The sequence below is a fragment of the Dermacentor albipictus genome, chromosome 6, assembly GCF_038994185.2.
Source record: "Dermacentor albipictus isolate Rhodes 1998 colony chromosome 6, USDA_Dalb.pri_finalv2, whole genome shotgun sequence".
Lineage (NCBI taxonomy): Eukaryota > Metazoa > Arthropoda > Arachnida > Ixodida > Ixodidae > Dermacentor > Dermacentor albipictus.
This window is the reverse complement of record NC_091826.1, coordinates 93,610,534-93,682,463: the sequence shown is the minus strand read 5'-3', so window position 1 is coordinate 93,682,463 and position 71,930 is coordinate 93,610,534. Positions and strand designations below refer to the sequence as shown.

Sequence of the window (71,930 nt, the reverse complement as noted above, 5' to 3'; positions counted from 1 at the left end):
GCTTGCATGGTTGCTTGCGTGCGTGCGTGCGTGCTTGCTTGCTTGCGTGCTTTCATGGTTGCTTGCGTGCGTGCGTGTGTGTGTGCTTGCTTGCTTGCGTGCTTGCTTGCGTGCTTGCATGGTTGCTTGCTTGCATGCGTGCGTGCGTGCTTGCTTGCATGGTTGCTTGCTTGCGTGCGTGCGTGCGTGCGTGCGTGCTTGCTTGCTTGCTTGCGTGCTTGCATGGTTGCTTGCTTGCGTGCGTGCTTGCGTGCGTGCGTGCTTGCTTGCGTGCGTGCGTGCTTGCTTGCTTGCGTGCTTGCATGGTTGCTTGCTTGCGTGCGTGCGTGCGTGCTTGCTTGCTTGCGTGCTTGCATGGTTGCTTGCTTGCGTGCGTGCGTGCGTGCTTGCTTGCTTGCGTGCTTGCATGGTTGCTTGCGTGCGTGCGTGCGTGCGTGCGTGCGTGCTTGCGTGCTTGCTTGCTTTCGTGCTTGCATGGTTGCTTGCTTGCGTGCGTGCGTGCGTGCTTGCATAGTTGCTTGCGTGCGTGCGTGCGTGCTTGAGTGCTTGCTTGCTTGCGTGCTTGCATGGTTGCTTGCGTGCGTGCGTGCGTGCGTGCTTGCGTGCTTGCTTGCTTGCGTGCTTGCATGGTTGCTGGCTTTCGTGCGTGCGTGCGTGCGTGCTTGCGTGCGTGCGCGCTTGTTTGCTTGCTTGCGTGCTTGCATGGTTGCTTGCTTGCGTGCGTGCGTGCGTGCGTGCTTGCTTGCTTGCGTGCTTGCATGGTTGCTTGCTTGCGTGCGTGCGTGCGTGCTTGCTTGCTTGCGTGCTTGCATTGTTGCTTGCTTGCGTGCGTGCGTGCGTGCTTGCTTGCGTGCTTGCATGGTTGCTTGCGTGCGTGCGTGCGTGCGTGCTTCCTTGCTTGCGTGCTTGCATGGTTGCTTGCTTGCGTGCGTTCGTGCTTGCGTGCGTGCGTGCTTGCTTGCTTGCGTGCTTGCATGGTTGCTTGCTTGCTTGCGTGCGTGCGTGCATGCTTGCTTGCTTGCGTGCTTGCATGGTTGCTTGCTTGCGTGCGTGCTTGCGTGCGTGCGTGCTTGCTTGCTTGCGTGCTTGCATGGTTGCTTGCTTGCGTGCGTGCGTGCGTGCTTGCTTGCTTGCGTGCTTGCATGGTTGCTTGCTTGCGTGCGTGCGTGCGTGCTTGCTTGCTTGCGTGCTTGCATGGTTGCTTGCGTGCGTGCGTGCGTGCTTGCGTGCTTGCTTGCTTTCGTGCTTGCATGGTTGCTTGCTTGCGTGCGTGCGTGCTTGCGTGCGTGCGTGCTTGCATGGTTGCTTGCGTGCGTGCGTGCGTGCGTGCGTGCTTGCGTGCTTGCTTGCTTGCGTGCTTGCATGGTTGTTTGCGTGCGTGCGTGCGTGCTTGCGTGCTTGCTTGCTTGCGTGCTTGCATGGTTGCTTGCTTTCGTGCGTGCGTGCGTGCTTGCGTGCTTGCATGGTTGCTTCCTTGCGTGCGTGCGTGCTTGCGTGCGTGCGTGCTTGCTTGCTTGCGTGCTTGCATGGTTGCTTGCTTGCGTGCGTGCGTGCGTGCTTGCTTGCTTGCGTGCTTGCATGGTTGCTTGCGTGCGTGCGTGCGTGCGTGCTTGCTTGCTTGCGTGCTTTCATGGTTGCTTGCGTGCGTGCGTGTGTGCTTGCTTGCTTGCGTGCTTGCTTGCGTGCTTGCATGGTTGCTTGCTTGCATGCGTGCGTGCGTGCCTGCTTGCATGGTTGCTTGCTTGCGTGCGTGCGTGCGTGCGTGCTTGCGTGCGTGCGTGCTTGCTTGCTTGCGTGCTTGCATGGTTGCTTGCTTGCGTGCGTGCGTGCTTGCGTGCGTGCGTGCGTGCTTGCTTGCTTGCGTGCTTGCATGGTTGCTTGCGTGCGTGCGTGCGTGCTTGCTTGCTTGCGTGCTTGCATGGTTGCTTGCTTGCGTGCATGCGTGCGTGCTTGCGTGCGTGCTTGCTTGCTTGCGCGCTTGCATGGTTGCTTGCTTGCTTGCGTGCGTGCGTGCGTGCTTGCGTGCGTGCGAGCGTGCTTGCTTGCTTGCGTGCGTGCTTGCTTGCGTGCTTGCATGGTTGCTTGCTTGCGTGCGTGCTTGCTTGCTTGCGTGCTTGCATGGTTGCTTGCTTGCGTGCGTGCGTGCGTGCTTGCTTGCTTGCGTGCTTGCATGGTTGCTTGCTTGCGTGCATGCATGCGTGCGTGCGTGCGTGCTTGCGTGCGTGCTTGCTTGCTTGCGTGCTTGCATGGTTGCTTGCTTGCGTGCGTGCGTGCTTCCTTGCTTGCGTGCTTGCATGGTTGCTTGCTTGCGTGCGTGCGTGCGTGCGTGCTTGCTTGCGTGCGTGCGTGCGTGCTTGCTTGCGTGCTTGCATGGTTGCTTGCTTGCGTGTGTGCGTGCTTGCTTGCTTGCGTGCTTGCATGGTTGCTTGCTTGCGTGCATGCGTGCGTGTGTGCGTGCTTGCGTGCGTGCTTGCTTGCTTGCGCGCTTGCTTGCGTGCGTGCGTGCGTGCGTGCGTGCGTGCGTGCGAGCGTGCTTGGTTGCTTGCTTGCGTGCTTGCTTGCTTGCTTGCTTGCGTGCTTGCATGGTTGCTTGCTTGCGTGCGTGCTTGCATGGTTGCTTGCTTGCATGCGTGCGTGCGTGCCTGCTTGCATGGTTGCTTGCTTGCGTGCGTGCGTGCGTGCGTGCGTGCTTGCTTGCTTGCTTGCGTGCTTGCATGGTTGCTTGCTTGCGTGCGTGCTTGCGTGCGTGCGTGCTTGCTTGCGTGCGTGCGTGCTTGCTTGCTTGCGTGCTTGCATGGTTGCTTGCTTGCGTGCGTGCGTGCGTGCGTGCTTGCTTGCTTGCGTGCTTGCATGGTTGCTTGCTTGCGTGCGTGCGTGCGTGCTTGCTTGCTTGCGTGCTTGCATGGTTGCTTGCGTGCGTGCGTGCGTGCTTGCGTGCTTGCTTGCTTTCGTGCTTGCATGGTTGCTTGCTTGCGTGCGTGCGTGCGTGCTTGCATGGTTGCTTGCGTGCGTGCGTGCGTGCTTGAGTGCTTGCTTGCTTGCGTGCTTGCATGGTTGCTTGCGTGCGTGCGTGCGTGCTTGCGTGCTTGCTTGCTTGCGTGCTTGCATGGTTGCTTGCTTTCGTGCGTGCGTGCGTGCGTGCTTGCGTGCGTGCGCGCTTGTTTGCTTGCTTGCGTGCTTGCATGGTTGCTTGCTTACGTGCGTGCGTGCGTGCGTGCTTGCTTGCTTGCGTGCTTGCATGGTTGCTTGCTTGCGTGCGTGCGTGCGTGCGCGCTTGCTTGCTTGCGTGCTTGCATTGTTGCTTGCTTGCGTGCGTGCGTGCGTGCTTGCGTGCTTGCATGGTTGCTTGCGTGCGTGCGTGCGTGCGTGCGTGCTTCCTTGCTTGCGTACTTGCATGGTTGCTTGCTTGCGTGCGTGCGTGCTTGCGTGCGTGCGTGCTTCCTTGCTTGCGTGCTTGCATGGTTGCTTGCTTGCGTGCGTGCGTGCGTGCTTGCTTGCTTGCGTGCTTGCATGGTTGCTTGCTTGCGTGCGTGCTTGCGTGCGTGCGTGCTTGCTTGCTTGCGTGCTTGCATGGTTGCTTGCTTGCGTGCGTGCGTGCGTGCTTGCTTGCTTGCGTGCTTGCATGGTTGCTTGCTTGCGTGCGTGCGTGCGTGCTTGCTTGCTTGCGTGCTTGCATGGTTGCTTGCGTGCGTGCGTGCGTGCTTGCGTGCTTGCTTGCTTTCGTGCTTGCATGGTTGCTTGCTTGCGTGCGTGCGTGCTTGCGTGCGTGCGTGCTTGCATGGTTGCTTGCGTGCGTGCGTGCGTGCGTGCTTGCGTGCTTGCTTGCTTGCGTGCTTGCATGGTTGTTTGCGTGCGTGCGTGCGTGCGTGCTTGCGTGCTTGCTTGCTTGCGTGCTTGCATGGTTGCTTGCTTTCGTGCGTGCGTGCGTGCTTGCGTGCGTGCGTGCTTGTTTGCTTGCTTGCGTGCTTGCATGGTTGCTTCCTTGCGTGCGTGCGTGCTTGCGTGCGTGCGTGCTTGCTTGCTTGCGTGCTTGCATGGTTGCTTGCTTGCGTGCGTGCGTGCGTGCTTGCTTGCTTGCGTGCTTGCATGGTTGCTTGCGTGCGTGCGTGCGTGCGTGCGTGCTTGCGTGCGTGCGTGCGTGCTTGCTTGCTTGCGTGCTTGCATGGTTGCTTGCGTGCGTGCGTGCGTGCTTGCTTGCTTGCGTGCTTTCATGGTTGCTTGCGTGCGTGCGTGTGTGCTTGCTTGCTTGCGTGCTTGCTTGCGTGCTTGCATGGTTGCTTGCTTGCATGCGTGCGTGCGTGCCTGCTTGCATGGTTGCTTGCTTGCGTGCGTGCGTGCGTGCGTGCTTGCGTGCGTGCGTGCTTGCTTGCTTGCGTGCTTGCATGGTTGCTTGCTTGCGTGCGTGCGTGCTTGCGTGCGTGCGTGCGTGCTTGCTTGCTTGCGTGCTTGCATGGTTGCTTGCGTGCGTGCGTGCGTGCTTGCTTGCTTGCGTGCTTGCATGGTTGCTTGCTTGCGTGCATGCGTGCGTGCGTGCGTGCTTGCGTGCGTGCTTGCTTGCTTGCGCGCTTGCATGGTTGCTTGCTTGCTTGCGTGCGTGCTTGCGTGCGTGCGAGCGTGCTTGCTTGCTTGCGTGCGTGCTTGCTTGTGTGCTTGCATGGTTGCTTGCTTGCGTGCGTGCTTGCTTGCTTGCGTGCTTGCATGGTTGCTTGCTTGCGTGCGTGCGTGCTTGCTTGCGTGCGTGCGTGCGTGCTTGCTTGCGTGCTTGCATGGTTGCTTGCTTGCGTGCGTGCGTGCGTGCTTGCTTGCTTGCGTGCTTGCATGGTTGCTTGCTTGCGTGCATGCGTGCGTGCGTGCGTGCTTGCGTGCGTGCTTGCTTGCTTGCGCGCTTGCTTGCGTGCGTGCGTGCGTGCGTGCGTGCTTGCGTGCGTGCGAGCGTGCTTGGTTGCTTGCTTGCGTGCTTGCTTGCTTGCTTGCGTGCGTGCGTGCGTGCTTGCTTGCTTGCTTGCCTGCTTGCATGGTTGCTTGCTTGCGTGCGTGCTTGCATGGTTGCTTGCTTGCATGCGTGCGTGCGTGCCTGCTTGCATGGTTGCTTGCTTGCGTGCGTGCGTGCGTGCGTGCGTGCTTGCTTGCTTGCTTGCGTGCTTGCATGGTTGCTTGCTTGCGTGCGTGCGTGCGTGCGTGCTTGCTTGCTTGCGTGCTTGCATGGTTGCTTGCTTGCGTGCGTGCGTGCGTGCTTGCTTGCTTGCGTGCTTGCATGGTTGCTTGCGTGCGTGCGTGCGTGCGTGCTTGCGTGCTTGCTTGCTTTCGTGCTTGCATGGTTGCTTGCTTGCGTGCGTGCGTGCGTGCTTGCATGGTTGCTTGCGTGCGTGCGTGCGTGCTTGAGTGCTTGCTTGCTTGCGTGCTTGCATGGTTGCTTGCGTGCGTGCGTGCGTGCGTGCTTGCGTGCTTGCTTGCTTGCGTGCTTGCATGGTTGCTTGCTTTCGTGCGTGCGTGCGTGCTTGCGTGCGTGCGCGCTTGTTTGCTTGCTTGCGTGCTTGCATGGTTGCTTGCTTACGTGCGTGCGTGCGTGCATGCTTGCTTGCTTGCGTGCTTGCATGGTTGCTTGCTTGCGTGCGTGCGTGCGTGCTTGCTTGCTTGCGTGCTTGCATTGTTGCTTGCTTGCGTGCGTGCGTGCGTGCTTGCTTGCGTGCTTGCATGGTTGCTTGCGTGCGTGCGTGCGTGCGTGCTTCCTTGCTTGCGTGCTTGCATGGTTGCTTGCTTGCGTGCGTGCGTGCTTGCGTGCGTGCGTGCTTGCTTGCTTGCGTGCTTGCATGGTTGCTTGCTTGCTTGCGTGCGTGCGTGCGTGCTTGCTTGCTTGCGTGCTTGCATGGTTGCTTGCTTGCTTGCTTGCTTGCGTGCTTGCTTGCTTGCTTGCGTGCGTGCGTGCGTGCTTGCTTGCTTGCTTGCGTGCTTGCATGGTTGCTTGCTTGCGTGCGTGCTTGCGTGCGTGCGTGCTTGCTTGCGTGCGTGCGTGCTTGCTTGCTTGCGTGCTTGCATGGTTGCTTGCGTGCGTGCGTGCGTGCTTGCTTGCTTGCGTGCTTGCATGGTTGCTTGCTTGCGTGCGTGCGTGCGTGCGTGCTTGCTTGCTTGCTTGCGTGCTTGCATGGTTGCTTGCGTGCGTGCGTGCGTGCGTGCTTGCGTGCTTGCTTGCTTTCGTGCTTGCATGGTTGCTTGCTTGCGTGCGTGCGTGCGTGCGTGCTTGCATGGTTGCTTGCGTGCGTGCGTGCGTGCTTGAGTGCTTGCTTGCTTGCGTGCTTGCATGGTTGCTTGCGTGCGTGCGTGCGTGCGTGCGTGCTTGCGTGCTTGCTTGCTTGCATGCTTGCATGGTTGCTTGCTTTCGTGCGTGCGTGCGTGCGTGCGTGCTCGCGTGCGTGCGTGCTTGTTTGCTTGCTTGCGTGCTTGCATGGTTGCTTGCTTGCGTGCGTGCGGCGTGCGTGCTTGCTTGCTTGCGTGCTTGCATGGTTGCTTGCTTGCGTGCGTGCGTGCGTGCGTGCTTGCTTGCGTGCTTGCATGGTTGCTTGCGTGCGTGCGTGCGTGCGTGCTTGCTTGCGTGCTTGCATGGTTGGTTGCTTGCGTGCGTGCGTGCGTGCGTGCGTGCTTGCGTGCGTGCGTGCTTGCATGGTTGCTTGCTTGCGTGCGTGCGTGCGTGCTTGCGTGCGTGGTGCTTGCTTGCGTGCATGCATGGTTGCTTGCTTGCGTGCGTGCGTGCGTGCTTGCGTGCGTGCGTGCTTGCTTGCGTGCTTGCATGGTTGCTTGCGTGCGTGCGTGCGTGCTTGCTTGCGTGCTTGCATGGTTGCTTGCTTGCGTGCGTGCTTGCGTGCGTGCGTGCGTGCTTGCTTGCGTGCATGCTTGCTTGCTTGCGTGCTTGCATGGTTGCTTGCTTGCGTGCGTGCGTGCGTGCGAGCTTGCGTGCGTGCGTGCTTGCTTGCTTGCGTGCTTGCATGGTTGCTTGCGTGCGTGCGTGCGTGCGTGCTTGCTTGCTTGCTTGCGTGTTTGCATGGTTGCTTGCTTGCGTGCGTGCTTGCGTGCGTGCGTGCGTGCGTGCTTGCTTGCGTGCCTGCGTGCTTGCTTGCTTGCGTGCTTGCATGGTTGCTTGCTTGCGTGCGTGCGTGCGTGCTTGCTTGCTTGCGTGCATGCTTGCTTGCTTGCGTGCTTGCATGGTTGCTTGCTTGCGTGCGTGCTTGCGTGCGTGCGTGCGTGCTTGCTTGCTTGCGTGCTTGCATGGTTGCTTGCTTGCGTGCGTGCTTGCGTGCGTGCGTGCTTGCTTGCTTGCGTGCATGCTTGCTTGCTTGCGTGCTTGCATGGTTGCTTGCTTGCGTGCGTGCATGCGTGCGTGCTTCCTTGCTTGCCTGCTTGCATGGTTGCTTGCTTGCGAGCGTGCTTGCGTGCGTGCGTGCTTGCTTGCTTGCGTGCTTGCATGGTTGCTTGCTTGCTTGCGTGCGTGCGTGCTTGCTTGCTTGCGTGCTTGCATGGTTGCTTGCTTGCGTGCGTGCGTGCGTGCTTGCGTGCGTGCGTGCTTGCTTGCTTGCTTGCTTGCATGGTTGCTTGCTTGCGTGCGTGCTTGCGTGCGTGCGTGCTTGCTTGCTTGCGTGTTTGCATGGTTGCTTGCTTGCGTGCGTGCGTGCGTGCGTGCTTGCTTGCGTGCTTGCATGGTTGCTTGCATGCGTGCGTGCGTGCGTGCTTGCGTGCTTGCTTGCTTTCGTGCTTGCATGGTTGCTTGCTTGCGTGCGTGCGTGCGTGCTTGCATGGTTGCTTGCGTGCGTGCGTGCGTGCTTGCGTGCTTGCTTGCTTGCGTGCTTGCATGGTTGCTTGCGTGCGTGCGTGCTTGCGTGCTTGCGTGCTTGCGTGCTTGCGTGCTTGCTTGCTTGCGTGCTTGCATGGTTGCTTGCTTTCGTGCGTGCGTGCGTGCGTGCTTGCGTGCGTGCGTGCTTGTTTGCTTGCTTGCGTGCTTGCATGGTTGCTTGCTTGCGTGCGTGCGTGCGTGCGTGCTTGCTTGCTTGCGTGCTTGCATGGTTGCTTGCTTGCGTGCGTGCGTGCGTGCGTGCTTGCTTGCTTGCGTGCTTGCATTGTTGCTTGCTTGCGTGCGTGCGTGCGTGCGTGCTTGCTTGCGTGCTTGCATGGTTGCTTGCGTGCGTGCGTGCATGATTACGTGCTTGCGTGCGTGCGTGCTTGCATGGTTGCTTGCGTGCGTGCGTGCGTGCGTGCTTGCTTGCGTGCTTGCATGGTTGCTTGCTTGCGTGCGTGCTTGCTTGCGTGCTTGCATGGTTGCTTGCTTGCGTGCGTGCGTGCGTGCGTGCTTGCGTGCTTGCATGGTTGCTTGCTTGCGTGCGTGCGTGCGTGCGTGCGTGCTTGCGTGCGTGCTTGCTTGCTTGCGTGCTTGCATGGTTGCTTGCTTGCGTGCGTGCGTGCGTGCTTGCGTGCGTGCGTGCTTGCATGGTTGCTTGCGTGCGTGCGTGCGTGCGTGCGTGCTTGCTTGCTTGCGTGCGTGCGTGCGTGCTTGCTTGCTTGCGTGGTTGCTTGCTTGCGTGCATGCGTGCGTGCGTGCGTGCTTGCGTGCGTGCTTGCTTGCTTGCTTGCGTGCATACGTGCGTGCGTGCGTGCTTGCGTGCGTGCTTGCTTGCTTGCGTGCTTGCATGGTTGCTTGCTTGCTTGCTTGCTTGCTTGCGTGCTTGCTTAATTGCTTGCTTGCGTGCGTGCTTGTGTGCGTGCGTACGTGCGTGCGTGCTTGCGTGCGTGCGTGCTTGCGTTGTGCTTGTTTGCTTGCTTGCATGCTGGTTTGTGGGCTTTCGTGCTTGCTTGTTTGCGTGCTCGCTTGCTTACGTGCGTGCATGCTTACGTGCGTGCGTTCTTGCTTGCGTGCGAGCTTGCGTGTTTGCGTGCGTGCGTGTTTGCTTGCTTGCTTGCTTGCGTGCTTGCGTGCGTACTTGCTTGCGTGCTTGCTTAATTGCTTGCTTGCGTGCGTGCTTGTGTGCGTGCGTACGTGCTTGCAGCAGCATTGCGCGCCGCGTCGTGGAGGGCTCGAGAGGTCACGGCATGGTTTGAAGAGACGAGGTACGCAACGTCAGCAACGTTTCGGTACAGCGGGGCCACAATGCTCCCGGACGAGCCCTGCGGGACGCCACAATGGGCTCTAGCGCCATAATTAGCTAAAAGCGTTCGTTGCACGAGCTGTCGCGCATCCCTGCATGCTCACGCGTACGAGCAATCACAGTCTAGGGAATAGGTAGGGAGCATTTCGGAGAGGCAAAAGAGAGAGAGGAGGGAGGATGCCATACCAACGTGGTAAAAGAAACGTGTGATTAACCTGACCCCTCCGCACTCGTGGCAGCACACCTAACCTGTAACGGGAAAAAGAAAATGCGCCGTCGGAAAGCATTGCTGATTTGGGCTCCCCTCAGTAAATGAATCAGTTAATAAATGACACGTCTCTCTGTATGCGGTGTGCTGTGCAAGGTAATATTTAACATCGCATCACGACTGTCGTATGCCATCAACATCACTGCCAAATACCTTTAATAAACGTAAACAGCACAGAAAGCTTCGCTTACACTAATTCCCACAGTGCTTGGGTTTTGAATAATCACTGAGTGAGTGATGCCTCACTCACTCAGTAATAGTTCCAAAGTTCTGTATTGCGTTGCCGCACTGAGGACATTTGGTACGGGGCACCACAATTTTATATTTAATGTACTAAAGTACTTCATGCGGACTTGTACGCGTGTTCTTGTCGCGGGACTATTAATCGTGTAAGCAGATATAATACTTATAAATGACAAATGGTCAGTTGTTTGCACGGTATCCACGAGCCTGCCTAAGCAAGCGCTTTTTAAAACTCATCTGCGTCTGACGGGAGATAGGGCGCAAGCGAACAGGCTGATTTCTTTTTCTGCAAGCAGATGGCAGAACCGGCTAATTTTTGTGTTCTTTCTCAGCCGTAACATGTCGTCTACGTCAGGTTCGCAACCAAATAGTTCATGCTTTTCACAAAAGAAAAAAAACTGAACTGACGTCTTGTCACCGACATTAGAGAGAGTTGATAGTTTATCTGCAACCATATCCAGGAAAGCTTACAGTCTCGACGACATATTTAACCGTCTATCGCTATTAAGTGAGATCAAGCGTACGCTCCAGTGCTTTATATGAAGAAATGTTTTGAGGATTTTTTGTCGATAGCCGTAACGTGGCACGCTACTTTTCATTTTTGATTTACTAGTGAAATGCGTATCCAAATGCAGCAATTTCTCTAACGAGTAGTAAAGAAATAATCTTGCTTTTGGGTTCAGTAAGTAGGCGCTCCCGTATTGAAAAGATATCGTTCTACAAGAAAAGGAAAATAACTCAACTCCAGTACTGTGCCGGATGTAAAGCCGTCGCCAGAGCTGCGACTTCAAAGCGGCCGATGTGTTTCTCTGGGAGAGCAGCTATAGAACGCCGACGCAGCATGATCAATACCATGCATAGCAGCCATACGCAAATGACTTCTGCCGCATTTCAATGTGAACCCTGTTTGCTGGCCGTTTCTTGCTTTCCGAACGGTTGAAATTGTGCGCGGAAAGGCTAAAAAAAGAATTACCGGAACCCTACCATTGCAAGACGACGCGAATCGATGCGACTTTCCGCCTTTCGTCCAACAATTTCGTCGGGGTTTCCCGATAAAAAAGCTGCATGGCAAGTGTAATGAATATTCTTCACCCAGACGTATTTTCAGCCATGCTGGCCAACTGTAAAGAGGCCCGTAAATTCCTGCCGATCGAAAAGAAGCAAAGAGAAACGGTATGTTTGGAGCAGCGCCGCGAAAACTATATGGCGCGAGCGCGATACCGTTTTCTCTGAGGGACGTCCCTTCTCCCAAACCCAGTCGAGCATCACTTTTAAAAAAATATCGCGGGAAATTTTACGGAGCACTGGACAAATGCAGGCACGTGGCGCTCTGGTGCCACGCACAGATGGCCGTCCTTGCGTGCCCACAAAACTGGCTGAAAAGGCTAGGCAATGTTCAGTACCAGTAGCCTAGAAACATATATGAAAGGTGCAACCGAGCTGCATCGGTTATTTATTTTTTATAATTTGAAGACTGTTCCTCGAGGTTTCTTGCACAAAAAATGTGTCTGAAATCATATATAAGGTGATTGTCGAGAGAGGGGAAGAGAAACGAGCGAAAAGGCAAAAACAGGGAAGTTAACTAGAATGGAAAATGTGGTTTGCCACTGTACACAGAGGAAAGATGTGAGGGCAAGGTGAAAGATACAAAAGCAAAGAGAGAGAGAGAGAAACCTCACACAAGCGACCACCACTGGTCACGATCACCGCGCACTGTCGCAGCACTGGATCACATGGATCACATTCAGGCCACACCCGTTCAGCCGGTTGGTTCTTAAAAAGTGTAGTAGTGCCTTCGCAGCCTTCTGCTGCAATGGTTTATAAAGTTGCCATTGTAAAATGGCTTTCTCTGATCATGGTTCATTATCAAAGCGGACGAGCTAACTTCCGAGTGATTGTATTCGTCTACTGTAGTGAGTACATTCACGTAGAACGTATTGAAGGGTCTCTTCGCGATCGTATTCTTCACACAAAGCGTCATCAGTCATTCGAGTGTAAAGAGCAATAGACTTCGTAAAGTCCACTCCTAATTAGAGCCTGCGCAGAGTACAGTCACAACAAATGACTGAGGACCTTAACAGAAAAGAGTGTAAGAGTGGGGTTGAAGATGAATATGCAATAGATCGGCAAGGTAACAAGAGTTCGGGATCGCCGGTCAGCCTCTAGAGTCTGTGAAGGACTACGTTTACCTAGGTCAGTTACTCGCAATTAATCCTGATCATGAGAAGGAAACTTAAAGAAGAACATAAATGGGTTGGAGCGCATTCGGCAGACATTGTTTGAGCCTGACTGGAAGCTTACCATTATCATTGAAAAGGAAGATGTACAATCAATGCATTGTGCCGGTGCTGATATATGAGGCAGTAACTTAGAGAATGACAAAGAAGTTCGAAAACAAGTTGAGGACTGCGCAAAGGGCGATGAAACGAAGAATGTTAGGGATAACGTTAAGAGACAGGAAGAGAGCAGTGTGGATCAGAAAGCAAACGGGGATAACCGATATTGTAGTTCACATTAGGAGAAAGAAGTAGAGCTGGGCAGGTCATGTTATGCGCAGGTTAGATAACTGGTGGACAATTAAGGTTACAGAATGGGTGCCAAGTGAAGTGAAGTGCAGTCGAGGACGGCAGAAGGTTAGGTGGAGTGATGAAATTAAGACACTCGCAGGCGCTAGTTGGAATCGCTTGGCGCAGGACAGGCTTAATTGGAGATGGCTTCATCCTACTACGGACATGAAATAGGCTGGTGATGATGATGACGTGTGCTGAAGCCACGATATAGTGTTCCACAGCCTGGTGGTTCAAGGCTTGATAAATAGAAATGTTAATGTGGTCGTAAAGAAAGCTACATGATTCCGCGACTTGTCGGAACTAATATGTTTCGTCTGTCACGTTCTTCTCTCTCTAGAGTATTTCTATGGGCACTTGGCATTCACGGTAGTGAACACCTGTTATTGAACGTTTATACATAAATGGGACTTTTCACACAAGGACAATCACCTTGCGCTTATACTCCAGTGCCGTGCGGCGTAGATACACCTTTACAAATTTGTAAAACGTCCTAGAGCCGATTTTGTATTAAGCGTAGCGATCATGCTCCACTTGTTCAACGACTGAAGTCGGCTCCTCTCAACGCTATTGAATGTATTAGCGGGATGTAACAAATACAACATAACTGTTTTCCTACACACACCATCCCATAAAAATCAAGTTGAAGATACAAAACAAACTAATAATGCATCTTTTTTTTTTATTCAAAGGAGAGGAAACGTGAAATGTGCACGACCTTATATGTCCGCTCGTACGTGTGGTCTCAGCTATTCCATGGAATTGTGATAGACAGAAATATCTCTTGGTCACCTCAGGTAAAAAGAAAACTATGTGGGAGGATTGCTGCGGCATCGCATCTTTACAAATTCATGGCAGTAACACGATGAGGCTGCAACTGCCGCTCAGTGGTACTACTAGAGAAGAATATATTGAAATCACATTGCGCTATTGACTACCAATTCAACAGAGGTTATCACCGGTAAACAAGAGGACTGTGGAAGCCGCGCGGGCGGCCTGCCTGCGGAAGCAGGATGTCTACCGCTATATGTCATCGCTTCTCAAGAAACAATGAGTACCCATCTTCGCCTTCTGATCCAAGGGAAGAAGCACTTCATGTTTCACGTCCGCGTAACCCATAGTAAGTGTGGCTTTAGCCAAGCTTTACGAATCTTGCACCTTCCTCCGATTATTCACCCACAGAAATTACTGCCTCCGACTTTTCCTCCCTGCATACTTTCGTCTCTAGATATAAACGAGTTTTTACCCGGTGTAAATGGGACAAAGAGTCCCATGCCACAGGCCGCGCTTTTGCAGACCACTCTTCTCTACTTGGCCGAGAAATGTACTCAGCACACTCACATCTACACTGATGCCTCAACCACTCTGGAGACTTCCTCCTGTGGTCTTTATGTTCCCTCAACAAGACAAATGCTTTCTTATCGGCTGCAGCGGAGGATATCCTCAACGACAGCAGAGCTTCAGGGCATTAGAGAAGATGTCCTCCATATACTGCGCCGAGCGCCTGAACAATGGGCTATTTTCATTGATTCGAAAGGAGCACTACAAACATTGTGCAGTCTGTTAAGAAAACAGTCATCAGCCTGTTTCTTTCGGCATTGCGTAATTACATCAATTGGCCAGTGCATCAGGCCACTGTATCAAATTTCAGTGGATACCGCCTCATTGTGGTGGTCTGGTCATCCAAAAGGCAGATGAAGCGACACCAAAAGATCTTCAACAAAATCTATAAACGAATTTATTTCACTATAGATCTGGAGCTTCCGAACTAGCTAAAAGATTTGCTTCTGAAGAAAAGGATCGGCTGTGGAGCTTGCCTACCCAATATTACCCTTTCCTTTACTCAATCGGCCCAAATCTCAGATCCGGACTCCCATCCACCATTCCTCGCAATTTGGAAACTCTATATCATCATCTTCACCTGAACAACGGCTTATGGTACAGCTTCGGTCAAGTGACAAGTCCGGACTGCAAGAAATGGGGCTCGATTGAAACCGTGGATCATGGGCCCTATAACGTAAAGCTATTCCAAACTTTTCTATTCCGATTCTGCAATCAACCATCCGCGATTGGCAAAAAACTTTTTGGACCACCCCCACTTCGCCTGTCTGTCACGCGACGTCAGGTAAACCGCGATAGCTCCCCGTCTGATATGACGCGTACACACTGATTTGCATGATTGGACGGAACATAAGAAAAATATTTATTTCTGATTTGACGCCCTTTTCTGATTTCTATTTGACGGCCTTTTCGCCGTTAGCCGTCGGTTATTGGTCAAAAGTTTTTGGGGCTGCACCCACTTCCCCTGCCTGTCAGCGCGACGTCACAAAATCGCGAAAGCTAACCTCGTCAAAGTGACGTGTGTGCGTTAAGTGTGCATTAATATGCAGGACACAATTGAGTTTTTGTTTGAATAGCCGCAGGCTGCCCCATTCCCGAAAGGAATAGAAGATGGTTGCCGCCGATCGCTCAGGCACTGGATACTCGAACCTGCGGGAAAGCATGGGTTTATTCGCATACAATAAAACTTTTTGCGGGGCCGTGTGATGTTTTTGACCACTTTTGGCACGTTTACGACCTCGCTCAGCCAGCTTATTTCGCTGAGGATCTATTTTAGTGGCATTTTTAACCTTTCGTTGCATGCCACTGCAATTTTCAATCAGCCACCTCAAGCATAATAAGGGAAAGCAGACCAATCGCAGACGCCGGCACCACCCTCCTCATTCGGTTATCTATTTTCATTGCGCTGGCTCAGCCCCATCGAACCTCTTTCCACTTGAGTGTACTCCTCGCCTCTTATCAGCCAATTAGATAAGACAAGCCGCTCAGTGTAGGCAAAAACAAAAGTGACCTCCTATATATGAGGAGAGAGTTTAATTGGTCTGTTCAGACAACCCTGGGGCTGACCACCCGATGCTTACATCGGCGGTTTACGCAAATTTGGCGTCAGGAGATTGGAATAAAAACGTATGGGAACAGTTTTACGTTATAGGTCCGCATATCCTGTTTCAGTGTCGAGCGTATGCCGACGAGCGTGTGTTCTATGAACATTGCATGCATAGCTTACACAGAGACCTTTGTCATTTGACTGTGTCTTAGGCACGTTAGCCTGCCTCACACAACAGAGGCGTGCGATGAACTGTTTATTCACGTGCTAAGAAAACATTGGTCAGCTCGAGCTTTAGTTGTACTCTGTCATCGTCACGCACCTTTCAGGCAGCCAATTCTGTAACCTCATTGTAGGATGGTGCGTACACTGAAGGACTTTACCATAGCACACCGTTGCCCACTAGTCAGAAAACTCAGTGACCAATTTTTCTGCCCTTCTCTGTCGGCGATGCCTCTACGCCGGCTAAAATCTCCGCCTTTCATTAAAAGGTTCACTCTATCTGGTTTGTCTAGTAATTTATAGCTAGTGTGCCATTTCTTTCTCTTTCAGTCATGCATATTCTATAACGCCGGGCGCTGGATTTAATACCTAAGCTTGAAGCGTGCTTTCTTTTCTTCATTGCATGTTTCACCACATGTTTCAATGAATTAGCAGCAGGACAAAAATAATCCGCAATAATAAAAACAAAAATTGTGCTACCTTAGCAACGTCAAGCCCAAAGTTTAACTCTAAGCGTCATTGGCTAGTATGCATCGAGCCCCGTTGAGAAACGAGCCATAATCCTATTGTCTTTCTAGTTACGACAGCCGAGGGATTACGTCTCTTCGGCGCACTAATGGGCAAATATTTGAACAGTGCGAGCTCGTTCTGGATTCCACTGGCCACCCCAAGCGACCAGTGTCGACCTAGCACGCTGCATTCTTTTTTTTTTCTTGCTCCCCTTGGCCTTCGAAGAAACTTCTGGGAACCAATTCCCTATTCCTTTGGAGAGCCTCTAATTGGCTGCGGCTAAATCAAGAGTGTGTGTGCGTGACTCATTGATCTCCTGAGGCTGGCTTGCAAGTTTGCTCTGGCCTGCCAACCTCCCTAATAGCGTAACGGATGTTCTGCCAGCATGAACAGTAGCGTTTATTTACCCTCTCTATGCAGTGTCTACTGCCCGAAGACATGATGCTTTAAAATACGTACGAAATTTATAATGCGCTGGGAGAATTACGCGTGTTTAGAAAGAAGGTAGTTGCCTGCAAAAATCATGAATCCAGCTGTAATCTCTATCGTCCCAATAAGCAACTTTAGGTGGAAGAACAAAAACGTAATTCGGGTTGTGAGCCAGTGGTAAGTGCGCACCTCACTGAAGTAACGGCAATTATTCCACGTAGCAGCTCACGAGTCCATGAAGTCAGGGCGTGTAATATATCGTTATTGTCCCTTCCTTCCTATGATCCATTTCTGTGTTGCTGTCGCCTCCCTTCAGAAGAGTAGGCAGGCGTTGTGCCCCTTCCGGTGGCAGTTGCCAGCCTGCTCCTCGCTTTCCCTTTCCTGTTAATTGTGTATAATGTGTATAATTGTGTATATGTGTTCAAAACAAATAAATAATAAATGCCGGTTTCCTACTAAATGTAGGTGTACGCGTATAAAACATCCCGCAACCTCGCCGGTAAAATGTTTAAAAAATTGGGTGGCACCCATCTCTCGATGGCTGTCGAGAGTCATACGTTTAGAATTGAATCAAAACAGCAAAGAAATGTACTGCCACCATCGAAAGGAGTTATGTATGATGCGTCAGCTGCAGCGGGATTCGTCTTTCGGGCTTCCTTAAGAACACTCGCCGCCATCTAGCGCCACCGCCGCGAAGCCTGCGCGTTGCCTCCGAAATCCACGGCGCGCCCGTGTGGGCGAACGCTGAGAAACGCGTCATGCTGTAATCGGGCTCCTCTGTCGCGCTTATTTCTGGACACGCTGCGCCATCTAGTGCCAATGCAGAGAAGTCTGCGGTTATTAAGAGCAAGCAGTTATTAGGTTTGGCGCGAGCCTGTGTGCGACGACAAAAGCAACATGATGACGACAGCGTGACGGCGACACAATTACTCCAATTTTGTTCATTATTACTTTTACTACGGAAAGAAAGATTGCAGACTGTTCTGTTAAAACGTGGCCCGTATCGGAATGAGGTACAATGTCGTGCAGTGTGGTTGTAGCGTTTTGATGCGAGGAAAAAACAGGGGAATGTGAGCCAATCCCTAGGGTGGGTGCTGCGCAATGCACCGTCTCAATGTGTTAGCTGCCACCACGCAAGTAACTGACATGCTGCCAGTCGTAACGCAAAGGAGACAGAGTTGTAGGTCTGTGACGGAATCCAAACCAGCGCGCATGCATGTCTTATATAATGTGCTATGTGGCGTGATGCACGTGCCAGTCATCTGAGCAAGCTAGCTACTTGGAGTGGGCACGGGAAAAGTAGGCGTGTCACCGTGTCCTAACAGAGGAATGTTTTCAGTCGCAACTTAGAGGAGCGGGGTTCTTATATAACGTGGGGTTCACACTGCATCGTACGTGAACAATAAGAAACAATATGTCACGCTTTCAATAATTTTTAGATAAATGAAATAATGGGGTTTTACGTGCCAAAACCCAAATTTGATTGTGAGGACCACCTTAGTGGGGGACTGCAGGATAATCGGGACCACCAGGGGTTCTTTAATCTGTCCCTAAGTCTAAGTACACGGGTGTTTTCGCATTTCGCTCCCGTCGAAATGCTGCCGCCATTGCTGGAATTCAATCCCGCATCCTCGCTATTAGGAGCCCGACTTCATAGCCACTAAGCAATCCCGGCGGGTTTTTATTCATTGTTAACAAGAGATTTATTTCTCAGAAGTTTAGACAGCGCACAATAAAAAAAGATTTTTCTTTAGACCTTCAGGATATCAGGTATCTAGCAATAGATAATGGAGATGGAACGTCCTTTGACCTTACGATGCTCACTGGCCTCTACTGTACGTATGTGGCGGCCCCATATCACTAGCTTCTATTGCGATCACGTGCCAAGAAATATAAATACACTGTGATTGGATCCAGATCAAGGAGTTGTAAAAAATTTATGCAGATTGAAGACCAGCTGTATGCTTTTTGTGAGCGTATTAGCCGTTTCATCATCATCATCACCACCACCACCACCACCACCACTATCAACATCATCATCATCCCTTATGTCCACTGCAGGACGAAGGCCTCTCCTAGCGATATCTAATTACCCCTGTCTTGCAAGCTGATTCCAGGTTGTGCATGCAAATTTCCTAACTTCATCACACCATGTAATTTGCTGCCGTCCTCAACTGCTCTTCCTTTCCCTTATGTAACGCTAAAAAACCCCGGTTATGTACCCTACGCCATATACGGCCTGCCCGGCTCCATTTTCCCCTCTTAATTTAAGCTAGAATGTCAGCTAACCCAGTTTGCACAATAATTCATACCGCTCTCTTGCGGTTTCGTAACATTATGCTTAACATTTTTTTGTTCCATCGCCCGATAGTTGTGCGGTCCTTGTTTTGAAGCTTTTTGCTTAACCTCTAAGTTTCTGCCCCATATGTTATTATCGGCAGACTGCAATGCCTTTGCGCTAATCTTTTTAATGATATAGGTAAGCTGTCGTTCATGACTTGGTAAAGCCTTTCGTATGCGCTCCAAGCCGTTGTTATTCATCTATGAATTTCCTTCTTATGATCAGAGTTCACTGTGAGTAATTGACCTAGTCTAAGCTAGTCTTGCACAGTTAATATAGTGAAGTCACGTGCAGTCGTTATCGGCCGTGGCTTCATGTAAAGGGAGCGATTGCAAAGAAAATGAGCGCTGTAATTTGATGGTCCTAGGCATTGTTTCTAAGACGAGGGGAAAAAGAGGGCGAGTGGAGAGGTGGAACAAAAAAGAAGTGGACGGAGAGGGCGGCACGGGGACGGTGTTGGAGGTAGGGGAGATGATGGGAAGCCTTCAGAAAACTGAAAAGAAATCGTAAGTGTCGTAGGCAGCGCGTGTTTGTGATTTTAGAAGACATGATCACCCGGTCTGTGCAGGAGCAACAAAAGGAACCCAGTTGAAAAAACCTGGGTAGCCCAGCAGCAGTGCGTCGAGAAATTAGTCTTGGAAAGCCGTATAGCGGTATTGGCAAAATAAAATGAAACGCCCTGCAAGAAAGATTAATTAAGGTTAACGTTTCAGCTGTCCCATGGGAGACTTCATCAAGGCTCCCGTCTGGGAGCGGGAACGTAAACCATAATAAATTTTTGTGGCGGGTGTTTCGTTTCGTTTCAACTTGTTCCATTCTGACCCGACCTGAATTCTGTCTCACCCTCAATTTCGAAGAGATGTTGGTTGAACTACTCAGATTTCTCAATTACCTGATTTATGACAAGGATTTGAATCGTTGTATGGAACCCCTTTCTGAAGTCAACCTATTCCCTTGGCTGACTGAGCTTAGCTGTTGCCCTTATTTTTCAGGAACCATGGTTAATATATTGCACAATGCTGAAAGCATTCCGCCTAAATGGCCTATAATTTTTCTGTTCTTTAACGTCTCCCTTCAAAAAGATGCGTCTAATGATGGCTTTCTTCCAAGTCTTTGGCGCAGTTGAAGTATTCAGGCATTGCGTATAAAAAGTCACATGCTTTTCATGTAATAATACCGTGCATTTTTCATTAAATCGACTGCCGCTTTTCCCTGAGGCATGTCTTGGAAAGCCCTTATAACCTTATTGAGTGTTACAAATTGTGCTTGTGTATCCTCTTTGTCATTAATTGCAGTCAAGGTTGCGTTGCTGCTCTGGTTACCGTACAGGCTAACGTAGAATCCCTCTGCTGCCTTTACGATATCATCAAAATTGCTGATAACGTTATCCTGCCTATTTTCCGCTGCATATATATCGCGCTTGCCCATGCCAAGTTTCCTTCTCACTGATCTTATGCTTGGGGCGACACAAAACAAAGGTAAAACACCGGGTCTCTATGCTCGGAGTCCTAAGATCGAATCTTCGTCAAGGCCACTACATTTTTCAGGCTTGTAGCGGCCCTTAAACTGGCAAACGATTGCCTAGAGTCAGTGGGGCTGTGCTAGTCCGGGTGCAAGTAGATCAGGCATCCTTACCAAGGTTCAACGGCTACAGACACACTCCCTGACCAGAACAAGAACTGCCATTCCTGGTGCAGTGTCTTGCAACAACTTCCCTTACGGCTGTTGAAATAAACCTCCGGCCATCATTTTCCAGTGGCTGGAGAGCTCCTGACGAAGACAGTGGTCAGAAGTGCGAGACAGCAGAGAGTGCTAAGAATCACTGGATCCCGACAGGCTTCCACTGAGGACTTATAACCTGGAAACTGAACCTGCAATATTTTGACTAATGGCGACATCTTTCGCTAAAGATTTCTTCCATATGACAGAAAATGTGGCATGGGATTTCTGATGCATGAGGGCATTTCGGGACACATGGACAAGTTCTACAGCATTAATGAAAGAGTAGCGATCGTCGTAAAACCTATGAATACGAGACATACTTTAAGTTAGTAAAAGCCTGCGCCCCAATGTCCAGTCGTGATGATGAAGAATAGGAAAGTTTTATGGAGATGTTGAATTAGCAATGCGAAAAGTGCGACCTCATTATACAGTAGTCATGGGTGACTTCATCGCGAATGTGTGGGGAAAACAAGCTTGGGAACAGGGACGAGATCCAGCAAGCATCTCCCTTTTTAGAACGTTCACTTTGCTTCCTACGTCATCGAGCAAGTGGCGTTCGACTGTTGTTCTCGCTTGGCTGTGCCGACGACCGCTGACAAAAAACGCGGCTCCGGCCAATCACAAGAGCGCAAGCAAACGTTGGGAAAGTGGGAGGGTCGCGCGATCTCGCCGCAGGTGGTTAGCAACTGTGGCATCGACTCCAGGCATAACCGAGAAGAGATGTTGGTAGAATTCGCGGAAAGGAATTGACTCCGAATAAGGAATACCTTCTTCCGCAAGCGCAGTAACAGGAATTGGGCATGGAAAACACCTATTGGAGAAACAAGAAATGAAATAGATTTCATACTCTATGTCGACCACAGCATAGTGCGGAATGTAGAAGCGTTAGGTTGCGGCATAGTAAAAGCGACTTTATGAGATGTGTAGCGGGAGTTCCAGCGAATGCTTAAATTTTTTTTAATATGTGCTGTGGCAGATAACACAATTACAGTCCGTGAGCTGCTCTAGTGAAAGAGGTGGACATTACTTCCCCCCAAAATTCAAATACATAATCTACTACTTGCTAAAAAATATGTGATTAAGTTTTTAGCAAATTATCTTAAGGCACATATCCCAATTTACAGATTTTAGCCGGGAAGTTTGCTAGGCAGATTCACCTGAAACGAATTCTCAGGACGACACCAGTTTCGAGATAATTTTCGAGCTTTGCGGAGAAATTCATTGGCGTTCCAGTTACTTTTGTGTTTCAATGCATTAAAACGACCTTTCGTTAAGAAAGTAAGCGGAAATAGATCGCATTTTTACCGCAAGTTTGACAGTGCATATCTCGTAAATAGTGTCATCCAAAGCATTATCTTCAATAATTGTGTACTCTATAGCTGGACAAAGCGTAGGTTCGCCACTTCTTACTACCCCACAGACCAACGGCTTCACGGAGCGCCTCAGACGGACTATCACCGTCCTGCTCTCGGAGTACGTTGCAGCCGATCATGATGACTGGGATTTATAATCCCCCATATAATATTTATTTATTGATTTATTTATTTTTTTATTTATTTATTTATTTATTTATTTATTTATTTATTTATTTATTTATTTATTTATTTAATCAGGATTTATTGTGCCGCCAACAAGTCATTATTGCCGTGAGTTCGCGTACAGTTCATCGCGCCACATCACCGCCGGCTATTTGCCATTCTATTTCCTGTAAGGCCGAGAACTCCTCTTGCCATTTAACACATTCCTTCCGTCGACTGCCTCGTGCCAGTGCATGTGCGCGCGACGCCATTGCTCGCGCAGACCATGGGTGACAGCTCGCACGCACTTGGCTGCACGCATGCCACGAGAATGAGAGACGTTTCTATGATTGCCCGCATAAAGACGCGCACTTTTCTCCGGCTAGGTGGTGCTCTTTTGGTCACCTACACGCCGGCTGGGGCTTTCCCAAAAGCTGCTGTGACGCCGTTACACCGCTCCGTACCACGTGGTGCGACAAGTGTCTGATGACTTGTATGAGAGCGCCCTTGCTGCTTCCTCTGCGTTGTCGTCAGCATCTAGTGTCATCGTTCAAGTCACCAAGCACAAACCCTACCACACTCTTTCGACTACTCATGGGGAAGGGATGCACCGGGACGGTGCTTCTGCCACCAGGGGTGCGATCTTGTACGCGTTCCAAACTCGAACGGAGGTGGTCCGTTCTTTCTGTCGCGAAATTGGCGGTCCGTTCCGTTGCGTTTGTCCGATAGCAGACAACACGGAATGATTGACAGCAGATATCACTTCACAGTTGACGTCATGGCGTTCTTCACCTTTCAAACTGACCAACCATGTGGGGCTCGGTGGAACGGACCGCCTCCGTTCTATTTTGGAACGCATACAAGATCGCACCCCAGGTATCAAGATACCGAACAGCTGTAGATAACGATCCCTTCAGCGTGACTGCAGTAAAGATGACGAGAAACACAAAGGGGGTGCGGATCGCTAGTCGCTCGCCATCTTGGTCACGTTTGGACTAAGCTTAAATATATTCTGTAGGTATCCTTGTGCCTTAGTTACACGTAACATTATTGTTGTCGTGATGACACATGAAAGCATACAATTATAACACAGAGATAGATAAAGGCAGGTTAGCAATTGTCTTCCGAAAAGAACGCCGCAGCTGCCTGCTTGAAAAGAAGCGAATTAGAACACAAGGAAAACATGTAATCACAGAGAGCACACACAAATAGAGTACGAACACTATAAAACGAGAATCGAGTCACGTGGTTTAGAATTATACGAGAGCTTTGTTAACGTGATAATGAGCTGAAGCTCTACTCTTGAAACGAGAAGTTCCTGCAGCCTAAACTGAACAGTCCCCGCCAGTCACTGTGCAATAAGCCGATTCTCAATTTTTCAATATGATGCTTCACCAACGCAGACTCTAGCGAAATTGGAGCGTGCGCATCTAACGTTTCGCATCAATATGTCCTAAAAATTTAGAAGTGCCCCCCAATAGTAACGAGAGGCTTACTCTCGTTTCATTCTTCCCTTGTATTTCTATCATTTTTACGTCGCTTATTATCTTTGTCTGATCAGGCGAAGCCGTTTACTATCTGTCATATTCGATGTCGCATTCCGCTTTGATCTGCCTCTTTTTTCAGTTTCCTTTTTGATTTTTTCACAGTGAAGTGTTATGCAATAAAGGGCACGATGTCGAATGTGACGCCATCAAACGAACCGAGGACACAGTTCCAAGATACAAAACAGGCATAACGCACCAGAAGGGCCAGAATAAGAAAGCAGAAATAGAAACATATTGGTGCGACTTGTCTCCTAGCACGCGTGTCACTTCGGCAATCCTTTGCCGGCGGAATGCGAGCACGATAGTAACGAGAGTAGTAACTTTAGTAACGACGCAGGAGCGGTGGTGCAAACTGTTTCCAGCGCCGAAAGCGAAATACGAGACGCATGGCAAACGCGATACCTCGTCAGTGCCAAGCATGCGTGTTCAGTGAAAAAAGAAAAAAAAAAGCTATAGAACTGTTGTTCACGGGCCGGTTATTGTGCACCTGACATATGCTCCTTCGGGCGTAACGGGAATACAGTTATCGGCGGCGCACATGCACGTTTTCGCTCGCAAAACTGGGGAGAATCTGGCGCTGTTGCAGCTGTGAACGTTTTTCGTTTCTTCGACTGCTGGGCGCGGCGGCTGTCGGCTGCTGCAAAAAAAATTGTTCGACAGCTCGGGCTGAATGAGTTGCGTTGATTTGTTTCGTGCTTAATTGTATCGAGGGCACTGTTTCCTTTCCTGCAGGCTAATCGATAATAACGCGCTAAAAAAAAGTATTTCAAGAGCCAATTTTTACTTGGAGCACAATTCCGAGCCGCATTGCAGCATAACCCCTGGAAGAATACGAAACACATGAGAGCTGAATAGCTTTCATACTCGCTTATTCTTACAAAGCGACCTTTGAAAACGTGAACAAAAGCCATTCTTTGCTCGAGGGACATGTGTACATGCGTGTGGAATCATCGCCATGCACGCGCGTAGATGTGATCATCTGTCAATGTTTCTAAGCTTAAAACGAAGTTCATTTTGTTACCCCAAGCACATGGGTAAAGTTGGCTGCGTTACTTTTCGTTGTCTTGATTCTTCCATTGGCAAAGAAGCGCATTCGCAATTACACCTGTACACGACATGCGTTTATCGTAATCGGCAACCACACAATGCTGCCACACAAATTGCTACCGTTTTCATAAAGACTTGTAGCAACAACGGAATGATTTAATCGCCAATGAATGGCTCAAAACACAGCGAATTATGCAATATACAGGCGCGAAGTTGGACCTGTCCTCATCTTTTCTTTTCTTTTTAGGAAAATCATCTTTGGTTCAGTTTTGAAAAACAGGTCGAAAGCTGTTGCCTGTGGAGATGCATATACATGGTGGCCACAGAACCATAGCGAAAAATAAAGCTGCAGATAATACTGCTCGGAGTTGTGGTCTTCCATTTAAATATAAAACGAGTTCCATCGAGAGATAGGTAACATTGTCATGAGTAGCACTGACTCACGTTTTATATTTCATTTGTGCCTGTCTCCATGCTCATATTACGTCGGAGGTTTACATGGATAGCGTAGACGAACCAACGTATGCCTGAGCGTTGCAAGATAAATATAGAAACAGGCGCGCTTTTGCGACATCTTTTTTATTCGTGTCATCAAAAAGAAGCGGATTTTTTGTTAGGAAGAGAGATTTTTCCCAGTTTATTTTCTACAGCACAAACTTGACAGCAGCTACATAGCGTGACAGCAGCTACGTTCCCTAGGCACCTTTATCTTTTTCCCCCTGTTTTGAGGAGATGACATTGCAACATAGGAATGTTTCTAGTTCTAGTCCCGACGCGTCGAACCGACTTTTCCTGTTTACAGCATCATTTGCCAGTACAGGGGCGCAATAATCTCCCGCTACATTAGTTAGGGGAAAAAATGCAAGGAACCCTTTGCGTACCCAAGCGAACACTGACAAACAGAGGTAATAGCACTTCGTATGCTGAGGTCTAGAGCCCTTTAGGACACCTGCCACAAGGATCGAGTGGGATCTCAGCGCTGTAAAGGGACATGCACGGCACCAAGGCGTCGATATGAGGTGAAACTGAGCCAAAAACCGGAGTTGAACCATTATTTTCAGCTTAACCAGAACCGAACCAAACTAATCTTTCCCTACCATCTTGGAATAGAACCCGAACCGAAAAGTATTCGAGGAACACTTTCGAACCAGTTCGACAAACGGTACAAAAGGCCCTTCTGACCTTCTGCTAGGCAACGTAATAGTGGAAACGTTGGACAAAGGCACAAAGCCTCACCAGCAAGTATCCCCAACTAAGTTCTGACACTAATTGTATTGGTAATTTTTGCACAGCCAAGGCTGACCTTTATACGATAAAAAAATGTGGATGCTTAACAAATACTCAGGCAGCTTGCTGAAGCGAAGGGGCAGGAATAGGCTAATATCCCCTGCGCTAACGCCCTTGTGGCTGTTTTCCCCAGGTTATGTGACGCCATCTTGGTAATAGTCCTCTGGTCGTATTGACATCGGCTGACAAGCTTTCGTAAAGGTTTGGCTCTCTTCACAAGAAAATCTTCTAAAACGTGCATACGCTGTCAGCTTAGAAAAATGTTATAGCGTGAACTTTACATGTAAGTACAACACGGCTTTGTTGCAAAAGGTTTACCTTTAATAAAACGTCGCAATAAGATGTATTGCGACAAGCCATTTTTATTCGTAAATTTGAAGGAACAATTATTGCACAGCGCTTCCCTGTTCTTACTCAATGCCACATCAAAATCCCATGCTTAAATTTGAGTTATTTAGCGAGGTACTCGACATTTTTGTTTTGTTCGGCACGTACAGAAACCAGAATTCAGCAACTATTTTGCCGTAGATGCGACAGGAATGCATTAGGCATTGCGTCGATGCTCTTTGAGCTCCCTGATTAGAGATTCAAACCGCGTACACCACATTGCAAAGTGTAGTTCAACAGCTGACTCGATATGGTTTCCTGCCTCTCCGAGGGTTTAAGCGGAATCGATGGTGGCCCGGAGTGGACCAACGTCATGTATATAGACACAGTTATACCGCGATATAACGAAGTCGTCCAAATCGGCAATTTCCTTGGCTATGTCAAAATTTTGTTACAGTGAAATTCGACCTTTCATGTAAGAAGTACAATCACCGATTGATTTTGTTACTCTGAAGGGGCCCATAAGCTTTCCTAATTATGGGGTATTCGGGAAAAAAAATGCAAATTTGAAAGATATAAAAAATAATAATGTTCAATTTCCGAGTCGGCGGCAAGAAATACTGTTTCCTGCCTTTTCGACGATGTCTCCTCATCGGTGGTACGCAGCAAAGCGAGCCACGCTGTCGCGTCCAGTCCGCTTCTGCGGCTAATAGTGTGACCCCCAGTGGGACGACCCTATCATGAAAAGCGTCAGCAGACTAGGGCGAATGCTTTGTTTGCCGTTCGCTTCAACGTGTCTCCAAAACTCAAGATTGCGCAATACTAAAGTAGCGTCAAGACAGCGCACATGATGCCACTCCATCTCGGCACGCCCACTTTTGGCACATGGGGCAGATTATACCTGTAAAAATGGATGCGCGGGCTAAGTATGTGCTCGGCCACGCTGACAGCCTTAGGCAGGAACGGCTGCACAAGAAACGAAGACGCTCGCCAACCTGGCACCTACTCACACCAAATGAACGTTAGTGCTTGCGAGCTTTCTGCACGTAGCGTCGACAAGCCCCTTGCCCTTTTTTTTGTTGTTTCTCTGATGTGATAACCACTCCACACATTGCTTTAAATAATACGTTTGGTTGTGTCGACTTCAAATCAAGTAAGAAGACGCCCAATACAAAGCACCTTGTATGCTTCATTGCGGCCCTGTTGATATTTTTAATCCATTCTTCCGTTGTTGTTTTTTGGTTGGAAAGTAGAGAAATTCGACAACTTTATTCCTCTTGCTGTTCGTCTACTACCCGCCTAATTATTATTTTTGGCTATCTAACTATCTCGACAAATATGCGGGCCTATCCCGAAGATAGAGAAGTCGGAAAATGTGTGCCGATTACGAATGTAGTGCAGTCTAAGCATATGGGCCTTTCGCATGGGTATTTATCACTGGCTATGTGCCGTTATTCAATTAATGTCTTTGACTCTAACTTGGGTAAGTCTCAGTGGGTACGTGTCCATGCGGCCATTAACCATGTGCCACTTAGTATGTGTCACTCTTCAGTGTGCCACTCCTCTTTGACGCCAACTTGGGTCCCTGTGTACGTGCCCCTAGGTATGGGCGGACTTCACGGCGGCACTGCCTGAAAACGCAGCCTTTCGAGAGGGGAGCGAGAGAGAGGAACCCGGCTGCATTACAGGCTTCACACATGAGGTATTCCGACTGTTTTCATACTTGAAGAGTCATCATAGATGATTTCTGCCTGCAATTTAAGGCGTTCGCATTCTTGAGGCAGTTCATGCAATTCCCAGACGCTAACTGTCTAAGTGCGCATGTCCCCAACCAATTTCTCGTCTAGCTGGGTCACTGGGTAGCGCATGGTCAAGTGGAAAGCACATCAAGCTCCCGTGCTGAGGGAACAGAGTTGGAAGTCATCTGTCGGGCAAACTTGCGTCACGTAGTATGTGGCTATGTGTATATATGTGCCGCTCTTCAACGAAACTCTTCACGCCGACATCTGTGACCGTAGGTGCGGGACTGCGTAGGTGCCACTGGTCACTGAAACACTTTGACGCCGACTTGGAGCCTTGAGTATGTGCCACTCGGTCTGTGCGAGTCGTCAATGATCCTCTTTGATGTGAACTTCGATCAGTGTGTATACACCAGCAGGTGAGTGCTGCTCTTCAATGAACGTCTTTGACTCCAACTTTGGTGACAAGGTATGTACCACTGGAAATGTGCCACTCCACAAGGACAAAAAACATTCCCTTCAATTTCTACGATGCCGGGCGGAATCCAAGCCGCGTCACAAGGGTTCCCCAAAGGAAAGCAACATGACGTTTAGCAGACTGCGCCACAAATGGAGTCACCATATGCCGCTTTTTCAAGGATGTCTTTCGCGCCAGAGCTTCAGCGAGTGGCACCATGAAGTCAGTGGATATGTGCCACTCTTCAATGAACAGCCCGTCAGCTTGGGTCCCTGAGTATGAACCACTGAATGTGCGGCAAGTCAGGGAACAATCCTCAGCGTTCGGGCACACCAGAGCCCCATGCACTTCGGGGACCACGCGCAGGATTCGTGGCGGCGCCGCTAGATGGCACCGAGAGTTCTTAAGGAGGCACGAAAAAGGAGTGCCGCTGCAGTTCTCGCCTCATACATATCTTGATTCGATCGTGGTAATACGTTATGTTGTTATATTGATCCACTGCTAAAGGCATTACTGTATCATCACACATCAATTTATTACCTTAAGGAGCCCCAATAGGGGGGGGGGGGACATTACAGGAGGGGTGGGTACAGATATAAGTAATCGCATATATAAAAAATATTATTGGTTCAATATGGCAGTTATACTGTAGGCAGTCATCGCGATTTGAGTTTCTCGGCTTGGATGTTCCTAGGCCTGAGCCCAAAGACAGATGTATATAAAAGCCTATATTTACAGGAATTCTCAATATATTAAGGGAAAAAATGGGATGGATAACGAAAGATGAAATTACTAGGGCACGCGCAAATAATTTTTCAATGCAGAAAAGTTGGGAAAGTTGCAACAATATCTCAAGCATACCATGCATATACCATAGCCATTTAAAGTATGCTAGCGCTTAGCATATAAACCCACACATGGTCGAGAATGAATGAAGGTGGTTTCAGTCGATAAAAAAAATGGTTGAATTTTAGCTGAAATATCCATACGAAGGCTCCAAAGCAAGGAATGGTGGCGACGGAGTCTACTAGGACAAGAACGCACTGCGCAGGGATGCCGCAGAGGTGGTGTAAAACTGTTCATTATGTCAGTCTATTCTACTCAAGTTCCATTGCTGTTTTAATGATCAACGCTTTCGGTTGACCTACCGTTGTCATGTAACTAAACTCACAAGATATATGTAGATTTGAAGCTCCTAACCTTCTTTCCGATTCTGCTTGGCGTGACGTGGGACGTAAACTTTTTCTGTGATCCTGACAGTGCAATAAAGGGAGAGGGAAACGATCTCGTTCAACCTACAGACCAGATACTTACGTGATGAACAAATGAATATTTTATTTAAAAATCTAAGAAATAATTATTTTTTGTGTGGCGTAAGTTTGCGCTGCCCGCTATGGGTGCGCGGAGAAGGATACTATATAGGCCGTCGGTCTAGGTTTATGTGATTTTGCAACCAAACTAGAAGGAACACAACCTCGGCAGTTGAATTCTGGGTGCTGTGCCACGTGACCATTTATTTATTTTATTTTATTTATTTAGAAATACTGTCAACCCTCAGTTGAGGGTCATAACAGGGAGGGATGTTACATATACGTTCATACAAAACAGCCAGATACAAAAGAAATATGCACATACACTACAGTGTCCTACGGATACAATACAAGATACTATATACAGACTGTAAGGCATGTATTCAAATGTTCAACCAGCTGCCGCACGCACACAAACAGAAAAAGAGAAAAAAAAGAAAAGAAAAACACTTTACAATATCCACATGGTACAGTTTTAGTAAAGAACATTGATTGCATTTGTAAACAATGCAGTATCAGAACTGCGAACAATTTCTGCAGGCAGCTTGTTCCACAGCTCTATTGAATCTGGGAAGAACGAACAACGAAAGGCATTGGTTCGGGACAAGTACGGTTTAATAGCTTCACTATGACTTAAGCGGGAGCTCAGTCTGCCTGGAGGTTTTAAATACAACTCTTTATTAATTTTTAGTTCACCATGAATTATTTGAAATAACGTTTTTATTCTCTGCTTCTTGCACCGATCTTCCAACAGTTCAAGACCGCAAGACTTTAACATCGCCGAAACTGAGTCTGTCCTTCTATATTTCGAGCAAATAAAGCGCGCCGCCCGGCGTTGCACCTTCTCTATTTTGGCCCACATTACCTTTTGATGGGGCGCCCATGCTACTAACGCATATTCTAGGGATGGTCGAATAATAGATCTGTAAGCCAGCAGTTTAACATCTTTTGTTGCCCTCCCCAGTTTTGCTCTTAAAAAACCCAATTTCTTCTGTGCCGCAGAGCACACTCTTTCTACTTGATTGTGCCATTTTAAATCATGCGAAATAGAGACACCAAGATATTTGAAACAAGGAACATTAACTAGATTGTAGCCTTGAATATCGTACTGAAAAGTAGAAATATTCTTTTTTGCAGTGATATGCGTGTATGTGGTCTTATCAAAATTGATTCGCATTTCCCACTTGTCACACCAACTCCCAAACGCCTGAAGGTTTCGGTTGAGCTTAATCTGATCCTCTAAACAAGATACCGGCGCAAAAATCAAGCAGTCATCTGCAAAGAGTTTTATCTTAGCAGAACTATCTAAAGCGGTTGCTACATCATTGATGTAAAGCAGAAAAAGTGTTGGCCCTAACACGGACCCTTGTGGTACTCCTGAATATACATCTACAAAACCAGACTCGGACCCATCAACACGAACTGCCTGCTTGCGGTTAGTTAAATAATTTTCAATCCATTTTAGAACGTCGCCATTTATACCTGCTTTGTACAGTTTAAAAAGTAATTTACGATGGGGAACCTTATCAAAGGCTTTGGCAAAATCAACGCATATAACATCCATTTGTTCACGGTTGTCCATAGCTTTGTAAAAATCGTGTAATGTCTCAATGAGCTGTGTCACTGTGGAAAGTCCCCGTCGGAACCCATGCTGGCATGCACAAAGGAGGCCATTTGATTCCAGGAAGGTAATTATATGTTTTGCTATGACATGTTCCATAACCTTGCAGCAAACTGACGTAAGGGATACAGGACGGTAGTTATTCATTAGAGTACGATTACCACTTTTAAATATGGGGATAACTACTGCACAACGCCAGTCCTGTGGCACGGAATGGGTGCTTAGTGATTTCTGAAAAATAATTACCAAATAAAATGATATCCACTCAGCATACCTTTTCAAAAAGCCAGTAGGTATTCCGTCTGGCCCAGAAGCCTTCTTGTCATCTAACTGTAGCAACTGCTGGAATACGCCCCTCTGAGTAAAGTTGATAGCATCCATGGAACTTTTGCTGAAAGATTCCCCATCATCTACTGGAAATGGTCGATCACTGCGCGTGAATACTGATTGGAAATATTTATTTAATCCATCAGCGATAACACCTTTTTCTTCTACCACACGATTTCCTACCGTCATTTGCTTTATTTTTTCGTTTCTGCGGTCTCCATAATGAATTAAACTCCATCAACTGTACAGTAAACTACAAACTCGCGCAAAACCCGGCAACCTATTAGGCGACCTAAAGCTAGGCGTGTTCAAAATAGGCGTGTTAGTTCAGACCCATAGGCAAAAAAGTTTCTAACAGCGTCTCATTTTACGTCCCTTGAAATAACTGAACTTCCATGGGCGCGTCGGTAGAAGGCTTGGTTGCAGGCTGTGCGCAAAAGAAGATCCTTTATAAGGGCAATGCCTGTGACGTAGGCCTGTGTCTTTGCTGAGTCTTAATCTGCCAGACCCTCACTGGTCACTCAACCTCCACGGGCGAGGCACACGTAGGTGTAATGCAGCTTGCAGGCGTAGCTACCTTGCGCGATTCCGCACAACCAATTTGCGAAATCACGGTTAATTTTAAAGGAATTAGTGTGTTTCAACTCGTTGGGAACTGCGACGTTCGATAACAAATCACAGAACCAGGGCGTCGAACTCAACTGGAACTGAACCGAAAAGTGGAGCTGAACCGTTATTTTCACCTGAACGTTATTTGAACCAAAACATTTTTTGCCGCCATCTTGGAGCAGAAACCGAACCACTAACGTATTACCGATACCCTTCCGAACCAGGTACGCAAGCGGTTCAAAAGGCACAGTGGACGCTGTGCTTGGGCACGTCAAAAGAGAAACGTTGAACTCAAGTACCTTCAAATAGCATCAGCCCTGTTGTAACACTCGTTATATGTTGTTCCTTTTGTGCAAAAAAGAGTTCCCTATATCCGATGGAAACGACTGGCGTTTTACATGATCTCGAGCATCTTGCTCCTGCAAAAGGATCGGAACAACTCTGTTTAGCTTTTTGTTCTGATTGGCGCTGTACGCGGCCGACTGAGCTGCAGGTGTAATATTCACGACAAAGGCAAAACACTGAAACTCCTCACGTTCATTCAGGTGCTGTTTGGCGTCACTTGTGACACGACAATGTTTTATGTGACAATCGGATGGACAAAGAAGCAGGAATAGGTGGTTGAAGCAGAATAAATACATGGGTGATAAAAAATCAAGATATAAGGCTAATATTTAAGCTAATACTCATAATAAGCCTAATATTTAATTTTATCTACATTGAAGAAGTTTTGTTAGGTCAACGATATTTTTGGCCTGCCAGTGAAATTGGTCAACAGACACAAAAGAGAAATAATGAAATAGTGTCGATATAATATTATTTTAACTTATATTTCTTTAAGAATTCAAAGTTCATGGTCAGCGGAGCAAGCTTCACGTGAAAAAAGAAAGGAGTACTGTTATGGCCAGATCCACATTTCATGGCACTTCTAACATCTGCCGTATTTTATGCGAGAACTTCCCTAAAAACAAAGGTTCAGTACATGCTTGCTTCCTGATGCAATGTAATGCTTAACAAAAATTGACATGCGTCGAGCACAGATTGCCTAATGGTATGTCGCCAAGAGGCCCTGTGCCTGAAGTTCGGAGAAATGGTCACCACCAGTCTTTTGCTATCGCGTCTTGTCTGGTTTACTGCGTATCTGACCACGGTGAGACCGATTTAATTGATATTCTGGGACTGTAATATGCCGACATAGCTTAACATCATAAATGGAGATATCCGCAGTAGTGGAGCCATAGCGCAGTCAAGGTGGGCCGGAAGGGCACACAAATGCCTTGGGAAATATTTATAGAGATTACACAGCGGTCATACTTCATCATGGGAAAGGCGGGAACATATCGATTAACAATGGGCTTAGTCAAGGGGACACAATCTATTCACTACTAATCACTGACGAGGGGAATTACGTAAAAATAATGACTGTATAATGATTGAGTGCCTTTATTTGACAAATTGATTGTAGGATTGCAGAAGACTAAGGTTATGGCCTCTCAAGGAAACGAGAATTCGTGATGGGCAATCAGCCTCTGTAATCTGCGAAAGAGTGTGTTTTCTAGGTTAATACTTACTGCCGACCTGTACTATGAGAAACACATCCAAACAAAAATAAAATTGGGCAGGAGCGCCTACGGCAGGCTTTGCAAAGTGATGACCAGCTGCTCACCGCTATCATTGAATAATACCAAAGCGCGCAATAATCACTGCATTCTACCGGACAAACACTTGTAGGTTTAGAAAATCGAGATGGGGGCTGGCGTATGCAGTACCGCGGTGTAAACTTTTTTAAAGAGGGATAAACTGCCTTAGAGAGTCTGCCGAACGTTTCGATAGGAGGACCTATCTTTGTCAAAGGCGACCTTGTCATCCTCGGTGAGTTAGTTTTAACAGAATAGGAGAGCGACCTGCCATTTCCACGCATTCAACTTTGCCATATACGAAACGAACCCTCATAGCAATGTTACGGATATTGCGAACCTTCATCCCTTTAGCATCTATTGTTCCCCTTCTATTTATGTAACAAAAACACAAGGTTCCATTGCGCATGTACATAAGCTGGCACTCTGAAAAAAATGCCTTCCTAACGCATCTGTAGGCAATTTGTATTTCGCGCGAGAACGGCGCGGTTTCTGCAGAGTATCGCCACCTTTCCTTAACCGCTAGACTTGATCGCTCGCTTCAAACAGCCTCCGAAATCACAGACGATAGGCTTGAAGTAGGGCTGACAATTACGTCATTATTGGCGGCATTGTAGCTATGCATGACACATGTCCGCTTGCACTACACGCACGGTACCTCTTCACGTGAGGGAACATGGTGCTGTATTTTGTCGTACGTTTTGAGTTTACATTAATTCGGGGCATCTCGAAAGTCATGCTTTTTTATACATATTCGCGAAGCATTTAGTAACGAACATTTATTCATATGAATATTTCATAAATCTGGGCTTAGAATACTGAGTCATATATCGAATACCTCCTTCAATTCATATTGTTCGTAACTATCAGAAGAAAACTGATGAAACGAACGCACAGAAAATAAACGGACGTACTATTGTCTGCACATACGTTCTGTTAGGTAGCGTGTGAGCAAGAAAAAAATGAGATGACTTCACTATTTGGCTAATATCAAAGTGGATACGTATATCCCACGCACTGTGCGAATCGATGTTAAGCAAATTATTTTGCAGGTATGCTCCTGAAGGACACAAGCACCCTCCAGCACTTCAACAGCAGAAGAAATGGACATGTCCACCAGATACACAGTTACAGAATACCCTTTCCCAAGGCTGGCTTGAGGTAGGTATATTCTAAAGCAGATCCCACTCATACCATAAATAAGGTACTTGAGAAATGGCGCAATACATTCACCCTCGCTATATCACTTTCATAAATTGTGAAAAGGCATTTGATTCAGTATAGATACCAGCAAGTATGGAGCCATTCCATAAGCAAGAAGTACACAAGACGTACGTGAATATCTTGGGAAGTATCTACAGAGATTTCAATGCTGCCTTGCTTCTCCACAGGAAAAGTAGAAATTTACCTATCAAGAAAGGAGTCAGGCAAGGAGACATAATCTCACCAATTCACTGAATGCTTAGAAGGATTGAAGGTATTACACTGGGAAGCCTTAGGAGTGTGGATCACGGCGAACATATCAATAACCTTCAGTTTCCAGATGACGTTGTCCTGGTCAGCAATACTAGAGATAAATTGTGACAAATGGTTTAGAAGGTAGACCTAGAAAGTCAGAGTACGGTCGAAGATTAATATGCAGGAGACAAAGATGATGTGTAATAGCTTGAAAGGGAAAAAGAATTGATGAGCGCCAGTCAGCCTCTAGAGTGTGTGCAGGAGTACGTTTATCTAGCTCAACTGATCACAGAGCACCCTCGTCATGAAAACGAAATTTACAGAACAATAAAATTGGGGTTGGAGTGCGTGCGGCAGGCGTCACCAAATTCGACTGGGGGCTTACCACTGCCCTCGAAAAGAAATGTACAATCATTGCATCCTACCGGTGCTAACATATGTCGCGGACAGTTGGAGGTTCAAAAAGAAGCTCGAGAACAAATTAGAGACTGCGGAAAGAGCGATGAAAGGAGAAATGTTAGGCATAACGTTGAGAGATAGGGAGAAAGTGGTGTGGATCAGAGAGCAAACGGAGATAGCCGATATTCTAGTTGAAATTAAGAGTAAAATATGGGGATAATTACAGAACAGGTGCAATCGGTCGGGTCGGTTAGGTCGGTTGGGTCGGTGGGTGAGTGGGTCGGTCTGTCGTTGGGTCAGCCGTAGCTCCAGCGACATTCTCTTGATACTGTCCATAAGTGCGTGTACCACGTAATTGATCCGGCGTACTCACGTGGGGTGCGCGCGGCTCCAGAGCAGCCACCAGGGTGGATGTTTTCATGGGATGCATGTTTTTCTGCCCCAATATTAGGCGCCTGTTCGTGTAATGTTTTGTCGACGTCCACGTGTGTTTTCCATTTCGTAAAGATAAAAAATAGGTGCTATCGAAGAATGATCGTTTGAGCATCTGGCCTTTGCATTGGACATCGGGATTCGATCTCACCGTCGGTTAATTTTTTTTTTTGAAACGTTATCGAAACAAGACGAGATAGAACCTTCCTGCATACTTTCGCACGAACAGGTGCCTGCATTTAAAAAAAAAACAAGAGACTAAAGGCTTTGGGACACCCATTTTTAAAGTTTTAGCTTTTGGTGAATTCCATGTCAGCAGCTTGTCTGGAAGCTTCGTACACTGAAACGTGTACCAAAGTCTCCCTAGAATCTTCTGCCACACCAGTGTAAAATTCTTGCAGGAATGCCATTTTCGTGCATATAATACCGAGTTAATTTTCATCAAAATGCCTCCGTGCACTCAACGGAAAGATATATTAAAGGAGTTGCAACACAAAGCAAAGGCGAAATTGTCTTATAAGCATTTATTTTAAAAAAGTAGGCATTTTATTGGTGTAAAACTACGGTGCGCGAGAGAAATCCAATGCAATAAAAATTCATTCCAAGCTCTTAGCCTGCATAATATAATTATTAGATTTCTTTTTTCAGTACTATGAAGTAAACTCTGTACCGCGTAGTTCTCACACGTTTCGCTTACGCACACATCCTTTGCATTAACATCAACAATGTTGCAAATTCAGCTGCTGGATTTCTCAGTTTAACAGTCGTGCATTACTAAATGTTCAACACAGGCGACTGTCTGTAAGAACATTTGCATCCTTGGCAGCACATTTGAAAGGCCTCCATCCAGTACGCGACACACACAGTACACATCTTGCTGCATCGAGCCATTACCAATAGGAGAAAAAATCAGGCCGCTCTAAGTCCTCCAGTAGCAATACAGTGGGACAGAAAATTAGGATGAATATTGTATATCGTCACTAAGAAGACAGGGACAAAAAATTTGCAACTGCCAAACACAGCCTTTGTCAAAGGTTCCGATTACAACAGCGTTCGTGACCAGACTTGTCGTACGAATGCGCATAGGCACCCACGCATATTTTTTTCTTTGCACTACAAAGTTGGGCGTTTCATACTGAGGTTTGTTCCTAACGGTCATGATTTACGTTGTTTTACGTGCGCAACACGGCGCGGCACTCTCCATAACTTGCTCTACATTCTTCTTTCGGCGCGTGGGTTAGAACGTGAAAAATGATAGCGAGGCGTCAAGGACGACGGAGCGACAGAGATGCGGGCGACACTTAACTGCTTCTCCTCTAATCTTTTTTATAAAGTTCTAAACCACGCGCCGTAACGAGAACGTATACAGCAAACCTAAGCGCCAACTTGCCTATGCTGATGTCTTTTGGGCTCTCCGTGCCCCTTAGTCCAAAGCATGCAATGACGGGCAGGTAAACATTGCCTGCTTCACCCTTCCTTCTGAAAGATTTCAACACATCGGAGCGGAATAACTATATTCAAATTGCATTAGGAGTCACTAATGGTGTGCTCAGCAGCGCGTCATCAAAAACCGTGATTGCAGAAAAATATTGGGTGCATCCTACAATGGAGCAATGTTCTTTCTTGAAATCAAGAAAAAAAAAAGACTACGTCCATTTCGTTGACACGATCCATGGCGTTGACTGGTGCGTGCTCGCGCGAACGCGTTGTTTCTTCGTATTGCGGCTGCCGTGTCTAACGACGTGCCTGAAAGTAAAATAAAAAACGCATTCTAAGTTATATCTTTACTCGCTTTCTCATGTATTCAATATTATGTTAAGATTCATAGAGTTCTTATTTTACCGTACGGCCAAAAAACACGAGGCCGGGCATCTATACAACCGCGAGTTTTCAAATTTCGGGCAGTGACAAGGCGCGGCTTACAAGCGGCTACAGCGAAACAAGCCAACCAAGATCCCGATGTTCTGATAAAACGGCAGGCCGTCGTCAGCCATAGAAATTACTCGAGGATAACACCCAACGGCAACGCGCACAGGTCCAGTGCATATCATTTGTCGTCCGACGTTTGCTTATCTTTGTAATTGCATTGGAAATGTTCTTGTAATCGCATTCCAGGAACGATGCAAACGCTAGCGCAGAAAAGCAATTTCTTTCCACGTCCCCACTATTTCCCCACTAGAGAAAAGACGTTGCTTTTTTATGCGCAAGCATTCAAATTTTTGTAGTATTTTCAGTTTTTCATCGTGTTCAACATGTGCCTGTCAGTATGCGTGTCCTCAGTTCGATATCAACGCCCTGAGTGTCTCATTTCTGGAGCAGTTTCTCTTATACGTAGTATACTGAAGCGAGAAATGTACGTAGCGTACAGGTTCCCGGATGGATAGTTTATTTAGGCAGCATCTATTGCTCTTAGAATATAAATTATATCGGAGCCCTCGTAAGCCGCAAGCCCTGCAGCCTAACCTAAGTATTTAGTCATTGCTTTCGCACTGCGACAATGTACGTTAATTCCTTTACAATCCAAAAGAAATTCAAATAATTATTTACACTTATCATACATTACAAGCTAAAAAAAGGTTGGTAGCCTTTCTCCTGTAGCAGCGTGCCGGAAATATTAACTCAACTCTGCAAATCAATTTGTATTTGCATTTGAATTATTTGTATTTGTATTTGACGCAGAGGTAAGAAACTTTCATTTCTCCCTTGATAGCGTGACGGAAACATTTACTTTCGGAGGAAACACCACGTGTTCCAAAAAAAGATCCTGCAAACAGGAACACAACGGAAGCCGAGTTTCTGTGCAAAACAAACTGAAAGTAATTGATATTACTGTCAGCATTTTTTGGGAAATAAAGACTCGTGGACGTACTCTACCGTGATAGTGCACAGTCTCACATGTTTAAAAACCACAAGCCTACAAAAGTTCTTGAGTTTCGGTGCGAAACTCAAGAACCGAAAGGAGTAAGCACAATTATGGTGGTACTCGCCGGATGCGCCTAGTATTTCGCGAAGATTGCTTTTCCTAGACATGTACGTACATGCAACAGTTACTGCGCTTAACTACCCCTTCGACGGCGTCACAGTAGAGGGGCGGTGCAAAGCAACGCCTGCTGCGAAAAGCAGCGGCGATGCTTCTCAGAATGCAAAATCGGTAGGACGCATGAAGTGCCTTTATACCGCCGTCGGTCGTACATTGACCAATGAGGACATTACATAAACGGCCGCCTGCATGAATACGCCGTCTTACAGAAATCTAGAACAGACATAAATGTGGCAGCGTATGCCGCCACGTAAGGATAACTGCCCTTTTCTTAACCTCTCGAGTACTTTTGTTAGTTGCCAACAACATTAATCACGGGAGATTCGAGAGGCGTTCACAATTAGCCACATTAAGTGTGTACGCAGAGGCGTGTCAGTACTTCTTATTCTCGAAAAGGAATTCACATTTGTAAGGTTGAAAGCCGGGTCATGGACGCTCAAGGGAATGACATTTTTTTTCTTTTATTTCCCTGGCTGCTTTATTTTTCTCATATAAAGTACAATAATATACCCAAATAGAATGTCGAATAATCAAGCCTTTCTTGAAGCCTTTTCTACCCATATCTGGCGCTTGCGTAAAAAAAAAAGATCACTTCATCATCAATTATAAATCGCCATTTGGTAGTCACCCCTGTGTCCTCTCCCCGAAACATTATTCGGCTGCTCGCGCTGTTTTTTCGCCATAAATAGCTGACGGGTGCACTCTCCTACACTAAAAAAAGCAGAAAATAAGTCCTACTCGGGTTTGTTCACTTGTGAGCAATTACGCACAACATTGGCGAACACTTTCGAAGTCGGAGTGAGTGCGAGCGAAGCATCCGCCAGTTCGCTGACTGAGGCACCTGCCTACATCTTGGGAACCGAGTACTCGACAGAGGACGCCACAGGCCCTTGTGGGCTTGATCACGGCCCCTATTTCTCTTTCTAACGGGAACTTTCCGCCCGTAGGACGCAGTGAGAAATGTTGCCCTTCGGGCACTCGAAGCTCAAATTCAGTGAAAAAAATTTCTGGCTCTACCGTAAGCGAGAGTATAGATGTAAGCATGAAATGGCAACCGGCAAAGCAGACTGGCTGGAGATGACACTAGCCGCGATGGGTGCAGTGCATGTTCGCTACGGCACACCCTACCACACCATACCGCACCACGCCACGCCATACTATGCACTGGTCTATATTGACGCTGCCCAGCTCGAAGAAGAAAACCGTCTGAAGGCACGACAAGCAGAGAAAAACGTCAGGGAGAGGAGGGCACTGCCCAATTAAAAGAATAATATCGCCGGAAGGAGGCGCCGTGAGGCGTGCCACCATCTCTCGAGGTGGCGCAATACCCTTGCCGCGGAACTCAAGGACTGCTGGCCTTCAACACAGCGCAGGTAAACCTGTCTCAGTGACAAAAGATTACCATGAAGTGTACGGTGCCCTGTATCTGCCTTTTAAACGTCGCTATTGGAAACGACAAATAAAATTTCAGCGTACTGGAAGTTACAGCTTAGCTTCAGTGATACTGCGAAGAAGCATTACGAAGTACTCACGAACAATATATCTTAAACTTATCTGGGCAGTAACTAGTGTGTGTAATGTGGTCCTGCTGCTTTTCAGCTTTTTCTTAAGTTTTGACTGGTTGCCCGGATGATCTCGTTTTGTTCTCGCAACTTGCTCTTGTGTTCTTGTTCAAGTGCGCGGATAACGGCTCTGGCTTTTGTCTCAAGGTCACTCGAACGACGCCGACAACGGGGCTTAAAGCATTTATTCCATAAAAAACCGTGTGGTTCGATCTCCTTTCTGTGAACCAAGAGGGCTACCATCAATCAATACTTTATTCCGTCCTTTGACCGATGAATCAATGAACTGGTCAATCGAATAAGCTTCATTTATGGAATTGATGAAATACGTGAAATGTGCTTTCAGCAACAGACTATGCTCCTAGCACCTTGTCGAATACAGGAAGCCAAATATACCACAACGACGCTTATGTTTGCTTAAAGATCAAGCAAATCGCTTAATTTAACAAGCATTGATTTGCTGATGAAGAGTCGTGGCATCTGATTGGACTAGTAGAAGCGTTTACATGCAACATCAAAACTTCTAGAGTCTTTATTTTCGCACACGTAGCGTTCCCAAGTTCAGCACAATGCGTTGGTGGGCTAGTTGGTGCGAATCCATAATTACTTTGTTTAGCGCAAAACAACGGACACAAGAAAGACGACAGGACAAGGCGCCAAAATTGTCCTGTCCTGTCGTCTTTCTTGTGTCCGTTGTTTTGCGCTAAACAAAGCAATTATCGTTCCCAACTTATCGCGCCAAAGATGTCCCAGTATTCATTCACCGTATACGCGATTTAAGTTACCGCAACTTGCTTGCGTAGTGTTCTCACGTGAGATATTAAATACGGGGTCTGAAAAGACGTACAGTTTAAACTCGATTTAATGAAGTGATGACCACGCTCGAATTGTTTCGTTAAATCGGGAAGTTCGGAAAATCGAGTAAAAGTTTTGGTCCTTCAAAATCTGAAATTGTAACGTAGCGTCACCCGAAAGGTACCGCGGCATCTTATTCGCCGCTAACCCACGCCTGCGCTTGCAAGATGTCCACGAGGGGAGCCAAATACCACCGACCCTAGCGCCATCTGGAACGGAAGAACGCTAGCGACTGCCGAGTCCGTTGTTCCGTGCATAGACGCGGCGTGCAGCCTCGTGAAAATGAAGCTAGGGCCGTGACTGGGGTGCTTGTATCTTTTAACGCGGTAGCGTTAGAGAGCGCGCTCAAAGAAAAACCCGCCTGCGTCAAGATTAGAAAGAAATGACAGCTTTGTTGTACTGATTTATTTCTGCAAAAGCTTCATTAAATCAGGTGTAACGCAGGGCAGTTTCGTTAATTCGGGTTGAGAGCATTGAGCCTCATGTTTGTTGCCAAGGAATGGAAATTTCTTCATTAGATCGGGAACTTCGTAAAATCGGGTTTCGCTAGATCGAGCTTTCACTGTAATTTGTGTTGGGTAATTTGTGGATACAAAAGAAACGACCCTATGAAAGGTTGCAGTGACGTTTCACTTCGTAGACGCAGGTTACGCCCAAGCGTGTGAATCCCGCGAACATACACAGAGAGAGAGTGTGATTGCGAAGAGGAAGAGGCGCTATTTTCTTCCGCATAAACAGAGAGAATCGCGGCATCGAAGCACGAACGGAAAAGGCCGCGAGCGCAGCGATTATCTTCTCCACCGCCAGGCACCTTCCTTCTACGGCCCTGGCGTTCCTCGATGCTTCAAACGTAATCTCGCCGATATCACAGAGTCTGCGCTCACGCGTGATAATTTGTAAAATCCGAAGAAGACAGTACGAGAATATCCTCGAACAGAAAGCTACTAAGTACTGTCGGGTATGTGTCAGGACACTGGCCAGCGTATTCCGAAAGCGTTTCTGTTCAGGCTGACTATGCTCACCGATGGCGGACGCCATGACGGTGAGAGCCGTGCATGCGTTTCACACGCTTCCTCTTCTTGCCAGAGACCTTGCGGGGGCCGCGAGAGACGCACACACCGGACGAAACGCGGTACTTGGGTTTCTCGCAGAGACAAATGCCGTCCTCACACTGTGCTTTGCCCAAGCACGGCGAGGTCACGTTGCATTCCGCGCCCACGTAGCCAGGCGATGGAGGAAGAGCAGCCGGTGACACTGCGGCTGTAGAGGATTTAGGTTTTTGGGTACAGTACAGAAAACATAAATGAAACTGGGGCTGTGGAGACAAGTAAAATATTGATGGAAGATTACTGACGTAGAGGGATGGGCAACACTGTTCTGTTTTATTTACAGAACACATGTGTTCTGTAAATAAAACAGTTGCTCTTGTGTGTGCCTGTTTACTTGGCGTCTTCATATTTTATAATGAACAGCTACCAACTAGCCCAACAAGAAGTGCTTTTATGTTACCGAATAAGTCGCAGTTTCGCCTAAAAGGCGTAGCATCGATTGCGATATCAAATTAGTAGACAGTCATACAAAGTAATGATAGTAGTTTTATTCGCCGTGTAATCCTGGTAAAGCTTCGCTAAACTAAATTACCAAGCATAGTGTTAACGTTAACAGGCAAACCTGAAAGCGTCTCGCACGATAACCGCGGACACTCGCTGTCAGAACGCTGGCGTGAGGGAGCGTGGCAGCAGCAGCAGCGAGCGAAGCGACCTTCGTGCCGTCCACTGCTACAGCGCGAACGGAGCGCCGAGAACTCGACATAGCCCTCGACGCACCCAGACCCTGTCCCCAACGCAGATCGCTTTCAAGGTACGGACCACGTGACCACGCGCGGCCGCGCAACACACAGTTGCTGCCAGTGTACAATGCTTCCCCCTGCTCCCCCCCCCCCCAATGCCTGGCGCCCGACGGAAGACGGCGCGCTGCCTCTCCGCTTTTCTTCCTTGCGTGCACGAGATTGAGCCACGATCGTCGGCTCCCCTCGCACGCTTTCACTCGCACATAGAGCATACGGCACGCAACCCGCCGTGGTTTCTTAGTGGCTATGGTGTTGGGCTGCTGGACACGAGGTCGCGGCATCGAATCCCGGCCACGGCGGCCGCATTTCGATGGCGAAATGTGAAAACACCCGTGCACTTAGATTTGCGTGTACGTTAAAGAACCCGAGGTGGTGCAAATTTCTGGAATCTCCCACTATGCAGTGTCCATAATCAGATCGTGGGTCTGGCACGTATGACCGCATAATTTAATTATATTATACGGAGCGTGGTGACAGTTTTCTCGCCTTTGGACTTTATGCGGAACGTCATTGCGACGCCGGCGAAGACGGAAAACACGCGCCTGGAGGGTCAATATAGTCGAATGTAGGTTACACGAAAGCGTATAGGTCTTATGCCCCTTTCTTTTGTGTGTGTGTGCATTGCACGTAGAAAGTTTTAGAATATTTTAATAGTGTGGAAGTGTATCGTTTTTTTTTTCAAGACTTACTTTCTTATTTTGTATGTTTTATATGTCTGTTTTTCGATTTGTATAAAGCGTAACGCGGCCCTAGGACGGATGCTAAGGCCCTGTAAGGAAATGCACAGTCTTTAATATTTCAAGCAATTTTGTAACGTTCTATTCGCACTATTCATTTCCCCTTCTTCTCCTTCTTCCTCTTCTGGAGTCTCCTGGACACGGCAAGCCCGCGCCTTTTCTTTGGCTTCTTCAGCTTCAGTCGCCTGGCGACGACTTCGAGATCAGTCCATTCACGCTCGGCTTGCAGCCGCTTGCGTCGCTGCTCCGTCCTTCTCGCCCGGTGCTGGCTTTTCGATCACGAGACAAACCCGCTACGTCCATAGCGCAGACAAAACCCGTAGCAACTGCCAGAGAAGGTCAACCCAGCGCGCCTTCGCCTGCCCTCCTCCTCCACGGCTCTTTGCCTCCTTTCTCCTTCCCTGCTTGGGTCGATGCCACCCAGACTTTCCTCTAGGTGATACTCCTCCGTACTCTCGCCGGTGCGCCATTCTTTTCTGCACCTCCAGGCGCCTTCCTCCTCCGGCGCTCGCTTCCTTCGTGGCGACACACATAATCTCGCCGATATCACAGACGGGGCACGTACGCTTGCGTGTACGAAACTTTAAATCGTCACTAAAGAAAAACTTTACATTGAACGAGACAAAAAGATCATGCGTTTGTTGTTATGAATTCATCATTCGTAAAGAGAACAAAACCTTTGTAAGGGCGAAAATAACGAAATTAAAAACCTGAGTGGCGCGACCTCTTTCGGAAGATGCCACCTTCTGATGTGACGTCACTACTAGCTGAGTCACAGAGCCGCACAGCATAGAGGACCGTCTAAATTTCCCCAACTGATCCGTTTTCGCGCGGATGGTTACAATTCAGGACCGGCAGCGCGAACTTCGATGGCACTTTTGTGCGCAACAAAGTTATGTGTGCACAGAAAACGACGATAGACTCCTAGAAACGTTTTCTACCGTTCCATAACCTATAGAAATAATCTACCTTTCCGATTTATTCTGTAAGAAAGAATATATCGGAGAAGCCGGACAATCAATGAACGCCAGATTAAACGGACATCGCGTGCACACAGCTAAAAAACTTCCCAAAGCCATCGCCGAACATTTCAACTGGCCAGGTCATAACTTTGTTGAACTTAAACTCTACATCTTACAGCCAAATTTCAGTTCTGAACTAGAAAGAAAATACAGGGAACCATACGTTATCCTTAAAGTTCAAGACATTGCATCCAATAGGCTTAAACGTTTTAAATGGAGCTTTAGAATCTATTCGCTATGCTCAATTTCAAGCTCTAGGCAACAACACAAAGTTTGCTTGCTTAGTAGTTTGTTTCCCCTTTTATTTAATTATTTATTCCATTTCAGTATTTCCTTCCATAATTTTTTTCACGAGTACCGGTTTCTGCCGTTCCTACTATCTCCTTCAGAGACACGATAGCCCACGACCACCAGCGAAACAGGTAATAGAGGGGTGCTGTGCACGCCGTTCACACGCTGGCTTAAACACCACCGTGTCACCAGCCTTGTGCAAAGCACTCCTTCATTCTCAATTCTGCACCCTCCCCGTTAACACACCTTTGCTGGTTGTGGCACCCACCCGCTTTAACCCCCCTCCCCTTTAGAAGAACTCTACATATACATACTGGGGTGATGAAAGCATATGTCGTCTTGAAAAAGACAAGTCCACTTGTCGAAACCTTGGCTCCCGCTTTCATCTTGTTCTGATTTTGCGAAAATTGGCATTTTAGTCTTTTTTAAACAGTTCTAAGCACTTTACGGCACATGCATTTTGAAATTGAAGTACAGCGGATAGGAACTAATGCATGCTTAGCAGAAATAGCAGAACCATAGTGCCCCTTTCGGAATATCCGCTCACAAAACCTTCAAAAGCTGCGTGAAATTTTCATTTAGAATCATCCTGTGCTCTTTCATGCAGAGCATGTTGTAACTTTAACTGAAACCCCAAAGTACTTCATACTAAACTTCAAGACCACTTATCTTCAATGTGGCGCTTGTGTTACGATTTCCGCTATTCAAACATGGCTCCACTTCAGTTCGGTTACGATTTTGCAATTGCAACATGTACCCTAAGGTAAACTTTTGAAAGGGTAATTATTGAATCTTTTCAATTTTTACTTGAACATGTTGATTTCTTATGCAGGCAATTTCAGCCTATTCCATAAATGAACCCACGAATTGGAAGAGTGCTGTCACGCACGATTAAAAATGTGCCTGAACTAGGAGGTGTACAAACCTATTATTCTAACAATTTGGCAATGAAAACATGCTGGTATACAGGAAGATAGTATGCATTTTCGTGTTTGCAGTCGTGTTCTAACTCGAGTTAGCTGCCTGCAGATTAACTCATCTCATTTCAGTGATACTTTGGCGCAGATAGCAATGGGGCTTCAGCGCGCACTATTAACCTTTTGGTGCCCTGCATTTAATTATTTTCGGAACATTACCAACGTATTGGGGGCAGATATAGTACGAAACGGCAGTAGGTGGCGTAATTTTCAAGAATTTTGTCTTACATATTTGGCATTATGGGGTGTTACTGTCACGAAACATCTCGTAGAGAGAAATTCAAAACGACGCGAAACGCGTACCGGGTGAATTGATCGAGCCTAATTCATACTAAATAAAAAATTTTAATTAGGGCGTTTTACGTGCCAAAACCACTTTCTGATTATGAGGAACGCCGTAGTGGAGGACTCCGGAAATTTCGACCACCTGGGGTTCTTTAACGTGCACCTAAATCTAAGTACACGGGTGTTTTCGCATTTCGCCCCCATCGAAATGCGGCCGCCGTGGCCGGGATTCGATCCCGCGACCTCGTGCTCAGCAGCCCAACACAATATTGAATAAAATCATTAAAATCTTAAATGGGCGTACACAATAGAAGGTTGGTGCAGTTTGGTATTTGACTTTCTCTGTGTTTAAGTCCTCGTAGCGATGGAATGAATGCTATGACTATTTATTCCTTTTGAAATGTCACAGGAAGCAACAACCAACTGCTTGTTGCTGAAGGGAGTGGAGAGACCTTGTAATCCATGACACTAAGAAAGCCAAATCTTCAACTTCCATTTGTCGTGTTGTGGATTATTTCTGATATTTTAGAGAAAGGCACCACTAAATGCAGGCTTATGCAGGTATTAAGGAAAAAGACAGCTTGTAGAGGCACTGCAACTGCCATCCATATTTCCCCATAACAATCGGAAACAATATAAGCAACTTACGCGACGTCTCCTCCTTTTGCAGCTTCTCCAACTTTGCAGTAGCCGCTGTGGTTTTGACGTCCCCTAAAATAAGGAGAACAATATATTAATAATTGAACAGCGAGTCGCAATTACACCGTCACTTCACTTGTAAGTTTCGAAAAAAAAAATGGGGCGAATGACATGTTACAAAAGCGAACCGAGTTAGGTGGAATAAGTATTGTGGTGACGGTGGCGGTCGTAGTAGTAGCAGTAGTAATGAACGTAGTCCAAGTAATGAACATAGACTCAAGTGCATTTTGTACCAGCGGGAGGGGCCCTTAGTCCAGGGTTCCTGTAGCTTTGGCTGCCGAGTGGGCATTGGTTCACCAGCTGTCGCTGGTCGTCCAGGCAAAAGCTAAGCAGCGCGGCCAGCCATTGGGACTGGCGGGGGTTGGGGACGGTGGGAACCGCGGGATCTTCCCGACAACTTTAGGTATACGGAGCTATAAATTACCGTATTCGCGACGTATTTGTACATTGTATTATTATCCGCCGTGGTTGATTAGTGGCTATGGTGCTGGGCTGCTAAGCACAAGGTAGCGGGATCAAATCCCGGCCACCGCATTTCGATGGGGGTGAAATCGCGAAAACACCCGCGTATTTAGATTTGGATGCAAGTTAAGGAACCCCAGGGGATTGAAATTATTCCGGAGTCCCTCACTACGGCATGCCTCATTATGGGATCGTTGTTCTGGCACGTAAAACCCCACAATTTAATTTTATTTTTTGTTTATGCTGTATCAATGCAATACATTGAGAGTTACCACTGGTGTAGTATGCTTGGGTGTCTATACGTGTCTGTGTGTAGTCCCCGCCAGACGAGAGCCTCCTCTAATGGTTAGCTTATTATGTGTTGGGGGTAGTCTTTCCTCCTAATCGGTAGTATTGCGTTATTTCTGCGTATAGCTTGAGCGGGTGACAGATATTTATTCCCGTCGCCTGTGTGCCATAGACAAGAACGGCACCGCGAGCGGTGCTGCTGCGCCGGCGTTCAGAGCGCCGCATGCGGGGCAAAATTCAACTAGCGGGTGGTATGCCTCTCCCATCTCTCATTCGCACCTCCTTGATTGCCTCTTGCACTGCGCGTGCTTGGGCACGTTTGGTACCGCGCGCGGTGTGTGCCTACGTGCGTGTGCATGGACGCTTTATTCGAAGGACGACGTACACGCTTCTATTTGCATTTAGGAAGATCGGTACACTTGGCGATTATTTTTATGGCTGCAATGCGGCGAAAGGGCAGCGTCTGCTCAGCCATGTAAGTGACGCTGAGCAGGTAATTGGAAACGACAGCGTATGTGCCGCCAAACAATCGTCGGCATATACGATGCATGTTAGCTCAAGTCATTTTGCAGTTTCCGAGAAAATGTTTGTTGCACAACCGTGTTTTCTCTGATGATGACAACGAACTTCCATCGACACTGTGCGGAAATAAACAAACTATATCGCCGCATAGCACAAGTACGGCATGCGCACACGACTTTAACCAGTACGCCCCTTACAGTATGGAATAGAGGCAGCGATGTAAATAGCTTGGCCATTTTTAAAGTGCTCAAGAGACGGATGTTGAAAGTATTAGTAATCGTTTCTGATTCAGTAATTACGGCGCGACCAAGACACGGGCGTGTATCGTCCAGTAACTCGATCTATCGGTGCAGTGGTGATGCAGGAATGAACTCCGGTCATGTTCAATGCATCGTGCACATATTCAATTTCTCGGCATGCGTGAACTTCGGCCACTGCTAGCGCATGCAACAGAAGTAGTTTCCATTCTTGAGCCGCGCACACACAAACGAAACACGGGAAAGAAGACAGGACAATCACTGGTCGAACAACTGAAAGTTTTTATATGAATAAAAGGATTATATACCGAGTAATCATTAAATTCATGCGGGTTACATATAAAAAACGTCATACACTCACGAGTGATCAATGAACGAGCTCGCTTCGTTTGCCTGTTCACTTCGTTCGGCGCACCGCAGTAATCTATGTCTGTCGTCTGCCTTTTTTTGTACCATTTTCTTGTGAATCGGCAGAATTTCACTGGTGGCATCAACCCTTTCGTGTTTACATTACTGTCGTGACAGTTAACAGCACAATATTAATTCCCTGTCATCCGAAGGGGTGCCGTCGCAAACAAGAGACGTTTCGCGTGCAGCGCGAACTGAACGTGGTCGCGACTTGAAGGGAACTGGGGGCGGAAACCTCGCCCCGTTGGAGGTGAAATCGTTCCGCCAGGGGAGAAACGAGCACTGCCGTCTAGGATGAAACTTGGCGTGCGGACGTCTATGTACCGGTGCTTCTGAGGGTGCTCGCTCCAGCTATAGCGTGGGCTCGCTTATTACCGACACAGACTCATTGCACGTAGTCTATACTACCCTGACTTGATGCAGTTTGTCTCGATATGCCGTCAGTAGTCGGCGCGCCGTCCGTGATACGTATACGTCCTTTATGCACGGCATGCCGCTTGGGAGTCAGTGACTATGATAGTGTTTGGATCACTGTGGATGGCAGCAAGGGCAATGGCAGACTGTTCTGTTCTGCTTCTACCGAGCTGGATGTTCTTATCGATGCTGTGATGATGGTATTCATCGCTGTACATATGACGCTGACAGGCGACGCCCCGTGTCACTCGTATTCTGTCGCGTCCGTGTATCTGACAGCACAGTGGTTGGCGAACATTCTGGCGTGGGCTTTCGGCCTGACCTTCCACATTCCTTCATAGAATTCGGGGGGCCTATTCTTCGGTATCAGGGCTACCTGCAATGTACCGATTCTGTTCACCGACTCTGTTCACCGACTGCCACCGGTAGTGATTCCTGCATGGCGCTGTTCCAGTTCAATGTCCATGAGTACCCTAGCCCTTGCAGCCGGCGTAGTCCTGTGGATGACTTGAGCAGCAGCTGTTGCTGGATAAATAAGTGAGCTTTGAGAAGTTCGCATGGGGTGGTGGTGGTGCTTCCAATGGCATACGGGTTTCCTGTGGACGAGTTGTCAGTATTCAGCGCTATTTGGTACGCCCTTCTTAACAGCACGTTGTTTGTTCTTTATTTCCGATGGTCTCATCGTACAATACGGGATGAAGTGCGTGATCCGGCTGACGAATAATGCCTGAACCAGTCGTTGCGCATCTTTCTGCATCAGCCCGTGGTATCTCTTGGTGAATCTGCTGATAATACGAAGTACTTGCGCTATCGCTCTTTTATGCATTGAAGGACAAACGTAACTGGAACGCCCATGTATTTCGTCTTACACTTTTGGAAATACCTTGAAACTGGTGCCCTCCGGGAAATTCTTTTAAAGTGCGTACGTCTTGCAACCTCAACCACTACAAATCATAAATTACAATATCTGTCGTAAAGTAATTGTGTATGCAGTTGATTAGTGACTTTTTTTATTATTGCGAATGAGTGTCTAGACTTCTTACGTTAGTAACGCCCTTCTCTACGAATAGTCCAACTCAAGGACAAGTATTATGACATCTGCTACAGGCGATGTTTAAATACTCCGGAAAACCTAAATGTGAAGAGCCAGCATACTAACTTAATGCTTAAGGGGGTGGACCGGCCTTCCAAGTCATGACAATAAGGATGCCAAAACTTCGCTTTCCGTTCAATGTGCTGCGGATTCGTGGTAAAGGTTTTAGTGTAAGGCATCAATAAATGCAGACTTAAGTTACTGAGCAAAAAAAAGAAAGATAGGTTTTCCAGGCACCACTACCATCATCCAAACTTCCCCATAATTATCGGACGTGTTATACGCAACTTACGTGCGGTTTCCTTCCTCGGCAGTTTATCCGCTTTTTCAGTGTCGGCTGTGGTTCTGGCTCCTGCGATAGTTATAGGAACATTGAATTAATTGTTAAATTGCGAACCGCACTTGAGAAATCACTTCATTTGTAAAGTTGGAAAAATATGTGGTGAATCATATGTCATGAAAGCTAATTGAGTTCGATGAAAAAGAGAATGACGTGGTAAATATATCGGAAAACAATATGCCTTGTTTCGACATGCTGGTCTAGCCGAGATTTAATGAGTGCTCGAACACTTCTTTCCTTGAAGTAGCTTTTCAAAGCGCTGTAATTGCCCCAATATTTCACTCTTACTGTTACTTTTGAAATAGAAAACCCGGAAAGTCTGCCTGACCGATTTTTCGCTCCACGCAGGGACATTGAAGTTCTCATTGGCAAAGCTTCTTACTTCAGAGAGACTTTGGTTCTCTTAACTGCGAACGCCTGCTGTGAGCTCCCAGCACCCTGAGCATGCTCAGCTCGAGTTCGCGGATTCGAACCCGGCAGAGGTGGCCGCGTTCCGATGCGGGCGCAATGCTAAAATAGCCCTGTACAGTGCAGTGGGCGCACGATTCACGTCCTGCATCCTAATTTCATCATTGTTATGGCTCGCGAAAAAAATCGAAATTTGATTTTATGAGGTCCCAGCCTCGCGATACATTAAGTTACTGAAGCCGAACTTTGACGTCGTGCTACGTCACAGTCGCCATATTACAAATATTCCCCCGTATTAGAATCGAGTGCGTCGGCCATTTATATATGACTGATCGTACATTCCAACGTAATTGGTGGTACTGGCGTGCATTCCAAAATGTATACACTCCTATTCGCGTTGTGCAAGTAGTCTGGTTAGACATGATTCTTCCGCTATAGAATCGGCTACAGCGTGCGAAAATTTCCGGAGTCATGCGTCGAGCCGCAGCATTGTAACATTTGTAAGTCAGTGAAAAACGGTCACCGGAAGAGGACACATAAACAATCTACGGACATCAATATTAGGTGCTGAATAAAAATTGAATTGATTTTATTTTACATATCTGGTCTATGCAATCTAATTCGCTATAACCGGGCAGGATTCATGACTGTGAACATGTGTAGCTGCAGGCGTGTATCCATGAAAGGAATTTCACGAGAATTATTTTTCTTAGATTTCGGAAGACAATTTAACAACGCGAGTGCTCAGTCGATTTCTAAAGACTGCTTTGTCTTAAGTGATGAAACAACTTGATATTTTGCTCGATCCCGCATGCACTGACTCGGATACCTTTGTTCTTGTGGGTTACATCGTGGCTTGCCTCAAGAAACGTGTGACGAACGAACGTGATAGGTCCCATTTTCTAGCTTGTAATTTATATTCCTTGCACGAGGGCTACAGGCACATTGAAATATTGTTTTTAATGTGTTTAGCTTGCTGTGAGAACTCCCCGTGATTTCTTGTGACTGTGTAGCAGTTTCGCAGCGCCGATCTTGAAGACATAGCCGTTTAGCACAGTGGTAAAAACCACACGGTGGTATTGTATACCGCTTTATCCCCGTGCGATGGTACCATTTAACTGCTGGTACCGCATGGCGGCACCTTGCTAAGGAGAGTGTTCTCGCAATCTTCCCTTGTAACCGCTACAGTTTTGAGACGGTATCGTTTGAGACGCGGCGTCTCTGATTGCATACGCTACACGGAGTCATGAACTGATCCCTTGAGGAAGTGACACTCGAAGTACCGGTTGGCCACCGCGTATAGGTAAGGCACGGTGGTAACGGGCACGCCACCCAAAACACGTATTACCCCCAACACAGGTGTCACAAATACCCGCTTCTCAAAGCGTGCTAAACGCATTCGTGGATAGCAACCTGACGTTGGTTCGTTATAATCATTTAAATTGTGCAAATGGCTGTAAACAGGCGTTGCTGCAAAGAGAGGACACACAAGTTAGAAGTAGACACATCAAGCCCGCGACGACGTGAAGTGGCCGCACGCCCAATTTTGCTCCCAGGCGAAAAAATGCGATGGAGTCAAGTTTTCCAGGACGCGATCGAAACTAATTACGCAGAAGTTATTTTTCTTTTTTCTTCTTTTTGTCAGTACGTAGTGTAGAAATAGGTCACACAGCTCGGCTTGCTCTTTATATACATGGAACGCCTCACTGGCGCACTCTTTCTAAAAATGTTTATCTTTATAGCAAGAACAAATGTGTATCAGCAGAGGGTAATAATAATTAGGCACATTTCTAGGGTAGTTCCATGGTCATTAATGAGCCCTAACGTCTAATACCACCTGGACATTGCTGTCTAAAGGTCTTGGTTGTCGCTGTGGTTAGCGAACTTTCCGTAACGTCTCAGGTGGCAAGTGGAATGAGCTCGAAGAAGAAAGCATCGAAGTGGCGCGGCCTACAGATTCATCGTTTTTTCATGATTGTAGTGCAAAGTAGGAAAAAAATGTGACCTTGAATTGGAAGCAACTGCGACTCACTCTTGACGTGATAAATTTTACTACATTAGCAAGATACAGCCACGTCGCAATGGTTCTACTTCCTGCAATCCATTATACTACGACGCTTCATACTACACCTTCGGCTTAGTTGGCTTCACAAGAAATAATTTCGTCGGCTGTCACTGTATATTGTAATAAACCGAACACAACTTTATGAATTCTCCGCCTGGACTGTAGGCTTAAGTGCATGAAGCTATTGTGTATTCCATTTCAATGATGTCAGGTGTAAAAAGAAGCTTGTTTGGTCCCAAGAAAGTAATGGCGCAACACATGCAAGTGAATTTACTAACGTAACTCTCCAATCTCCCCTGTTATTCGTTAAAACAAAACAAGCAATGTGGAGATGCCATGCACTGTAGGAGTCGTCTTATGCGACTTTTGGGTGAGCCGGCAATACGACAACGTGTATCACAATAAAAGAAACGGACTAGATTTAGACCAGTCAAATGCTTCTCGCAAGACCATCCTCTGCCCTGGCGGCGATATGCGACAAAGCACCATCACTACGACACCAGGAACGCCACTAGAAAAGTTCACTAAACATAGCGTGCCCATCGCAATCAGCTGTGCCCGCTTAAGCTTCGTAATTGGGGTTCCGCCAGTATGATCGCTAATAAATGACGGCGGGAGTTCCTCGGCTTCTTCTTCAGACCAAAACTATTTTCATCGTTAGCTAACAGCGAGCGAGCTGTCACTTCTGTAATCGCGTGCTCGTGACGTTGGTTCGCGCTTGCTGGTTCCGGCCTCGACGGAGCAGAGCTTGCGAGAGGGAACACCTGCTGCTGATCTATCGCGCCAGGTATTGCGTGAGGAGAGAGGGCACCATTGGGACGCCACGTCACCCTCGCTCTCGGTTTCGGATTCCTGTAATATTCTCGCGTTGCTTAACCCCGCAAACTCTCAACGCGCTCGCTTGCCCGCAAGGACTTCATAACTCGAAGGACTGCTCAGTGGCGTTTAACTGGACATTAATGCTTTCGTATTCACAACTCATAAGAAGGGCTTAGGTGTCCTCGGATTTCTCTCTCGCATGTGTACCTGTGGTTTTCAGTAAACAAAGAAAATCGCGCTCCAATCCACGCGGTACAGGTGGTTTGTTAGGGAAGCTATGGTATCACCTGATCCGATAGACCAATGTGACGTAGCCTTGAACTGGGTCCTGCCGAGCCCGAGCACGACGCCCTTGTGCATATTGACATTGCTGCTCCTCTCGTCGCTCATCGTATTCGCGTTACTCCTCAGACGTCTTACTCGTTCGTGGTTTGCTTTGGGCAGGTACCGCTGCGTCCTGTCGCCACTCATCGTGTTGCCGCTGCTTTTCGGTTGTACTAAATGTGCGTGGCCTTTCCATACCGCTATGACAACACAAATGAAATCACATAATAGGCGCGGTATTTTACATATGAAAGTGTAGCAACGTCACTCACTGCTTCGTATGCTACAGCTGCCGCTTCCCGGCAACTGCAGTTATGAAACCGTAATCTCTACCGGGAAACGCTTGCGGCGAACGCTATCCGCGGAGGCGAACATTCTGGCTCTTTTGTTTTCTGTCCCCCCGCACGGCCACCGCAGCCGCTGCCGCGAGTGGGCAGAGGCGGGCGCCATCTCGGGGTGGTGGAAGGAACCCAGCTGCGCACGTGGCATCCGCCTTCCGCTGTCATTGGCTGAGTTTTTAGAGACGGAGACAACGAAACCCTGTGATCCTAGTCCTATATGTAGCTTCGCTGTAAAACAAAATACATCTGCAGCCTAATGACAAGAATATTGTGCTGCTGTGCTTTGGTGCCCGGTTTCGGAACACGCCATCGATTACGTGGTTCCTCTTCTTTTTTTTCAGGGACAACGTGTACTCGGCGGGACAGCCAGCGATGGCACGCCAAGCTTCAGGGAAGTGTTCAAAGAAAGCTTCAGTTTAAGAAATTAAAAATAAAAATACTTACGCAGACGAGGAGAAGAGGAGGCTGCAAAAATAGTCAGGTGTGTTAAACATGAATTCACGACATTCGCAAACTTAGCGCACAATTATTAATACATAAGAGCAACCACATCCATCCCTATAGCTATTCTTTGTTTAGGTATGCATTGTCTAGGGTGAAGGGGCATGAGACAGATTCGAGTGCCTGTAAGAGCCCCGCCACCTACCGTTTATTGGTGAGAGTTGGAAAGCACCGAGCATAAGACATAATGAAATGTAGGGACAAGGACATCAAGAAAAGTAAAGAACAAAGAAATTGTCAACGCAATATACATGAAACACTACTTATATTTAGTGGCCGAATTTACATAGACAGGCAAGGAGTATGTAAACTGCGTTCATGTGAATGGAATAGGAGGGCTGCGTCACGTACGTGATGCATATATTATACGTATTCTACAGGGCAGCAAAGCCTCATGTACGTAATGAAGAAACCAGTTCGCGCACGCACGCGTGAAAACTACGCAGGGAATCACTGCGCAATGGCTCACCGGCATGCACGCTCTCTTCTGCATGTATGAATTGCGTTAAATGTTTTTAGCATATTTTATACATAGGGCATGCAACAGAGAGCGAGCAGAAGTAAGATCAAGCACTGCCCGCGTTCCGAAACTTAACATTGTCGTTATGTGTTAGAAGCGCGGAGCGAAGAACTGAAAAAAAAAAGCTTTGGTACAAAACTCGTACACCTCACTGTAGGGACACATTGTAAAGAGAAGTTGCCTACACACAAGACCTGCATGTGTTAACGTTTTCACTACAAGCGCCCCCCCCCCCCCCCCGTCACAAACGTAGTGCAATGACTACATTTGCGCATCTTCCATTAGCGCGCTGCCTATGCCCCTAACGAAGGGGCTTCATTGCTCATTCTAAAATGAAGACATACGTAATAATCACGATTCAACGTAAAGCTTTCCAAGCATTTTTTTTTTCAATTTTGTGGTTGCGTTGTCCGGCACGTCGTTAACCACGGGGTTGCGGAGCGCACCTGAGAAAGTAGCAAGGATATATAGGCGCACGCTCGCAGAACATCCTAGCCTCCGAGCATCGTCTGCTGAGCTATTCCAACGAATCCGGTGCAAGCACTGATGTCTATTAGCACATCTATTGTTTACTACCGCTTAATTAAAGCAATATCAGCGCAATAACGCATGTGCAAATTCATGTTTGCGTTGGAAGGAGATAAGCAGTAGGGGCGATATGGAGCTTGCCCGAATAGCCTAACACATGATGCTCGGACAACAAGTGCGCTCTGTGCGCTCTGTGCGCATGCGCCTGCCGTCGCTAGTTTCATAGTGGCACCCCGCGATAACGGCACTGATAGCAGTGTCGATCTATGTCCATCGACGCTTCAGTGAGGCTATTAACCTCTTGGAGAGCTGTACCGTGACTCCGGGCATTACATGCCTAATTTCCTGGTTGCGCTACCTTCGTTTCCTGCTAAGCATGAAACATAGCTGTGTAATATGCCAGACGCTTCTTGATCGGCACGGAGAATATGTTTTCAACGAATTCATGTCAACTACCGGCGTACCCCGTCCAATGAAACAAGAGGATTGCGATATGGCCGGCGACTCCATTCTGTAATCCAACCCGGCCAGGCCAACGCAAAAACACGTAGCAACTGGTACGCTATGCATTAGCTATTTTTTCTTACGTTAGGATTAAGCTTTCCATACTTTAAGGCAAGAGTATAGCAGGACTTTTCTAAACAGAAAAGCGCCGAACTGATTTCAATGGAATGTATTCGATCTAAAGTTTAAAGCTTTCATCCTAAGGGCTGAGTATATTTTCGAGTTAGGTAATTAAATCATTCCTATAAGATAATGTCTGAACTACAATTATGACAGCAAGAATTATTTTTGTCCATTGCAGGCACTGTATCCCAATAAGCATATATTGTAGTCCTTGCCGTATAACGAACAATTTTCGATTAAAGATACATTCTGAACAGATAGCGTACCTATGTAAACTATGCAAGCCATCAATGGAAAGAACTACAAGGCTCGAATACTGACAGAAATACAACGCATGGCGAAGGCTACACTATAGGAGATCGTATTGTTTATTTATTGGTATTAAACTTTTGTCATTGTCGAAGCAAATTCAGAAGCACCAGCGAAGCTGATATAGTGAAGTTGTAAAATTACATATGAGGAAAAGAAATTAGCTATCAAGAATAAAATGCTGTCTGACGTAGTTGACAGAAACTAAATGTCACTGGACCTCCTGTTGTTTATTTTGTGTGTGCGTGTGATAGCAAGACAGGAACCAAAAAACACTGATTTTTGGGCAGTTCAACGTACGGAACAGGGAGGATATGTAGGGCACCACGCAGAGAAGCACAATAATGGCGAGCAGGACACCGACCAGCCGTGGCGACGAGCTGCAATTTGAAACAAGCAGAGATAGTTACACAAATAACAAACGCGGAACATCGTTGGATCAGAATGGACGCTATAGTAAAGCACTAACTCACTCTCATACTGCGCGATCATTATTGAACTATTATATACTTGCTCTTTTGGGCAAAGAGAAGTCGATCACAACTGGGCGTAGTGAAAGCAAGACTATGACCAAACGATGCGATCAAACGAGGGTCTTGGTAACGTCAATGTGATGTCACAAATTTCGAGCTATTAAATGGATCAGGGTCCCCTTTTATACAGAAAAGCCCGCAGATGTCAGGTTGTATATATGCTGACTTTTCAAAGTAATGTTTCCTTTCTTGTGAAAGCTTGCTACTTGCACTTTGCCGACACTGCCAACTGGCGACACACGTCGCTCGACGGGAAGCTAGTGAAGAAAGGTTGAAATGGCGTCAGCCACTTTCCTTCGTCAATGCATTTCTCACGAAGCACGCAGATGTTGATGTAGATAACACTGACCTATTTGCAATTCTTGAGGTGCAACCTACCTGACAAGCATAATTCCATGTTTACTTCTAGAGTCCCTAAGAGGTTCGTTAAAATGTCTTTAACGGAATGTTGGCTCACTTAGAACGCAAAGGTGTATGTGTTGGAAGTTCCAAAAGAAGATTAAAATATTTTATGACGCTAATTGATTCTGGGAAAACCGCCAAATAGCCAAGTTTTCTTTTACGGGGCCAGTGGCACAGGATTACGCTCGGCGTGCGTAACACTAGCAAACTTGGAATTATGTGGCTTTGGAGACACCATTGCGAAAGTACCAATGGAGGTGATGCCAAAGTACCATTGCCACCATTGCCAATGTAACCATTGAAAGTGAAACTTCTTTTGTTGTCTATCGAAGCATTATTGTAGCTAAAAGCTCTAAACACTGCAAGCGTACGAATGAACGTAAGCAAAGAAAATAAGAAAAAAATGTGCGGGAAATATGGAACGCAGGAATATATAGTCGAAATAAAAGAGCAAAGGCAAGGAAGATATTTTTTTTTCTTTTGACAAAAGAAACGGAAAGCAGACAAACGCACGAAACGCGAGTCTGTCCGTAGATCAACAAACTCGATTCTCCTGAACGTCCATTCGTTTTACCGCTTGTCATGATGAGAAGAAAGCACCATTAGGCACTTGTATCATACACTATACTTTGCGTTCTAATGGGCGGCCTGCAAAATTCCTGCCGCATTTCCGTTTCACGGTGCGTGCACACTGGAATGGTACCAAAAATGCTTTTAACGCGTGAAGAAACTGTGTCGTGACCTGGCGGCCGTACCTATAAAAGCATGCTCATGATCACGGTGAACGCTAAAATGTCCCCCCCCCCCATTCCCCTATCCTACCCCAGAGTACAATATACTAGCGAGTACGCGTAACGCTAGCGTCAGTTGAAACCTGCGTGCTCGTCGACATGAGTGCATACGTTGCAGAGGAAGGCCGGCGCATTCCAGCTCACCGGCATTCGTCTGCACGGCACAGAATGTGGTGCCGCCGGAAGAAATTGCCAGAAAACTTTGCACTCCGATAGAGCCGCCATAGTACGAACTCAATTTTTACTAAAAGCGTTCGTGCTCAGGAGTTCTACGTGGCAATGTAGTGTGCCGCCGCAAAGTTGAGTTTCTTTTGCTCTTGCCCTATACATTTTTTTTATTGTATCCGTATTTATTCGAATCTGGGCAAGTCTTGATTCTAGGCCAACGCCCGAAATTCGGAAGGTGAAAAATTCAGTGGTGATATAGCGGAAAATGCGTGAGAAATGAGTGAGAGCCTTATGTCACATCTCTTTCAGGTTCCGGAACTGTGATTTCAACCACGTTCACTGTCTCCTAGTTTATATATATAGCGACTGAATACTTCAATGAGCCAAACGTATTTAAAAGCTAAGGAAGCACAAATTCTTGGTTTTCTTGGGTTTGTGTGTCAAACAGTTTCAATCGGTCCACCGACCGAAACTGTTCGCAAACAACCCGAAGAAAATCACGCACTTGTGCCTCTCATTCTTCTATGCATATGCAACGCGTGGCCGGCTTACCACACTTCACGCACACGCACTTTTTTTCTACTCTGGCACTCCGAGTGCCAGCGCATTAAAATAAATAAACAGATGTTTCCACTAACCTAAGCTGAGCCAGAAAAAAAGAAAGGCATTCGACCGTGAATGCAGGAAGCAGCGTTATCGAGCTGTTGTACTTTCGGAATCCCCTGCACTTTTAAACCGGTGGAAATTTGATATATCATGCCGCCGCGACACAGTTGACTACGTAAGCAAAGTAGGCATGTCGTCATCCCCACATTTGTCTTAGCGCAATAATTGATTGATTGATTGATTGATTGATTGATTGATTGATTGATTGATTGATTGATTGATTGATTGATTGATTGATTGATTGATTGATTGATTGATTGATTGATTGCGTGTCGTAGTAGATAGGTGAAGCTTAAACTTAACCTTCGCTCGCGTTATCTCCATGGTTACCTAGTTTTCCTTTCTCGTTGTGTTCTCAAAAATCTGCGAAATCTTTTTCCGCATCGTGGCATTAATATTTCCGCAGTCGGCAGTGTGTGGCTCTTGCGGCCGAAACACTACCCTGAGCCTAAGCAAAACCCCTACTTTCACAAATTATTTCTTTAAAAGGAAGTACTGGCCTACATTCGAGTAAATACGGTATTGTTGCGTACCTCGGCAGGCTTATAGAGCCATCGTTCTGCAAGCCAGGTCTGCGGCGGAGCCCAAGAAACGCTAATGTTCTGCAGCAATAGGAAAAAAAATTGGTTGACCCTTCCTTCGGAACAAGTGGTCCATAACACGAAAACAAAACCTGTATTCTAAGAAGCAGTAGCAGCTTGTGCACTATATTCCTTTTTAATGCGAAAACATTACATGTCCCAATACTCGAAAATCCATCGACGTGTCCGAAAGATGGTACCAAACCGGCTGACGTTGCAAAGAGTAAATACACGTCACAACATGTTCAGATTGACGTCCCATTTCTCAAGGAAGTTCCTGTGAACAAAGTGAATTATTACCTTGGAAAAAGATAATTTGGCAAATTTCGCTCTCGGTGGGAATCGAACCTGGGCGTCCGGGTGCGAGACGAGCCAACGCCACGGACGTGCACGCTTTTCCGCTGTTCCGGTTGATTAAGGTGTGGCCAGTCAAAGCCACCTAGGCTTTGGCCCAGTGTGGGCACATCATTGCACACGTCACATCTCACGCGGGCAAACAAGCCCGTTGAGGCGCTCGACGCGATTTGATTCAGCCTTACCGAGGTGCAGTTAGAACGCAGGCGAGAGCTTCCGCCTACAAGGAACGCGCGGAAATAAACTTTTCACCGAAGGGCCTATAACGCTTTCGCATTCCAACGCGTAAATCGGTCCTTAAGCGTCTCTCGCAAATCTTATTCCTTTGCAATGTCCCTCGAAGGGCGAAGCAATGACAGCGATAGCAAGCGGGCAAGGCATAGGCTTCTGACAGGACCCCAAGCGCTACCAGTCGTCGAAGGTATCGGCACCCTCCATGCCGCCAGGAGCCTCGACCATCGCTTCGCGAACAGCGCCACTCGTGGCTCCTTTTTTCGTCCGCGTCGGCAACGTTTCGCCAACGCTGCGCTCCATCGTGAATCTGGGACGGCAACAAACCAAGGTGATGACCACCTCCGGCAGCACCCCGCCGTTCATAACGGCCGGTTATTGGGCCTGTGCGCGGTACAGCTGGTTTGCCATCTTCTATCTTGCCTTCTGCTAGCCACCTGGTTAGCTCAGATGGTAGAGCGGCTGCCCCGGAAAGGCGGTGGTCCCGGGCTCGAGTCCCGGACCAGGACGAATTTTTCTTTAACTGCGTGGCTTTTCTTTCGAGGAACCCGTATGGTTTTCCTTTGTAGCAATTGCTACGATTGGGTGGATGTCTCATTTTCACTTAATAATTTACTTCTCTCCATCTTGCGGGTTTCAGCAAAACTATTAGGTCAGACATCGTACGTGCAGCAACTGCTCCTCGTGCGCTTCAAGTATAATGCTAATCGCAACTCGGTGACATCAAATATGTCAAAACTTAACAAAATACACGAATTTGCGTGCGTATAGGCACTGTCACGGAACTCAGGATCGGGCTGGTATATGAGCAGCCGGACCCCCTCGAAACGACTACCGGGAGACAGTAGTGTATGCGGTGTCGCTGCCTATTTATAATTCGTACTGTTTTCATGCACAAAATCCGTGAGTTCTGTAAAGTATACTTTGGTTAGGGGATTCGCATATGTGATTTCTCAATTAGAGAACAGGCACTTTTATGACCAAAAAATTACCGACGATTACGTTACTTCCTAATGCGAAATTTGAGCGCAGCAAATAAGCTGTTTCACCTTTTCGATAGATTGAGGCAAAGAAATCGAGCAACACATGTATGCGCTATCACAGAATTTTTTTTTTTATTTTTCACACGTATTCCTTTAAGAAAGACTGCACTAACAGTTCTTGACAGTCATGAAGGAAGCTTTGTGGTCGGAGAAATAGACTGATATATGTTCGACTTGGTACACCAATGCTTGATTCTCAAAGACGAGATCTATACAAGTGCCTCGCGAGGTTGTCACAGCCGTGGGACGCGTTACGAGCGAGAGGAACGGGATGTTCTCCCGCATAAGTGTTAGGAAATTGCTGTTTGTCTTTATGTCAACATTAAAGTCCCCCACTACTAACATCGGTGTGGATCGATGGACGGTTAATGCGAGTTGCAGGAAGTGCACGACGTCTTTCGTGAGTGCGGTAGCGGACTCACGAAAGCGGTATCAGTCGGTCGCTGCTAGCGCTGGGGCGATGAAAGGGGGGCGGAGCTGGTTACGAGGCCGACGACAACGCCGACGACGACGCGAAACCCAGGAACGGACGCCAAAGAGCCATTTGTGTAGCCAGCCCTCCTCCACAGTCTCTCCTCCTCCCTTCCATCATCCTCCCTCGCCCGGAGAGCCGACAGCGCGCATGCGCGGCGGCGGAGCAGATTCGTCGGCGAGCTGGTTACGAGGCCGACGACAACGCCGACGACGACGCGAAACCCAGGAACGGACGCCAAAGAGCCATTTGTGTAGCCAGCCCTCCTCCACAGTCTCTCCTCCTCCCTTCCATCATCCTCCCTCGCCCGGAGAGCCGACAGCGCGCATGCGCGGCGGCGGCGGAGCAGATTCCTCGGCGAGCTTGTTACGAGGCCGACGACGACGACAACGCCGACGCGAAACCCAGGAACGGACGCCAAAGAGCTGCGCTCTAAAAAACCCCAGCCAGTTACTATTTACTAGCACCATTGGCAACTGAGCGAGTCGATTGTTTACGCAGCTGTATCGAAGGGACCACAACATGATTCCCGTTTGGGAAAGCACGCAAAGAACATAATGCGAAAATTATAGTGTGTCAGCATAAGAATGCGTTTGGATGAACGCGTATACAAATAAAGTTCATTCCAGGAAGCGCCCGCGAGTCCAACTGGTATCCTTCGAGAACGGCAACGTACCGACGTTGATAGTGCGCCGTGTGATGGTGCGATGTACGAAGCGAACAATAGTTGAGTTCAAATCCCCATTGTCAAAACTGAATCATAACAATAGTTTTCTTCGTCCTAATGACTTAAGCTCCAGATTGTGTTCGCCAGAAGTAGACCTACGAACTCGGCGGCTGTGCTAGGCCTGCATACGGCTGAACGCGAACGACATCGGCTCAAACTGTACGGCTGGCGTGGCCTGAAGTCGGTGAAGTTTTTACTTCGGAAACACGGGCCATATTGAGCGTGGCTGAGCAAATATACGCGCCCAGCTGTTGCGGCAATCGCGACACTGCTGCAGTATTTTGGCTCTTAGCTGATCCCACGGACTGGTGAATAGACGGTCCGCGTTCAATCTTTTCGGCGGCGGTGGCGCCAAGTACCGTTACGTTGCTACGGCTCGTGGTTGTAAGCCACGTCGGCCTACAAAAATATAAGCATTAGTGTGCGCCTCGAGCATTCGTGCGATCTTCGGCATCGGCAGCATTCGCCCGACGTCTGCGGGAACTGGTTGCGTCGTGTCTCCCTCTCTGATTTGTGAACGCCCGCCAGCGTCCTTCGACACTCACGCGGGCATGTAGCTGGGCCATCTCGACGCCGCCACGCTTCGACACGCAATGCAGTCCTCGTGGCAGCCAGACGCGGTGGCCTGCGTTTGCGTCTATGTCTCCGGTGGAATCACGCGCACACGTTTGGCGCTGAGCCGTGCTCTCTAATGGGTTGCACAAAATAGCGCCTCTTCTTCATGGAGCACGTAAAAAGTTAGAAGAGAACATTACGTCACGCAGCCAGCCTTAGCAAGCTAAAGTAAAACTCTTGCTTGGGCTAGTTCGTTCATGCTATAATTAGTAAAGGCAAGGCGCAGAAGAACAGGGCTCAAGAAGAACACACATGACAGGACCGGCGCCACCCTCGAGTGGCGCCGGTCCTGTTGTGTGTGTTCTTCTTGAGCCCTGTTCTTCCGCGCCTTGCCTTTACTAATTCTAGCAAGCCAACGCCCCGTGACGCCAGTCCCTTTGCTCACTGCCTACCAAACACGTGGCCTCTTACGTCGATATCACGGAGCAGGAATCGAGATTTGTTGACATGAAGGAATTTCTTCTTTCTTCTTCAAATGGGTATTAAAAAAAATCATCCCCATGTACTAAAAAGTTGCGAACGCTGAAGCTTAGCCTTTGAGAGTAGAACGCGATAGCATATGAAGATCCCCGACTGCTTCTCACACCTCCCGAAAACTGCAGCTTACGTAACCCTAATGTTTACCGAGAAACGCTGGCGCCTAACGGTATACGCACGAAGGCGAGCTCTTGCATGGGCCGATCCCGGGAAAAGAGCATAGCCGCGCTAAAATATTTACATAATTTTCAGGTTTCTGTTATTGTTTCACACTTTTAATATTTCAGTCTGGGAAGATGTAACAAAAAGGGTATGCGCTGTCAATGTTTTGATTCCTGGCATTTGTTTGTGGGCTGTCTATGATGCTTCAAATCCCGAGCAGAAACTTTCTCAAGAATTTAAGACAAGGTATGAACAACTTTAGTGATAGAATGGTATGGCAATATAGCCCGCATATACCGCATTTCATAAACAAGGCGTGGCGTATACATACACTTTAATATATACGAAAATTTTCGCTCACGGACAAGTCCGCCGACGTTGTCACCGACACCAGATTTTCTGCGACATTTTCCCGCTTTCGCGTTTAAAAGAGCAAGAAAAAGTGACCAAACAAGCCAGCTCACTATTAGGCTTCGCACGGCGTTGTCCTCAATACTGGACGCACCTCGTACACCGCAAGTGGGCAGACAAGTGTCGTTTGCACTTTTGTTCTTCTTGGGCGTTATGTTTCGTCAAAAGAAAGCAACAGTTCGCGCCGAAATTGCATGTCACGCTTTCATCCGATGGTACTCTATGTCGACACTAAACTGTCAGTCTTTTCGACCTGAACTTCTTAGTACTCCCGTGATTATATTGCGTTTATTTATTTCCTTGTTGTTTTTCAATCCTTTAGTGTTATTTACTTTGCCTAATCCTTCCCTTTTGTCATTTTTTCTCTATCTTTCCTGTTTCCCATCTTAATTTTTTATACATTCCCCAGTTCTTTTCCTTTCTTTTCATAATTATATTTCTCTCTTCCTTTTACAACATTTAATAAAAATCACCGAGGAGCGGAAGACGAGGGTTCCCGTGCTACGCCATGCCTTTTTAATTTCCTAATTTCATTTAAAATATCCACCTAATTTTATAACCACGGCCGCACAACTGTCCTGGGTATTTTTCATCTTTTTTTCAGTTTGTTTATCCTACAAACTTGCGGTATGGCTTCTCAAGCCCTATTGTTTTATTTTTTATTGATTTTAACCCGCCATCCACCTGATGATGCGGGCTTCCCTCACTTTAATCTCATTTCGTCTCTGAGGAATAAAACAAGGCGCGGTCTGGTCAAGAGACGTTAGGCACAACATTTGTTTTCTTTTGTTGTCTTTTATATTTAACAATATAGCAAGTGCACTTACGGTTGGGACGGGTCTGTCGGCACCGCAGGCTTCAGTTTGCTGCCGAGCGCTGCCGAGGACTCTCGAGTCTTCCTGCAAAGGGTTTTTGCGACCAACTGCGTGTGGCTCGAAAGAAGCGAGGTACATGCAAGACTAGTTTCTTTGATCTACGGGGCATTGCATGTGTAGGGAGCACAACGAGGGGCGAGGGACGGGAATCGTAGATTTTTTCTTTCACCCACTGCAACTTGCGCGGTTGCTTTGCCGTGGTAAATATAAGTTAATTCTAATATATGCAAGACCGCCTAGCCCATCCTTCTATAGTTCTTCTCATTACTTTTTTTATTGAGATGAAATCTTAATTACGTACTTCGAATTTCGTATTTCTTCCAGCTCATGAATATTTATTTAATTGTTTTTCTGCGCTCTTTCTAATCCTCTGGTTGGCTGTCATTTGTACACACATATACCTTTTACCCTCACCGCGGCAGTTTAGTGAATATGGCGTTGTGCTGCTCAGCCCGAGGTCGTTGGTTCGATGCCGACCGTGGCTTCTGCATTGCGATGGTGGCAAAATGTGAAACACGCTCCTATACTTTGAAATAATTAGGTGCTCGTCGAAATTCCCAGGTGGTCAAAATAAATTCGGAGTCTCCCACCATTGTACAATACTCCAATAGGCACCGAGTTTTTTTTTTTTCAGAACTTGTATGGACATCAGCAAAACAGCGCAATATATTTTTGATGGTTTTCATGGATTTCCTTACAGCAGGCTCATCATGCATTTTTTGGATGATGGTCACTCTTTAACACATCGCGAGAAACGTCCCTTTCCTGTAGAAATCACGCCTGTTCACTGCAAATTCCCAAATATTGGAGAGAAGTAGTTCTTGTAGGGAAAGGAGGAAAGGCTGGCACTATCTTCTGCAACCCTTGCGGGAGCACGGCTCAGCGGCAGCCGGGTTGACGATATGGTAGTGAAGAAGACAGAAGGAGGGAGAAAGGTAGAAAGTCGCCATGGCAACAGCGGAGCAGTCCGACCTGGAAGGCTCAGTGGCTTCTACCGGAGGAGTGGATTGGTGATGGACCATAGGAGGTGGCCCAGCAAAAGCGGAGTTGAGGCGGATCAGGAGGCCCGAGGTGGTGAATAGCCGTCAGGCTATTCGTTTTTGAAGAAATTCCCTAGAGTCTGGGGCTCCCATGTTCATGACAGGAAGACATCCTCTTCCCCAGTCGTAATCAGCTACCAGCCTTTCTAAGTGTAATCGAGTACCTCGACTATTCGGGGCTCTCGGCGAGACTCTAGGAAATTTCAAGATTGGAGCCAACACTGCTGAATACGACGTATAAGTAAGGAGTGGACTTGGTGGCACCGACCAGACGACCATGCTTATTCCTGCTCTTTTCGTTGTGCAGATTGCGCTGTGGCCAAGCAGCCTCACCACCGGGCAGGCCACACATATGCACGCAAACGGAACAATGCCAGTGGCTTCGGATGACAGAGCAAGGGACAACAAATCTGCGCAGACTCCGATCACGATCGACGCCCTCCAACTACGCAGCGACCACGTCACGGATGCGGTCACGTCAACCTTGTCAGGCACTCGGCAGTACATAAACCCGACCCATGACCCCACCCGCTTCAGTGGACTTGGTGGCACCGACCAGACGACCATGCTTATTCCTGCTCTTTTCGTTGTGCAAGTCAGTAACTACTCTGTACCCTCTTTGCGGGACAATGATGTAACGCTGACGGTGCTTCCAAGTCCACACATTCTTGCTGTACTGATTGTTGAGTGCTATGATGTATTTAAGCTACTGCTACTAACATCGGACGATGTCGAGCTTAACCCCGGTCCGACGTCAGACTCGGAATCGGATACTCGTCCTAATAACGACCTTCTGAAACAAATTCTAAAAGAACAATCTAAAACCAACAAAACGTTAAAAGAACTAGTAACTAACTTGAAAAAGGTTGAGCGAACAGTTGATAGCATGGAAACTAGGCTTGCCGCAATTGAAAATGACATGGAACGACTGAAGTATTGCGAAGAGAAGTTGGCCGAATGTGAAAATAATTATGACACCACGAAAAATCAAATCCAAGATCTGGCATTGAAATTAGACGATTTAGAAAATAGAAGTCGACGGAACAACTTGATTATTTACGGCGTAACGGAAAAACCTAACGAAGATATAGCTTCACTCGAAAAGATAGTGAGAGAAAACATTTTTAAGGAAACGCTGGGCATTGAAGTGAAAACCCTTGAAAGGACTCACAGGATAGGTATCCGCACAAGTAACCGAGACCGTCCGATTATCCTTAGATTGTTTGATCACGCCGAAAAAACCAAAATCTTATCTTGCTGCTACAAACTGAAAGGCACACCATTAACTGTTTCCGAAGATTTTTCTAAGAGAGTAAGGGAAATGCGCACGCACTTGTGGCATTCAGCGGTAAATGAAAGGGCAAACGGAGCAAAAGTTAGGCTAACATTCGACAAACTGAGAATCGATGAAAAAGTGTATACTTGGGACCCAGTGAAGAATATTAGGACTGAATTACCGCAGAAAGCAAGTCTTTCAGAACAGTCCCTTCCCACTTCGACTTCGCTGAAATCCTCTAAAAACAAGAAAGTTTCCAAATGACAGCCCAGTACCAAAACTCTACGAATCCTTTCCCTAAATGCCCGAAGTGTGGTAAATAAATTTGATCAATTAGAAAACCTAATCCTGTCTTATCAACCTCACATTTTAATAATATCAGAAACGTGGCTTCACCCTGGTGTACGTGATTCTGAAGTCATTCCTCCTTCATACAAACTGCTCCGTAAGGACAGAGGATCAAGAGGCGGCGGTGTCGCGATAGCAATTAAAAATAATATAAAGTCCTTAGAACTTGATGGCATTCCGGACCATGAAAGTTTATGGTGCAAAATAACATATTGTAACAAGAACATAACTACAGGGGGCGTTTATCGGCCCCCACATGCAGCTCCGGACTTCATCGATCAGATTCATGATTACCTCGCAAAACATGCTAATTCTAGATCAAAACTTATTATTGCCGGGGATTTTAACCTTCCCGGAATAGACTGGAACAACCGCTCGCATGACGGCCGTGATGTCTCAAGTTCAGAATCACTACTAGACTTGGCATTTACATTTTCACTGAGCCAAATGGTGACTGATAAGACCCGTATCACTTCAACATCATCATCTTTACTTGACTTAGTTCTTATAAGTGATACATTAGAAGGATCTTCCGTGTCCATTGAGAATGGCATTTCGGACCACAAAGCGCTTATTCTAACCTGTCCCATTTCAACGACGCGAAAACACAAAAAACCACAATCTATATACTTCAAAGATTACACACGCGCAAATGATCCAGCTGTACTAGGTTTCCTAGAATTCCAGTTTCATTCATTCATTGAACTAACAAATGTGCAAGAACTCTGGACGCGTTTTAGAAATATTGTTAAGTACTCCGAAAACACCTTCATTCCTAATAAAAAGAAACGCGTTAACCGAGAATACCCATGGGTAACACGTGAAATCATCCAACTAAAAAGAAAAATAAAACGACGGCGGAAAAAGGGAACCACGTGCACGTCAGACGATCTTATCGGTACATTCAAACAAAAGATATCGGAAGCAAAAGCCCGATTCTTCGACACTACATTACCTTCGTTCATGGCACATGACCCTCACAAATTCTGGCGATATTTGTCAGATGAACGAGAAAAAATAACGCAAATCAAAATCTCGGATCATGTTATTCAGGATCCTGAACACATTGCAAAAGAAATGAATAACTTCTTTCAAACAGTTTTTACGAAACATGCTACAAATGCTGCTTTAACACCTTACGATGTCAAAATACCAATGGAAGAATTAACTGTAAGTGAAGAGGGCATACTGTCTCTATTGCATAAGCTCGATATTAAGAAATCTACCGGCCCCGATCAAATTTCTAACTCATTCTTAAGTCGGTACGCAATTTGGACATCAAAGTATCTATTTAAAATATTCACTCTTTCTCTTCAAATATCAGTGCTACCAGACGATTGGCGCAAGGCTGCAATAATTCCAATACATAAATCGGGCTCTAAATTAGATTTAAATAACTACCGTCTAGTGTCATTAACAAGCTCATGCTGCAAAATAATGGAACACGTAATATTTAAGGCCATAATAACTCACCTAGAAACAAACGAACTCCTATATAAACAACAACATGGTTTCAGATCAAGCCTGTCAACCATAACCCAACTAGCAGAGTTAACTCATGACATAGCTAACGTACTTAATAACGATGGCCAATTAGATGCAGTTTTCTTAGACTTTTCTAAAGCGTTTGACGTAGTTCCTCACCAGGATTTAATCTCAACATTATCGGCTTTCGGTTTTAGTAATAAAATAATATCCTGGATCAACAGTTTTTTTAACCAATCGTAAACATAGCGTTTCAATCGATAATAATCTTTCATAACCACTCGATGTCTACTCCGGAGTACCTCAAGGATCAGTTTTGGCACCACTTTTGTTCTTGATGCACATAAACGACATCCAGTTTCGCGTTAAAAACTCAATTCAGATGCGCCTGCTTGCTGATGACTGTGTCGTGTACACAGTCGTACACAACCAAGAAGACCAGATAGAACTTCATAATTCACTTCAAACAATTCACTCTTGGTGCAACACTTGGGGCATGAAACTGAACACATCAAAAACACATTACATGTCTTTCACAAATAAGAAACTCCCGCTTAACTTTTCATATTCGATCGGAAGGTCAACAATCAACAAAAGCAACCAGGTAAAATACCTAGGCATTAAACTCACGCCTAACCTTAATTGGGAGCCTCATATTTCGACCATGTGTCAAAAAGCCATAGGCAAACTGTCCTTTTTAAAACGAGACTGCGCGCTACGCCCCCACACCTCAAACTGAATGCGTACAAAACACTAATAAGACCATGCCCAGAATACGCTGATCTAATCTGGAGCCCTCATCAAAAATGCCTTATCAATAAAATAGAACGCATACAAAAATTAGCAATTAGGTTTGTATATTCGGACTACAAAAGGCAGTCCAGTGTCTTGGGTCTGCTAGCAAGGGCTAACCTAAAACCCCTCTCGCAGAGAAGAGCAATTTCGCGACTAAAATTCATCTATCAATTATACCATGGTCATTTCCAAATAGCACGTTCTCATTACCTGCAAGATCCTCCAAAACGTTCAACCAGACTTAATCACTCCAAAACAATCTATCTTCCCCCAAGTCGTGTTAATGTTCACAAGCATTCCCTTTTTCCGTCGGCCATTTCCCAATGGAACAAGTTAACTAACGATATTGTGTGTTGCAATAACATCGACTCTTTTATTAACTGCATTCAGTGTATTGACTTGTAATTATGATTTTTTATTGCATCTATGTACCACTCCTGCACGGGCCGTGAAGGGCCTGCAGTATATTCAAATAAAAAAAAATCAACTCCTCTCGCCCGTATTATCAACATATCTTTTACTACGGGCACTGTTTCCAGGCAAGTTGAAAATTGCTTGCGTATGTCCTATCTTCAAAGGAGGCAACCAAAAACAAATATCCAGTTATCGCCAAGTATCAGTTCCGCCTGTTTTGTCAAAAGTATATGAAAGCGCAAGAAATGTCCGGCTGCAGGATTTTTTACAGCGAAGCGGCTAGCCAACGTCTGTCGCCCGCAAGCCATATACTCCTCCGGCGCAACACCATGCGCATGCGGGAGAAAAAAAATATATAGAAAGCGCGCGATTGGCTGCGCCAGTAGTGACGTCGTTGCCCTCCGTCGCAGCCGAGAGCACTCGTAGCAGTTTCTCTACGGTTCCGAAGTGGAGCCGGGGCTACCGCGGAGCCAATTGGTAGGAGCATCGC

At 47.2% G+C, this 71,930-nt stretch overlaps 1 protein-coding gene across 1 annotated transcript; it reads right to left on the bottom strand.

Annotated features, from left to right (window-relative positions):
* Positions 1–37,528: 37,528 nt before the first annotated feature.
* On the bottom strand, positions 37,529–66,573 carry LOC135907526 (uncharacterized). Its single transcript, XM_065439218.1, has 9 exons — positions 66,497–66,573; positions 66,035–66,106; positions 60,668–60,736; positions 57,875–57,954; positions 55,534–55,554; positions 51,085–51,144; positions 47,298–47,360; positions 42,511–42,748; positions 37,529–37,777 (listed from the first exon to the last, which is right to left on the bottom strand). The coding sequence occupies exons 1-9, from the start codon at positions 66,571–66,573 to the stop codon at positions 37,678–37,680; spliced, it is 780 nt and encodes a 259-aa protein (XP_065295290.1). The 3' UTR covers positions 37,529–37,677.
* Positions 66,574–71,930: the final 5,357 nt, after the last annotated feature.

Excerpts from the sequence above, each read along its gene's own strand:
- LOC135907526 (XM_065439218.1), bottom strand. The coding sequence starts at position 66,573 with ATGCAGAAGCCACGGTCGGCATCGAACCAACGACCTCGGGCTGAGCAG. Across the intron at positions 60,737-66,034 it reads CCGACAGACCCGTCCCAACC|AACATTAGCGTTTCTTGGGC; the intron begins GTAAGTGCACTT and ends CTATTGCTGCAG. Across the intron at positions 51,145-55,533 it reads CTCCTCTTCTCCTCGTCTGC|GAGCCAGAACCACAGCCGAC; the intron begins GTAAGTATTTTT and ends TAACTATCGCAG.